At 40.0% G+C, this 60,948-nt stretch overlaps 1 protein-coding gene across 1 annotated transcript; it reads right to left on the bottom strand.

Moving 5' to 3' along the window:
* Window positions 1-985: 985 nt before the first annotated feature.
* LRRC72 (leucine rich repeat containing 72) lies at window positions 986-39,858 on the bottom strand. The gene is made up of 10 exons (XM_037056247.1): window positions 39,766-39,858; window positions 38,979-39,029; window positions 34,574-34,647; window positions 30,836-30,905; window positions 17,260-17,341; window positions 15,420-15,530; window positions 6,236-6,325; window positions 5,181-5,333; window positions 2,180-2,207; window positions 986-1,276 (listed from the first exon to the last, which is right to left on the bottom strand). The coding sequence occupies exons 1-10, from the start codon at window positions 39,856-39,858 to the stop codon at window positions 1,111-1,113; spliced, it is 918 nt and encodes a 305-aa protein (XP_036912142.1). The 3' UTR covers window positions 986-1,110.
* Window positions 39,859-60,948: the final 21,090 nt, after the last annotated feature.

Here is a 60,948-nt window from a genome sequence, read left to right as displayed (position 1 = left end):
AGGAAGAAACGAGAATTCAAAAAAAATGAGAGGCTTAGGAACCTCTAGGACATCTTTAAACGTTCCAACATCCGAATTATAGGGGTACCAGAAAGGGAAGAGGAACAGCCACAGGTGGAAAACTTATTTGAACTAATAATAAAGGAGAACTTCCCCAGTCTGGCAAAGGAAATAGACTTCCAGGAAATCCAGGAAGCTCAGAGTCCCAAAGAAGTCTGATCCAAGAAGGAACACACCAAGGCACATCATAATTATATTAGCCAAGATTCAAATGAAGGAGAGAATTCTAGAAGCAGCAAGAGATAAGGGGACAGTCACATACAAAGGAGTTCCCATCAGACTGTCAGCGGATTTCTCAAAAGAGACCTTACGGGCAAGAAGGGGCTGGAAAGAGTATTCCAAGTCATGAAATCCAAAGACCTACATCCAAGATTGCTCTATCCAGCAAAGCTTTCATTTAGAATGGAAGGGCAGATAAAGTGCTTCTCAGATAAGGTCAAATTCAAGGAGTTCATCATCACCAAGCCCTTATTATATGAAATGTTAAAGGGACTTATCTAAGAAAAATAAGATAAAAAATATAAACAGTGAAAGGACAGCAAACTCACAGTTATTAACAACCACACCTAAAACAAAAGCAAACTAAGAGGACAGATTGGGAGTGGAAACATAGAAATGGAGATCACATGGAGGGTTAGCAATAGGGGAGTGGGAGGAGGAGAAGTGGGGAGAAGGTACAGAGAATAAGTAGCATAGACAGTAGGTAGAAAATAGACAGGGGGGAAGGCAGGAATGCTATGGGAAATACAGAATCTAAAGAACTTGTGACACATGGCCATGAACAAAGGGGGGAATGGTGGGGGAGGGGTGTGCAGGGTGGAGGGGAGTGAAGGGGGGAATGGGACAACTGTAATGGCATAATCAATAAAATATATTTTTAAAAATGTCCTCAGATGAAGTTTAAAAAAGTAGAAATTATTTTTCATTATTGATATTTCTGTTTATATTGAAATGTTTCAAATAATATCATAACAAATAAACAACTTGCTAAACCACAGGGAAGTTTAATATACAACTGAAAACCACTAAGATTCCTAGAACTACCAGGGGTTATCTCAGTGTAATCGTGAGCATTTGAGCCGGTTCTGTGCCTTTCTCTTCAAGGTATCTTTCCTCTCGTGTTGGAACTGTGTCCCAGTTCAGAGAGGTAAAAGCCATCACTGATCTCTTCATGGACCTGACAAATACAGCATCTTCTGGGTTGTCAAACACAGTTCTGCAAAAAGGGCAATTGTGTCAGAAAAAATAAATTAGACCAAAATTAATTTTTAATTTAGATGTAGCAATGCCACATTTTTCTATGAGATTGATAGTAGAGTACCACTCACAAATTTTGGACTCTACTGACAAATGACTTTCAGGAGAAGTAATTCTATTTTCATCATCTAGAGTGTTTTCTTAATGATAGAGTTTTTGACTAAATTTGGGGTCAGCTATTACAGTCTAGGTCTCACATATTTATACCTTCATGTATTAAAACCGGTGTTAAATGAAATGATTAAAATATTTCTAGATCTCATATTCGCATTAGGATCTTACATACACTCATCGTGGAGTTATTTTCTACATTATGTCATGATCTCAAGGCTCATGCTCATATTTTCTGTAAATGTGCTTGGGGATGACATTTTTCAACACTGGCTCTAAAAACCATTCCTAAATTCAAAATTAAAAGAGAGTAATGGTTTTTCAATTCATCCATATTCATGAACTTGAAATGTTTTTCATAGTTTAATGAAGTATTTGCTTTTGAAAATGTAAATTCCAGTGCATCTAAAATGATAAAAATCGCTCTCACTGGGCGTATTTACAGGAACAGCAAACAAGCAAGATGAAGACCCTCATTTGTGGTAGCTAATAACTCTTAATTTTTTAATGCATCAAGTCACACTTTTACTTTTTTAGGTTATAATAATATTAAAATTTAAATGTGTCAAAAATGAATAAGTAACTTGAACTCATTTATCACAAAAAGACATAGCAATTTTTTTCTCTCTATTGAAGAGTTACTCATTTTTATAAGTCATTACAGCCTACTTTGGGAAATGAAAATAATTTAGGGGCTCAGTGCAATTATGAAATAATTTGATAATAAGTGTAAAGTTAAAAAATCACTTACTTGTCTACATTATTCGCAAATGCAAAATCTAAAAAAAATACATTTTTAAATTAGTATCTTTCAAATGTTGATGTAGCATTTTAAAACGATGAGACAAGCTGTGAAGGAACAGTCTAGAGCAAAGCTTTCTGGGTTTTGAGCATGTGTTTAGATGAATCGTTCGATCCATGAAAAAAGTCTTGATACCAAACCCCAAACTGAAATTTTCTCTTAGATATAGTACCTTAGGTTTGTTTTAGATTTTGAGGCAGATCTTCAAATACAATACACATATGAAAATGCTCAGAACAGAATGCTTAATCAATTTGATTACCGATGAAATCCACATTGGAATTTTTATAGTTGAGATACTGAGTCTCGTTCAGAAACTGACTTTTTTTTTAAAAGGCAGGCACATGTAGCTATAAATGGAATAATAGACCAAATGAGGAGAAATACAAGAAGTAGTTTAAACCATTTGGATTCTTGGCATAAGCTTCAAAGCACTGGAATAAACAAATCCTAGATCACAAGAATCTACATCTTCCCTAGCTTTGGAGCTCAAAGGCTAGTCCTCCAAGCTTGGATTTCTTAAGATATCTCGCAGAGACCATCATTGCCGTGTTTATTCCTCTTCAGGAGGCCTGGTGCCAGACTGGAGGAGGAATGCAGAAGCACCTGTTGGGCCACCAAAGCCCTGAGTGTGAGCTCTTGCTAATCCGTAAGCAGCAGGGAGCACTCAGCCTTGGCCTTAAGAGAGAGGAGCTGATGGCATCCTTCCCTTCACAAGTGGCCGACTCAAGTCTCCCACAGATTGGAGAGTTGAAGCAAATTAATGTCCAAAATAAAACTTTTACTTACTAACAGAGATGGTGTTCAAACCCAGAGGAATCTGATCTCAAAGCTTGTGCTCTTGCCTCTACACTAGTGGTTTTCTGGTTCAAATATGCAAAGATCACGTGAAAGTCTTGCTAAAACACAACTTTCTGGGTCTGGCCCTCAAGTGTCTAATTTAGTATATCTCCTTTGGGGCGAGAACTTGTATTTGTGACAAATATATATGAGTGCTGCTGCTGGTTTGGGGGTCACCCTCTGAGGACCACTGCTCTTCACTGGGCTCTTCTGCACCCAGAACAAGCCCTCCAGGCATTGCTTCTATTCCATGGGACATCCCAGAATAAGGAACATGTTATATGACACTGTCTAAGACAATCATACAAATTCCACATTATTATACCTGGCCTGGGCTCTTCAGAAAGTCATGGGAATAGTTTGAGAATCTATTCTAAACTAAAAGAGATTAAAGAACTGTAACAGCCAAATGAAATTACGAATCTTGACTGGGTTCTGGTTTGAAAAAGTAGCTATGGAAGCCATCTTGGAGTAACTGGGAAAATTTGAGCATGAATTACATATTCAATAATATAAATGTTATTTTTCTTGGGTGTGATAATGGCACTGTGGCTTTATAGGAGAATGTCATTTTTAAATTTACAGGCCAAATTATTTAGGAGGGAAGTTTCATGATGTCTGCTACCGAAAAATTAAATGGTTCAGCAATACTTTCATGTTTTCCAGTTTAAATAAGGCAACATCTCAGTGAAGGGTGGTGAATATGGCAGAACATTATTATCAAATATACACGGGCATATAGAGGTGTTTATTATTCTTTCAACTTCTTCTGTGTCAGAAAAATTTTACAATGAAAAGTTAAGAAAAAGTCCTGATTTTGCTGTAATTTTTTTCTCTTGCTCTGTCTTGAATAATAGTTTAGCTGGTTGTAAAATTCTTGGCTGACTTTTCCTTTTCCTTAGCATTTTAAAGATATTAGACCACCGTTTTCTGACTTCCATAACTGCAGTTGGGAAGTTTGTTGTGAATCTATAAATTATTCTTTTGCAGGTAAATTTATATTTCCTAACTACTTTAAAACCATTTTGCCTTTGGTGTGGATTTTTGTTGTTATCAGTCTTTTATGTCTTTGGATTGATTTTGTCTGGTGAATCTAAGGATTTATAGCATTTACCAAATTTTGAAAATTCCCAGCTGTTACTACTTCAAACATCATCTGCTGCCCAATTTCTCTATTTTTTTCCCTTCCGGATTACTAAACCTGCACTGAACCTTATCGCTCTAATATCTCCTTATGGCAATAGCTAATTCATATTTTCCGTATCTTGCTTTCCCTATTTTGCATTCTGGGTAATTTCTTTAAAAGTATTTTTCAATTTAATATTTTTCCTTTCATTTCCAGAAAATCTGTTCTAGGATGTATTTTTATTTTCAACTGTATGTTTGCACAGTGTCACAAGGAAAAGGCTTTTGTATCTTTTTAAATCCCTCTTTGTGACGCCTGATGGTGCAGCTACCACCTTATAGCCACAAAACACACTAAGAACAGTGGAACAAAAGAGATGTGTAGTCTTCAACAGTAATGACGTCAACGAACTTTACACTAACCCTGGAACCCTACCTTTGTACTTCTTTACTATGTGAGAAACATAAACCTCTATTTTTAAGCCACTGAGGCTGGATTTCTATGGCATAAAAGAAAATAATTTCAAAATAATTTCAATTAATGAGACATGTGAATATGTTTAACTTATAGTTGCATATAATGACCAAAATATTCACAGTGCTTATTTCTGGGTGGAGAAATTGTAGATGATCTTTATTTCTTCTGAATATGTTTTCCATATTATCAAGAACTTAGAGTCTTAATTGGTGAAACTGTCCAGTGATGTTGGTATGATAACAACTGTAGCTTATTTACTGATCCCTTTACACTATACTAAATACCAGGGTAGACTTCAATGTAATATCTCACTATTATCACATTACCTCATTTAATTTAATATATATAAATGGAGATGAGAATTGCATATTACTTTAATTTGACTAATAAAATTAGAGGATATTTATTTCACTGTATAGGTACTTAGCTTATTACAAATTGCAGTTATTATTAAATTACTCAGAAGTTTGAGAAACTATAATTTCATTTTTTCTTTTTCCAAAATACCTGAAGGGACTCTCTGGGATGGTTTTTGCTTAAATGGTGATTTAGGATCCCATGAGGCATCTATTTTTCCTCTGAATGCTATTGATTGAACAATATGAGCCTTTTTATGGTTAAAAATCGTAATCATTGATCTTCTTTCTTTTTCTGTAACTTCTGATAAATGCAAAAAGTAATGTTATTACATAGCACTATAAATAGATAGGCAGAGTAATTCAAAAGAGAATTGAACATCTTAAAAAATATACTTATCTGATTCGTGGTATATGTGAACACCCTGTCCAGACTAATTTGTGAAGCGCTATCACAGTTATTCCCATAACCTTACAAGTGCCCAATATATGCCCCTCAGGTCACAGGCATGGGACATCCTAATGTCTCCCAGGCTCTTTCTAACACATTACCATGGGTGACTGAAATCACAACTAATGCCCTCAAGGCTGTGAGGAAGAGGTGGCATAAACATAAGATTTTGATATATCCTCATTAAGAAGGCACTCAATAATTAAGAATGTTCAAACTTAGATATCGAAAGGTAAGTAGATAGATGGATAATAAAACAGACCTCAAAAATATAAAATATAATGCACTGTTTTTGTAGCTTACATGAATCTGACATACTAGTTTATCTACAATGTCTAAAGATATATATTTGTAAAGAAGTTATCATTGACTCTACATTTTTAATACGTATTTACATAATTTCAAAGACTATGCTTTTTGGAACTGAAATCAACCTTAAGAGATTTAGTCCAATTCTCACATTTGTGAAGTAAGAAACCAAGGCACCAGGGGGTAAATGATTTTGGCATTCAGCACATTAGTGTCTAAATCAGAATGTGGAGACTGTCTCCCACTCAATTAGATGACCTTTCAAGACAGTGGTCAAGAGGCATACATTCCTAAAGCAGGGCAAATTTCAGACAGCAAACATTTCAATAACAAGTTTAAAACTTTCATTTACACAAACATTATTTTCAAAGATGTTCAACCTTTTTAAACCACTGAATTATAAGACTGCCTCTCAAATATTTCTCTGCAAGAAAAAGTGTCCTTACGGTTTCGGTCAAGCAACTCCACTCCCGGAAGATGGTAGATGATATACAAACGATAGAGGTTATATTGGCAAAAGGGGTTTTGGTAGAGACCTGCAAAGAAAGAATCCAAACTAAGAGGTCAGGCTTCAAAATCAGTTTCATTGATCACTTGACACAATATGGAAAACTGCAGGATCCATGGGAAACGTAAGGACAGGGAAAGCTCTGCTCCACAGACCAAGCCAACAGCCTCAGCAAACCTCTACTCATTCAGAGCAGCGCTCACTCTCCTTGCCTGTCAAGTGCATTCGTTCAACAAATATTTTAAGTGCTCAGAGTCTCCTAAGAACTGTGCTACATGCTAGCGACATATCATTGACCAAAATCTGCCACAAATGAGGAAAACTTAACATGTCCGCAAGTTAATTAGCAAAACTAGGTATCAGCTCTCTGGGGGTCTTGCTGCAGTTGTTTATCAAACTGTGTGTTCATTTGGTTCTCTTCTCCCGATCTCAAAGGTCACACGATATCCATGTAGAGATGGGCAGAGAGGCAATGCACTGTCCCAGTACAGATTCCTTTCTCCATTTTATACCACTGCACCTAGTTCAGAATGCGTAAATGGCAACAGCACCTTCAGAACTCAGCGGAAGCCGAACTTGAGCAGGAACAGATGTGGCACCTTGCCTACCTGTGGCCAGGTGCATGAGGCTCAGATTTTCTGTGCACAGGTGCTGGGATGCCTAAGGCACCACGCTGGCTAACACGGTGGCTGGAGGTGAGGGGCATGTGGGTGTAGAAGAGGTCCTGACACTTTTGGCGTCCCATCCCTTAGGCATCAGCATGTGAGACATTTTTTAGTCTTCAACTAGAAGTTGTGAGGGTTTTATTTTCATGGAAAAGGTAAAGTATTTTCTCTAGTATTCTTTAGGTAATATTAAACAGGGTTTTGTTTTTCAATACAATATGAAATAAAACCTTTATGATTTCCAGTTGGATATCTTTAGCTATTGGACTTGGCCTACATGCAATTTCTTGAAAATACTTCTGGAAAATATATCTAGTGAGGACCACTAGATGGCAGTAGCAGAAAGAGCTCCAGCTATTATACAACTGCGTTACTCTTGCAGCAATGAGGCTCTTTCAATGCACATGTCAAATTTAACAGTACTGCTGTAGCATTTGGCAATTTATAAAATACAAATAGGCTTGATAAAATCATGAAAGTATTAAGAATTAGAAGCTGCCCCCCAAAAAAACTGATTAACATTTATAAAAAACAGTTGGCAACCTAGGGGTAGAGAATATGCTTAAACAACAACAAAATATTTAGATAAAAACTGAAAAAGTTAATCATCTAGTTGTTTCCTCTGTAGGTAATAAAATGTTCTAATATTTCTTGTATAAACACAAACTTTTCTGAATAAAATCATTATATGTAGCTATTCTTTGTGGAAAACATGAGTTTTACAGGGACTTAAAGAAGGCAATGAAGATGTCTGGTGCATCCCAAACACAAGTTTTGACTGAGGAAAGAGATAAAAGAAAATGTAGAGCCAGGAGCAACAACAAAAAAAAGCTAACAGAAAGAAAATGTGTATGCATTTGGGGTTAATGAGAGGAAAAATGAAATGCATAGTTTTCAAGATGTCTTAAGTGAGGGCAAAGCTGGTTTGAATTTTAATTTTAAAAGAGGAGGCATCTGAAATGGTAAATAAGTGTGACTACAGGACAGGGAATAAAAGGATGTATATTAAGCCAGTAGTGAGGACAGATTTAAAAAGATCCAGAAGGATCACGCATTGTAGTTTGAGCCAGGGAGAGAAGAGTAAAGGACAACCTTCAAGGATATAAAAGAAAAACACAACTGTTTTTCAGGAGAGTTTGGGAGGGAGAAAAAGTCACATATTCTTTTGTGCCAAAGTCTGCTCTGGTTCCTGTCTTGGAGAGTCACAGCTGAAACCTCACAACCCTATCATTCATTACAGCAGGTGAGACCAGAGTCTGCCTCCACATGCAATGTTAACGGAAAACGTGCCAACAGCTTTCAGTGACGCTTCTTGGCATGCCCTTGATAGTCTCTTTTCCCTCTCAGAACATCACTATATAATTTCTTTTCTTGGCTTTTTCTTCTAGTGTTTAATAATGTCTTTATGTGAGTAAAAAATAAAGTCTAGCTCCAGATTTGGGTTGACTGCTATTACATTAGTTATGAAGAATATGTTTCAATCCTAAAAAGCCATTGTGCTTATTATAGTTCAACATTCATCTCGTTGTAAAGTAAAATCTAAGTGACAGCAAGTCTGAAAACTGTGCTCACCACTTGCCTAAATTAACTTAAAAATAAACAAAATTAAATAATTTGAAAGGCATTTAATCTTTATCATTATTCACTTTTTCCTTAGCTCTTAAATTTTAGAAGGAACCAGCCCAGGCAAGATAGAAGCATAGGCAGATATACTTTGTCTCTTTGCACAACCAAAAGAAATACAACCACACACTTAAAAAAGAAAAAAACAACCAGAACTGCCATAAAATCAAACTGTATGGAAGTCCAACCACCAAGGAGTTAAAGAAGAAACATTCATCCAGACCAGTAGAAGGGGCGAAGATGGGCAGCTGGGGTGAGGAGGACTCAAAGCAAGGTGGCACCTGGGGGACTGGATGAGCAAGGCAGCTGCTGGGGGAGCCATACTTGCATGTGGATAAACCAGGAGGAAAAACTGGGGAGTAAGACAGACCATGCAATCCAGGGTTCCAGTGTGGGACATAAGGCCTCAAAACCTCTGGCTATAAAAATCCGTGGGGGTTGTGGCAGCAGGAGAAACTCCCAGTCTCATAGGAGAGTTTGTTGGAGAGACCCATGGGGTACTAGAGTATACACATCCACCCCCCTCCCTGGATCAGCATCAGAAGGGCCAAATTTGTTTATGGGCAGTGGGGGAAGTGACTGAAAGTGGCAGAGAGCCAAGGGAGTGGCATTGTTCCCCCTCTGGCCACTCCTGCACATACAGTGCCACAATGCAGCCATGTGGGTTGCCCCACCCTGGAGAATACCTAAGGCTCTGCCCCTTACTATGTAACAGGTGCATGGACACACACAAAAATATGGCCTCAAAATAGATCAAAAATAGATCAAATATATCAAAACTCCAAAAGTAGAACTAAGCAATGAAGAAATAGCCAACCTATCAGATGCAGAGTTCAAAATATTGGTAATCAGGATGTTCACAGAATTCATTGAGTATGGTTGCAAAGTAGAGGAAGAAGTGAAGCCTATGCAAAGTGAAATAAAGAGAAATGTACAGGGAACCATCAGTGATGAGAAGGAAATAGGGACTCATATCAATTATTTGGACTAGTAGGAAGAAATAAACATTCAATCAGAACAGAATGAAGAAACAAGAATTCAAAATGATGAGAGGCTTGGGAAACTCTGGGACATCTTTACAATGTTCCAACATCTGACTCAGATGGGTGCCAGAAGGAGAAGAGGAAGAGCAAGAAATTGAAAACTTAGTTGAAAAAATAATGAAGGAGAACTTCCCTAACCTGGCAAAGGAAATAGACTTTCAGGAAGTCTAGGAAGCTCAGAGACTCCCAAAGAAGTTGGACCTAAAGAGGAACACACCAAAGCATATCCTAATTATATTACCCAAGATTAAAGATAAGGAGAGAATCTTAGAAGCGGCAAGAGAAAAGGAGATGGTTACTTACAACGGAGTTCCCATAAGATTATCAGCTGAATTCTCAAAAGAAACCTTACAGGCAAGAAGGGGCTGGAAAGAAGTATTCAAAGTCATGAAAGGCAAGGACCTCCATCCAACATTACTCTATCCAGCAAAGCTTTCATTTAGAATGAATGGAAGGGCAGACAAAGTGCTTCTCAGATAAGACAAAGTGTAAGGAGTTCATCATCACCAAGCCCTTATTATATGAAATGTTAAAGTGACTTATCTAAGAAAAAGATAAAAATATGAACAGTAAAATGACTCACAACTATCAAAAACTGAACCTAAAAAAAAAGCAAAAACAAACTAAAATCTTGGTCTAACAGGAACAGAATCACAGGAATGAAGATCACATGGAGGGTTATCAGTGGGGAGGGGGAGAGGGGAGAATGGGGGAGAAGGTACAGGGAATAAGGAGCATAAATGGTAGGTACGAAATAGACAGGGGGACGTTAAGAATAGTACAGAATATGTAGAAGCCAATGAACTTAAATTTAGACCCATGGACATGAACTAAGGTGGGGAATGCTAGTGAAAGGGAGGGTGCAGCACAGAGGGGGGTAAAGGGGAGGGAAAAATGGGACAACTGTAATAGCATAGCCAATAAAATATACTTAAAAATAATTTAGAAGGAAGCAATCTTATTTTTAACTCTTTTTTTCTCCTATACTATTAAGCATTTTACATTTGAGATTTATGAGTTTTGGATTGATGCTACTAAAATTACCATAAATTAAGTCTTTAAGATATGAAACCGGTTTCCTGTGTCTGAAAGTTCTGAAAGCCTTCCAATGATGTATGGGGTACATTCCTTTAGAAACTATGAAGCACAATTGCTTACACTTTCACTTTTAATAGGTTAATACTATTTAATCCACCTTCCCTCTAGGCTACTTACAGAGTACACCTCAGTGGCGCCAGCACTGTCTTGCTTATCTTAATTTGGGATTCTGAGTCTGAGCAATTTACATTCACCAAAAAATATATCAAAATGTCTCTACTACCATACTACACACACTTGACTTACATGAGTCACACGTGTGAATCTACTTAGTATTGAAACAGAAGAAAAAAAATAGTCATCTAAATTGGCTTCAGTTAATTTATTTAAACTTTTAAAGCAATATTTAAAGTCATAATTTAAATGAACCTGAATGTTTTTACGACCACCATTGAAGAAAGTTGATGTAATTAATAATGTGCCAATATATCCATTCTGATACATGGGAAAATTATATAGAGAAGCTACAGTTAGTTATATTGTGTGCCCATTTATACAGAACAGACTGTGGAAGGAAGTGCAGACATGAATGATCAGACATTAAGGTTCTGGTTCAAGGTTACTTAGTAAGGTCAGCACCTCCTGAAATCTCAGTATCTTATTTTAACAAAATTTGTGGGCCACTGCATACCGCTAAACCAGGGCATGAACAGAGAAGAGTGGTCAGAATTGTTGGAAACCGCTCTGACTGGTTTCAGGAGTTGTAACTGTCCCCTATGGCTAAGGCTGAGTGACCTCTGGAATTAGAGCCACTAAGGAGACAAAGCTTGTCTCTGCTTTACCCTCTGCCCCTGATGCTTGGTCTGTTAGTCAGAGATGGATACGGGGCAACCGAAACCAGACATGATCACTTGGGAGGCCATCATGGAAGGACTTGGGGGGGCTGCAACAAAGAGGGAGTGATGGACCCTCACCCCCTGGCTATTCTGACATAGCCTGAGTCCTCATTTCTGTCTGGGAGAAGCACTTCCTGGCTCTAATCCACTTAACCCTAAAACCTATGATGAGGGAGGTGGTGCAGCCCCTTGACAGCTAGAGTGGGATCTGGGGTAATAGGGCCTAAGAAAGAGTTCCTAAAAGTCCTGTGAAGCCTGCTTTGCTAAAAGTGCTTTCATTTATATGATAAGGGTCCGAGCAGGAAATGAGTATGGCTCCCAAAATTTCTGCAACCCCCTTTCCTGATAGACACTGACTCAGACTAAGCCCTCAGATTTCTTTGAAATGTTATCTACCATTTGATCCTTACCACCTGTATTCCTGTGTATTACAACCCAATAAAAGCTGTTGAGGAAGGGGCTCTAGGCCTTTCTCCTCTGAGAGATTGGCCACCTCTCCTCCCCAAGCAGATCATGTGTTGGTAGTTTCACTTTCATCCGTGGCACATGGGGGAACTTGCTGGCAAAGTTGCTTCCACAGAGAATATTCTCTTCTTCAGAACAAACAGCAGTGAAAGACCCAGCTGGCTCTTTTGATTAGGGGATTGTTCTATTTTATGGTCCCACCTTGAAAGACATTTCAGGTAAAGAAGCCCAAATGAAGAGACCACTGAGATCATGGTCCCGCCCTGGCCTCTCAGCTTCCCCCTCCACTCCCTGGCTGTTTGCCTTCAGCAATGGACTATGGCCCAATGAGAACTGGTAGAAATGCTTAAGAGCATTTATTTATTTTCTGTAGAAAATAAAGACCCTCTATTGAAATGGGCACCCGCCATATCCAATGGTAATCCTTACAGCTCTGCTAAGAAGTCTTAAAAATTATGGAATGTAGGAGTCTAAGTATACTTTCCAATAGTAAAGCTAATGAAACAGAAAATTTGAAATGTGGAGACCAGAAGTTTAGAAGCAGGAAAGTGTCAAGTATTTTGGTGGTGGTGGTGGTGTTTTTCCCCCTGTGTGCTGGGAAAAAAGGCAGGGGGCAGAAGGTTAGTGAATGCCATCAGCCAGGAAGGATGTGTTTGACAAGTGTAGATCCTGGCAGAGAAAGAGTTTGGAGATGTGAAGGCTAGAGGAAAATGGAGCTGGAGAAAGGGGGAGTGGAGAGGTAGGCCGCCTGGAGAGAAGAGAGGGGGCCCTCCTGACTTAGCCTGGGAGTCAGGAATTCCAGTTTCCAGAACCTCACACTCTGCGGCTGGTGTTAGGCCTCCCTGAAGCTCCCAGGCGTGTCTCCGGGGCAGTGTCTTGGCAACTCTCCTCACACATGCCGCGCCAGTGGAGAGTGCCTGCTGAAGTGGGTTAGAGGTTTACCTCCAGGCAACTTTCTCACTCTCTGAAGAACTTGCAATTGAAGTGGAATAATAATAACACTTGAGCACTGCATATGGTTTTACAGCTTGAACAGACAAACACTTTACCATTTTAAAATACATGAATTTCTCATTCTAGTTAATGAGCAGAATCTAATGTGTGATTGCAAATGAGGCTCAGAGAAACCCATTTGTATTTGCTATACTGCACAAATGCCATTAGTAGTTTAGTAAATGCAAACGTTTTCCCATAATATTTATTTATTTATATTGTTCAATAGTTGTCCCAATTTTCCCCTGTTGCTCTCCTCTGCCCCGCCCACCCTCCCTCCCATTTCTCCCCCCTCAGTCCGTCCCCACCGTGTTGCCCATTACCATGGGTCCTTTATGCATGCTCCTCGACTAGGCCCTTCTCCTCCTTTCCCGCTTTCCCGCTTTCCCTCTTCCACCTCCCCTCTAGTCACTGTCAGTTGTTCCTTCACACTGATGAGAAGGGTCATCATTAACAAATCAACAAACAACAAGTGCTGGCAAGGTTGTGGGGAAAAGGGAACCCTAGTGCATTGTTGGTGGGATGCAGACAGGTGCAGCCACTGTGGAAACAGTATGGAATGTCCTCAGAAAGTGAAAAATGGAATTGATTTTTGATCCAATGATCCCACTGCTGGGATTATACCCTAAGAATCCTGAAACACCAATTCAAAAGAACTATGTACCCCAATGTTCATAGCAGCACAATTTACAATAGACAAGTGTGGGAAGCAACCCAAGTGCCCATCAGTAAATGAATGGATCAAAAAACTACAGTACATTTATACAATGAAATTCTATGCAGCAAAGAGAAAGAAGCTCCTACCCTTTGCAACAACATGGATAGGACTGGAGAGCATTATCCTGAGTGAAATAAGCCAGGGGGTGAGGGACAAATACTATATGATCTCACCTTTAACTGGAACATAATCAACAAAAGAAAAAAGCAAACAAAATATAACCAGAGACACTGAAATTAAGAACAATCAAACAATAGCCAGAGGGGAGCAGGGAGGGGACAGTGGGGAGAAGGGTTTTCAGGAACTACTATAAAGGACACATGGCAAAAACCAAGGGGGGGTGGTGGAAGCAAGGGAGGGAGGTGGGATTGGCTGGGGTGGTGGGGAGCAGTGGGGAGTAATGCAGACAACTGTAATTGAACAACAATAAAGTAATTTAAAAAATTCAGTAGATATGACAGATTAACATTGAAAATATATGAAAACTGTAATCACTATCAATGTATTGACCTGATGAGAACCTCCAGCATCAATACCAGTTTACCCATATAAAAATACTGTCTCAGGCAATTCTGAGAAATGAATACAAAATGGATAGGAAAAAATCCACTTCATGACATTGTATAAAGAAGTTTCCAAACTCTACTGATAACCCGCTCTTTGACCTAAGTATCTTTTTCCTTAGCACACCTAGAGCCATTTGTCTGGCACTGAGACTGTGTACGTGTACGGGTTTATCCACCCTTTAATCCTATAATGAGAGTTAGGAACCATGCATTATTTATTTTTCTAATCTATCTCATACTTTCTTCCAAAACTGAGGCCAGTTCTTTGTTGGGTGTGGTTCACTATTCATGAATAAAGTTTATAGTTTATCCAATTAAAAACATAAATAAGCCCTGGCTGGTGTAGCTCAGTGGATTGAGTGCAGGCCTGCGAACCAAACAACTGCATTTCGATTCCCAGTCAGGGCACATGCCTGGGTTGCAGGCCAGTTCCCAGCAGGGGACACACGAGATGCAACTATACATTGATATTTCTCTCCTTCTCTCCTTTCCTTCCCTTCTAAAGATAAATAAAATCTTTAAAAAAGAAAAAAAACATAAATAAAATTTACTTTTTTTGGTGTCAGCTTCATTATTATAATTCACATACCACACGATTCATCCACTTCAAGTGTACAATTCATGGTTTTTAGTATACTCACAGAGTTGGACAACCATCACTGCAGTCAACTTTATAGTACTTTCATCACCCCGAGAAGAAACCCTTGTTCGTCAGCTGTACTCCCCAGTCCCTTGACCCCTAGCCCTGGGGTAAGACGGATCTACTTAACGTAGTTACCTCTCAGTATTGCTCTCTTGATACATGTGCCTGTTCTGGGTGTGTCATATAAATGGAATCATATCATAGTTGCTGAAACTTACTTCTGAGCTTAAACTAAAACCACAGATTTAAACATAAATCAATCATCGTCATCACTTTTGTCATTTTCATTCGGCATGTTATATCATCCCACAAAATTCTTTCTACCTATTGTTCTTTTCAAAAGGAATCGATCTAGTCTTGTTTTCAGAAATATCGAAGTATTTTAGTTATTGATCCAATTTAAATGAAAAAAAAATAAAGCCCTGTGCTTTACTACTTTAACCCATGGCCGTGTAAAAGTGCAAATGAGTACTCAGGGTCTTCAGATTCAGCATCCCCTTTAACTCCTTCACGGTTGCATCGATGTTCGTTAACTCATTGTGGTGCAGCAGCAGGATATGCAACGAAGGCAAGAAACGCAGGCCTAAAAGAAGTTTTCACAGGATTTTAAACTTTTTTTTAATGCTGACTAAACATGCTAACTAAACAAAAGCAAAGAATACACTACAGTTGGTGAAATGAAGAATTACCAATAATATTGTGAATGATCATTAAGAATAGAAGAAAGCATAAGAATTCAATTAATGGAGCATAATGTGGGACTATAGAGTCCATTTCTTTTCAGTGTTATTGTTTCACGGAGTTTTTCCTGTAGCAATGATTTTTTGTTTGATTTTAGAAGGGTTACTTTATTCATTCTTTTTTGCTTTGTTCTGTTTTGCCAATGTTACTTAAACTTACAATGCCAACTAACGGGAACAATTACTCACTGAATTCAATACCTCTCCTCAAATTGCTCAACTAATTTTCTTTACACCATACAAAGCCAAATATTAATATCATTTTTGTTGACTCTACATTGAAAGTATTCCCACATTTTTAACATAAGTGAAAGTGGGTTGCGCCTTTGTAATACCCACATTGCAGTTTAACTGGCAAAAATTTCTTTCTTCATGGTACATGAAATTATGGTAGATCTTAAAATTATGACACTTTGATCCTATGATACATAATATTAAAAAATGTTTTGTTTTATATCTCTTTATATTTCATGATCATAGTGTACTTTTATACACAGTTTGAAATTGTCAGTTTAGAGATTTTTACATATGTAAAATTAATTCAGAGTGAAAGAACTTGACTGGTAAATATTATAGCCAGGCCCTGGCTGGTGTAGCTCAGTGTATTGAACATGGGCCTGTGAAGCAAAGAGTCACCAGTTCGATTCCTAGTCAGGGCACATGCCTGGGTTGCAGGCCAGGTCCCCAATAGGGGGCACATGACAGGCAAGCACACAATGATGTTTCTCTCCTATTCTTTCTCTTTCCCTTCCCCTCTCTCTAAAACTAAATAAATATTTAAAAAAATTATAGCCGGTAAAAACATTAAGACTACTTATAAAGTTGTTACATTTATGAATGTCCCCCAATACTGTTAAATTTGTGTCCACAGTATCTAGTTTATATGCAACTATGCAGTAGAATAGCAAAATTGCTACTAAAAGAAGAGTCACTTTTTATTTCTCCCTTTTATTCCCCTCTGCCCTGTACCACCCCCCTGCCAGCATCCTGAGCACTGCCCCCACCTTTAGTTCATGTCCATAGGTGGTACATATAAGTTCTTTGGCTCCTCCATTTTTTATACCATTCTTAACCTCCCCCTGTCTATTTACGTTCTTATCTCCTGTACCTTTCCCCCATTCTCCCTCCTCCTCCTCCTCCCTACTGATAACCCTCCATGTGATCTCCATTTCTGTGATTCTGTTCCTGTTCTAGTTGTCTGCTTAGTTTGTTTTTGTTTTAGGTTCAGTTGTTGATAGTTGTGAGTTTGCTGTCATTTCAGTGTTCGTATTTTTGATCGTCTTCTTTCTCTTAGATAAGTCACTTTAACATTTCATATAATAAGGGCTCGGTGATTATGGGCTCCTTTGATTCATTTATTTTTTAATATCATGACACAAGATGAGATTGCATTAAAACTGTATCAAAAGCACATTTCTTAAAATGAAATATACATAAGAACATTCAAAAACAATAGATTCCATCACATATTTTCAACAGAGATGTTAAAACAGATTTTTGTATGTCATTATTAATTACCTAGTTAACTGTTATTAATTGAAAACGCAATCAACAGGAAAAATGTAGACATACCTTCTATTTCAATTATTGCATTATTGTTTAGATACAGTTCTGTCAGACAGTAGTTTCTAGTCAGAAATGTTATTCCATGTAGCTGAAAGTGAGAGTGGGAGAATAATTCGCTTTCTACAATAATTACATACATATACCTATAAAAATTATAATAAGACCAGAAGAGTTTGATGTTTGCTTTTACTTTTCATTATGTGTAACCTTTTGGGGTGGGCTATGAATTTACATCTGGATTGTCTTGGAGGACAGTGTGGTAAAAAGGATGTTTCCTGCTAACTTAATATAAACCCATCTCACCACACGGTGACCAAACCCCCTTGCATGGTTTACCAAGAGTCTGTAATAGGGGAAAAGGGTAAAACAGGGGAAAAGGGTAAACATAGGGTAAACATAGGGGAAAAGGGCAAAAGGGCCTTCACCTTTTGCTCCACCATTTCACACAAATCTTCTCCTTATGGGCTCATTAGGTCTGACTTCCACACATCAACTCATTCACCACCACATATTATGAATCAACCACTTAGCACTCTCTCTGTAGAAATATATCCACAAGATTATAAATTAATGTTGTATGTATTAAAGCTTATCATGGGAACTGTTATTAACAGTTAACTGGAACTCTTTCGGCCTTCGTGGGACTGATCCAGATAGAAAGGCACCAACTTAACCGATTTAGTGAGGATTTATTGGCATTTTACTATGTCCTCTCATATCTCAAAAAGACTTCTGGGGGGGAAACTTTTAAAAATGACTTTTCTTTACTTTTTAAGTGTTTACATCATTTACAAATTTTGAATCTATAAAAGGCATGTGTGCTATTCATTTCATCACGTTACAAATTCACCTGCCTCAAACTGCGTCAGCACCCATGCAGGAGGAATAGCAATAACGTCCTCACAACTCGGTGAAGTTGTGAGAGGAGCCATGCTCCCCCCGCCAGGAGAACCCACTCAGGGCCAGGAGGAGCGGTTCCCAGTTGACTTCCTAATCCTTTCTATTTTTCCTACCAGCCTCCCGACAGCCCTCACTACCTTCCGTCCTCCTTACTGCTCTCTGATCTAAGTGCAGCTGTACCCAGAGATACGAAATGGCAGAGGAGTCAGTGGAAGCTGCACAAACCTCCTCCCAGGACCAAACTGGAATTATAACTAAATGGCAGAGAAACCATCCTGAACAACCAACTGCACATTGCTGGAGAGAAGCCTTATAACCAAGGGCAGACAGAAGAAACCACTGCATCACAACATGACTGGTAGGGAGTGCAAAGGAGGCACAAGAGGGCTGGCTGGGCTCCCATAGGAAGCAGCTGAAGTTCCAGAGGGACAGTTCGGCAGCTGGGGATTGCCCTTGAGAAGTGTGGGGTCTAAACCCCAAGCTGGGCTCCCCAGTCTGCAGCACCAGAGCTGGGAAAGGAACCCAGATAACAACACCCAGCTGTGAAAAGCAGCAGGGGACAGCTGGGGATGCAGAAAATGCCATTTGCAGTCACTTATCCTGGGCTCCAGCAGAGGGAGGGCAGAGTGGACTAGAGCTGTGTGAGCAGAGTCTGGGGCTGGCGGCCCTGGGGAGAGAACTGAAGGAACAGCTGCCAGGATTCCTGTGCTCAGTCATTCCTCATACTGCAGAGTCTGTCTTTCTCAGGCAGAGCACTCCCCTCCAAGTGGCATCAGCCTGAGGGGAAGCAATAGCCCTGCCCACAGGAATCACTCTGCCCCACACTGTAGAGCTTAAGCCAGGCTGCTGAGGGCCACTTGAGGCTATATCAGTGATCAAGTTTACTAAGGCACACCTCTGGGAGCTCTGACACTCCCCTGGGCCAGTGCTGGTAAAAGCTGTCTTTGGTGCACAGCCTGGTCCTTTCTGCAAACCAACAGGGCCAGAAGAGGGAGCAACAAGCTATGGATCACTGATAGCTCCAAACAGGGTGCCCAGGGCCAGTCATAGGCAGTGTCTCACATAGGCTTGCACCAGAGTCTTTGCAGATCTACCTAATACATAGAAACAAACACAGAGGCAGCCAAAATGAGAAGTCAAAGAACAGGCTCCAAATGAAAGAACAAGAGAATCCTGCAGAAGAACTAAATAGGAGGCAAGCAATTTTTCAGATAGAGAGTTTAGAGCAATGATTATAAGGATATTCAATAGTATGAAAAAAGAAATAGAAACCATAAAAAACCAGTCAGAAATAAAGAATGTAATATTGGAAATAAATAATACAATGGAAAGAATGAACAGTAGCTTAGATGAAGCAGAATATTGAATAAACAATTGGGAGACAAGATAGAAAAAAAACCACCCAAGTGGAAGCATATACTGTGTTCATGGGTAGGAAGAATTAACATCATTAAAATGTTCATACTACCCAAAGCAATCTATAAATTCAACACAATTCCTATCAAAATTCCAATGTCATATTTCACAGAACTAGAACAAATATTTCAAGAATTTATACAGAACCATAAAAGGCCTTATATAGCAACAGCAATCCTGAGAAAAAAGAACAAAGTTGGAGGAATCATGCTACCTGATATCAAACAATACTATAAACGCATAGTAATCAAAACAGCATAGTACTGGCATTAAAACAGATATGTAGGTCAATGGAACAGAATAGAAACCCCAGAAATAAACTCATAACTTAATGGCCAATTAATATTCAACATAGGAAGCAAGCACATGCAATGGACTATAGATAGTTTATTCAATAAATGGTATTGGGAAAATTGGACAGATACATGCAGAAAAATGAAACTAGACTGCCTTATTTTACCCCATACAAGAATAAGTTCAAAATGAATTAAAGACTTCAATATTAGATCCAAAACCATAAAAATCCTATGTGGGGGCAACTCTGCCCACAAAGTCCCCCTGTCTGCCACGGATGAAAGTGAAACTACCAAGACATGATCTGCTTGGGGAGGAGAGATGGCCAATCTCTCAGGGGAGAAAGGCCTAGAGCCCCTTCCTCAATGGCTTTTATTGGGTTGTAATACAAAGGAATATAGGCAGCAAGGATCAGACAGTAGATAACATTTCAAAGAAATCTGAGGGCTTAGTCTGAGTCAGTGTCTGTCAGGTAAGGGGGTTGCAGAAATTTTGGGAGACATACTCATTTCCTGCTCGGACCTTTATCATATTTATGAAAGCACTCTTAGCAAAGTGGGCTTCACAGGACTTTTAGGAACTCTTTCTTAGGCCCTATTTCCCTGGATCCTGCTCTAGCTGTCAAGGGGCTGCACCACCTCCCTCATCACAGGTTTTAGGCTTAAGTGGATTAGAGCCAGGAAGTGCTTCTCCCAGAGGACACTGGGACTCAGGCTCTGTTAGAATAGCCAGGGGGTGAGGGTCCATCACTCCCTCTTTGTTGCAGCCCCCCAAGTCCTTGCATGATGGCCTCCCAAGTGATTGTGTCTGGCTTAGGTTGCCCCCACTCTGAGAGACCTTACCCATCTCTGACTAACAGACCAAGCATTGGGGGCTGGGGATGAAGCAGAGACAAGCTTTGTCTCCTTAGTGGCTCACATTCCAGAGGTCACTCACTCAGCCTTAGCCATAGGGGGCGGTTACAACTCCTGAAACCAGGCAGAGCAGTTCCAAACAATCCTAGAAGAAGCCATAGGCAGTAAAATCTCAGACAGTGCTCATAGCAATATTTTATCTGATATATCCCCCCAGGCAAGAGAAACAAAAGAAAAAAATAAACAGATGGGGCTACAAACTAAAAAATTTTCACATAAGAAAACATTAACAAAATAATAAACAGACAACCCTCAGAATGTGAGAACATATTCACCAATACATCTGATAAGGGGTTAATAACCAAAATTTATAAAGAAATTATAAAATTTGAGACCAAAAACCACCAATCTAATTAAATAATGGGCAAAGGACCTGAACAGACAGTTCTCCAAAGAGGACTTACAGATGATCAATAGACATATGAAAAGATGCTCAACATCACTAATCATCAGAGAAATGCAAAGTAAAACCACAACGAGATATCACCTCACAGCTATCAGAATGGCCATCATTAACAAGCCAACAAACAAGAGCTGTCAAGGATGTGGAGAAAATGGGACCCTTTTGTGCTATTGGTAAAAATGCAGACTGATTCAGTCACTGTGGAAAGCAATGTGGAGACATCTCAAAAACTTAAAAGTGGATCTCTGCCTTTTGACCCAGTGATCCCACTTCTGTGAATATAACTGAAGAAACCTGAAACCCTAACTTTAAAAAATGTAAGCACCCTCTGTTCATTGCAGTGCTATTTACAATCACCAAGATATGGAAGCAGCCCAGTGTCCATTGGCAGATGAGCAGATAAAACAACTATGGGACATTTATACAATGGAATACTACTCAGCTGTGAAAAAGAAAATTTTACTCTGCAACTGCATGGATCAACCTGGAGAACATTATGCTAAGTGAAATAAGCCAATCAGAGAAAGACAAATACCATATGATTTCACTTATATGTGGAGGCTAACGAACAAACTGAACTAACAAGCAACATAGAGACAGACTCAGAGGAGAAAAGATGACAATTAGTGAGTAGGGGGAGAATGGAAGTGGAGGGACTAAGCAAAAAGAAGAAAAAGATTCATGGACAACAGTATGGTGATTGTAGAGGGATGAGGGATATAAGGGGGTTAAATTGTAATGGAAAAAAATACAATAAAAAATTAAAAAATATAGCCACATCTGACATCACCATAGAAAAAGGATATCAATGGAAACCATGATTTTTTTTCCCTCTCCTTCTCCAGTTGCCTACCTGAACCTACATTTACAGAACATTACTAACTAGTTGAGGGTTTAATTTCTCTTGCATTCCTCATTAACTTAAGAAGAATACTAACGAAGGCAAGAGTTTCATCTTAATTAAAGAATCACAGTTTTCCCAAGAACATTAACATCCTTGGACCACAGTTACTGGTACTTTAATGCCACGCTGTTTGCTGCAGTGGAGGGGTGGAGGGGGTGAGGTGGAAAGAAAGCAAGCCAGGTCATAAGGATCTTGGGGTGCCATTAAAATTTGGGGGGCAAAAGAGTGTTATTACCTAATTTTGTTTCAGAAAAGAAAATGGCAGGGAAGAACACAGTTGAGAAGGGATAGTCAGTTTAATGGCAGGGGACAAATAGGAAGGGTGTTAAATGCTGATTCCGAAGAATATATGCTGGCCCAGAGTAGAGCAACGGCAGTGGGGGAAAGTGAGACAGTTCCAAGGCAAAATTTACAGGGCATAACAGACATTTCAATTTAGCTAGAATCCACACAAAACCTCTATGATGCTATTAACTAATGTCACCACAATAAAGTTAATTAAAAAAAAGATCTAGGAATAGGACTTGGAGGACATGCTGATTGTCCTGATACTCCAGCCATGGTTAAAATAAGATGTTATTATAATTATTCCTTAAAATAATCTGCACTGTAGATTCTAAGGCTTGCCATAGGATTTATATTTAATGTGACATTTTACAAATCTATCTTTGTAGTTCAAGGCTTGGCACATGGAAGTGATTCTGCTGTTGCCTGGCAAGTCAACAGTGTGGAAACCAGTTCTGGACTGGTTGTGGCCATGGCCCACTCTGACCTGGAGAGTATTTTTACACCTAATTCTTAAGCTACCTAAGATCTACCCAGTGTTTTTTCCATGTATTATTTTTCTGCATAACTCAGCCAAAGCATGCTTCTGTTAAGTGAACTTCCATTACCTTAGTACCACATATGCAAAGAAAAGTTCAACTTGGCTCCAAATATTAGCATTTTTATTTACTCATTTTTCCATTAAAATATTTGTTGAACTGCTACTATGTGGCAGACACTATGCTAAGTTCTGAGGGGGTACCTGTGAATGAAATAGATAAAAATCCCTACCTTTTTTTTTTTCTAGCAGGGAAAGAGACAATAAATAAATTACATACTATGGCAGCAGTTGAGAAGTGATATGGGGAAGGGAGCATGGATATTGGAGTGCCAGTAGGGAGACACTGTTATATTTTAAGTGGATTGGTCAAAGTAGACCTCACAGAGGTGGTTAACTGAACAAACTGTTGATGAAGGGGTGGGCGTGGGTCACTGGGATATGTAGGAGGAGCACTTGAGGACTCATCAGTGCACAGGACAGGGACACTACAGTGTCTGGTGAGGCTGGATCACAGTGAGCCAGGGAGTGAAGGTGGGGAATGAGGTTAGAAAGGTCATCAGGGGCCTGCTGTGCAAAGCCTGGTGGGGTTGGAGTAAGAAGCTGGCTGAGATAACAGTAAACTGTTGAAGGTTTTGAGCAAAGGAATGCCATGCTTTGACTTAGGTTTCTTTAGGTCATTATGGCTATGGAATTGAGTGATTCTCAATGGGGGGCAATTTTCCCCCAGAAGGCATTTGACAATGTCTAGAAATATTTTAAATTGTCACTTCTGAGAGGTAATTTTCTGGTATGTAGTAGGTAGAGGCCAGGGATGCTACTAAATATACAAAAATGCACAGAACAGCCCTCACAACCAAGAATCATCCATTTCCAAGTCAGTAGTACCAAGGTTAAAAACCTAGGGGCAAAGACCTATAGATAAATGATTAAACAACATGATGAAATTCTGGAAAATTCTATAATTATGTGTTATATAAAAGGGTATATTACCCAGAGAACATATATACATAACCCATAGACAGACAACAGTGTGGGGAGAGCCAGAGAGAGGGGGGCGGGGGTTTGGTGGGGGTGGGGAATGGGGTCATTTGCAATGTGTCAACAATAAAAATAAAGTTAAAAATTTTCACAAAAAAGGGCATATTATATGTTTGGATATTGAAATCATTTTTCCTAAATTTACAGAAAACTAAGTATTAGTTGGGGAAAATTTTAATAATATACACTGAATTATATAGGAGAAAAAATAAAAATTGCAATATACTTCCAAGATTCCCAAATTTATTTTTATGGGGTACCTATCCAATAAATAAAAATGCATTCTTGTGTAGCTTAGTTTAAGATATGTACAGTACTTAAATATAATCTATACTTTAAAAATACAAAAAATACTATTTTAGCTAGTATAAACAGACTTTTATTCTCATGTTTTCCTCTCTTTATTCCATGCTACTAAATGTTTTGCATATGCTCTTTTCCAAAAATAGGTTCCATTTCTGGGATAAGTCATTTTAAAAGCATAACCAAATATATAGCATACCTATGAATTTCACAACCATGCACTGATGTCTTATTTAGGTTATTTATGTTGACTTACCATTTTGAGGTTTTAAATATTTGACGAAATATGGTTCTTTCAACAAAGTTGACACGAGGGATATAATTAATGTGGCCCCGAGGTAACGGGAACACGCAAGAGCCCAAATTGTATGGAATGCATGCTACTTTGTTTTATTCTGTAACAGCCTTTACACTCTATTACAAGGCTTGTGCTGCTCTAAATTATTCTTTTGGAACAAGGTCGAATATGTACAAATAAATAAATAAAATTTACTCAACCCATACCTGATGGAAGGGACCAACTGAAAGTCCATGACACAAAGCTTGTGAAACTACTGAAAACATGTACTGCCAATCAAGGAATTCTTTACAAATATTTGAAACAGCGTGTTACATATAAGTATTTCCATCTTCAAATGGTGGTTTGCTAATCTTGTACACCAATAGTCCTTTCTCCATCATAAAATGTCTGCTATTTATCAGATTTTCAGTATGTGCTAAAAGAAACGACGCCGCAGAGAAGACTGAGCTCAGGACCTTCTTAAAACAATTCTGTGTGTTTTAATCTAACCCTCCTCTAGACGGCTTGTGCGAAATGTTCTGATAAATAAGTATTTCAACTGTTTAGATGATGAAGTTTATAAACTTTGCCAAAAGAGGTATTTTTATTTAAATTTAGTTTGTAAAAGTGGTAAAATTTTGCTACATGGAAGAAACTCAGATTCCATTTTGGACAGGTGCTTGTTTTTGTTTTTGTTTTTTTTAATCAAATGCTTATTCTAATCTGAGACAAATTAAACTACCAAAGCACTGCTAGTTCCTCCAGCAATAAAAGAATACTAGCATTGGGGTACCAATATTACAGGCTTATTATTAAATATCTGTAAAATATGTTTTGAGGTAACCAGCCAACGCACAAATTAATTGTAGCTTAAAAGACAAATCACGTATATCACTTGTCTAAGCAGACTCAGTTCCTCCTGAAACACTGAAAGAGATAAACTGTGAACTGCAGATTCTCTCGCTCAGGCTTGCTAGAAGATGAGAAGTGGAAGTCCTTAGAAGGCCTCAGTTAATATGTGCCTAAATGCAGCTGCCTCCAGCTAATTGTATCAGGTGGGGTTAGAACAAAGGTGATCTGTAAAGGGAGGAGAAGCAGGACTAGTGAGTATCTGCGCAGCATAAAGAGAAAACCAGCCCTCAGAGAGCATAATGAAGGAACCAGAGTCACTTGAATAAACCTAGGAAAGCTGGGGCATTGAAGGCCCTTAGAAACAACCTGTACCTATTTTGTTTGCTATTCCAGGGTCCAGACTGGAAGGTTTAGTGTTATCATCCATTAGGTAACAAAAGGGAGAAGTCCTCGCCCTTCTAGTATGCAGGGCTCCAAACACACCAGGCTACATCATTGCCCCCCAAGATGACTGCTTTCTCTCATTCCATTCCAGGCAGTTTGCAAATGCAGTGTCCTCGCCAGGAGCACACCCACTCCCTCTGCACTTCCTATTTTTATCACTAGAGGAGGCACCATCATATTTATTGTTATATTCTATCATTAGCCTAAATGCAAGTACAGGATAAGCCATATCAGATAGGGTGCTCCTGGCTCCCAGTAACTTCTAAGCTCAACTCAAACTGGTACACACATTAGAGCATTTATTATGTCACACATCAAGGAGTCCCAAGAGTGTGAGAGCCTCGGTTTTGGTGCCTGGAGGATTCTCTGGGTTCTGCTTTTCTCTAAATGCTGGACTCATTCTCAAGTTGGTAGGATGATTCTTGGCTTCATATCAAAGCAAGAAAATATTCAGGAAACAAGGGACCTCTGAGGAAGTACTACCATGGCTAACATGCCCATTAGTTTTAGATCTTGAACCAGAATTTAAATGTTTCATGGAGTTTGACTAGTGAGGTAACTTAGCCACCAGTCAATTACTGATCAATAGGAAAACTCACAACAGTGTATTCACTTAGGTCACAGCCACTTAAAACTTACTTTGGGTATGCTATCCTTCCAGTGTCATGTGGACTAAATAAGTTTTTTTTTTAAGAACAAAGTTAAGTGATGGTGATTTTGGAGATAATAATAGTTCATCAAACACAAAGAGCCAAGTACAAGAAGTGAATCCTGCCTGTTGCATCCTTTCCCCACCAACCCCTCTTCTAAACTGATTATCTGTCAGTCACCAATGACTGGTTGGAGGCGGGACAGTGTTCACTACCAGAATGCAAAAAAAGCTCCCACCCCCCACCCCCCACAACCAAATCCCTAATTATACCTCTTCCTTTAGACCTACCACCAACATTTGTACATGTTCTTTCCTTCAAAACTGACCACTGAACACTACACCGAGCGCACGTGAACAACAAAGATTAGTCACTTTTGCCATGCCTTCTGATTCCCATCTTTTTCTCATCAGAGGTTGCACACTGTGACCCAGGATAATTTTTGGCAGAGTGTTTAAGAGTTTCCAATTTGCATGCCCTTAAGTGATGCATGTACTTTCCATTCCAGTCGTTAGCTGGCTGGGTCTCACAGATATTTGTGTTTGTTCTCCCAGAAATTATTTCAAGCTTATGAATGTATGCAAACCCTTAATACTAGCAGCATTTTTGTTTTCAATTGAGTTGGTTAAAGAGAGACTGAAATGCAATATGATATTGAAATTCTTTCATAAACATGGCTGCTTAAAAATTCAATGCTGTCAATCTGGACTACTGCTTGATAAGCACCCTACTGCTGAAAACTCAAAAAATAAATTTTTTACTCAGCTGGTGTTTAGACGTCTAAATTTGAAATGTTAAGCCTGGATTTATAGCGTGCAAAATGAAAGTTGTTGAAAAGGCGAATTTTGAAAGTTGAGAATAAGTTCCTGACTTGCTACCTGTGATGGTGACTGACTGGGCTTGTACTTAGTTCAGTCCTGCTCTTTGGCTTGGAGAGAGAGTGGCGCCACACTCAGGCTCCCACTGTGGGGGCGGCAGTGGCCTCCTACACACTAGCCTCTAAGAGAAACTTCAAGGGCCACACTCAGTGACTCTGAAGGGTGTCCCCTGCAGGTGGTGACATGATGGTTTAGTGCCCGGTCCTTCCCGAGGAGGCTAGATGAGCTTGGGCAGCAACTGGAAGGGAACCAACCCCTTCTACCTCTGACAGCAGGACAAAGGCGTATGGGTCGTGGGAACTGCCCAGTGGGAGTGTTGATCTGGGGCGGTTCACAAGGGATCCTACCCCCAGAGCGTATTTTGCCAAGGCCAGGAGATCCTCAGGTGTAAGTACTAATGGGATAAAAGGTGAGGGGTGGTCAGAAGTAGCTGGCAAAGAGGAATTAACAGTTGAAGTAACCTAGTAGGGGAGACTCCAAACAACCCAGTAAGAGAAAAAAAATCAATTTTGAACATTTATTAGCACCAGAGGGTACAAATGAAATGACTGTTTCTCCCTTGCCTTTCCTCTACCTCCACATCTCCCCATTCCGTAGCAATCATGGAGAAGATTGGGGTGAAGGCGAGAAGCAAGGAAAACTCACCACTCCTCCCTAGTAATAAAGAAGACAGCCAGCCACCTGCCATCAGGCCTAGCTGGATAGGGGAGGAAAGGTAGGGGATCTTGTTTATAAATGAAAATTGAAAGCTGATTAATATATTTCTTTAGAAAGTGTCATTTCTGAACTATGACTATAACTCCAATGAATTGTAAGAGTTTGATTGGCATAGGGGAAATGAGAACAATTCTGGGACTCTCCAGGTTTTCTCCCAGGAGGCTGGGAAAGAGTAACCTCATCTGAGGAGCTTTGACAGGACATGGGAGACAAAAGCAATTGCAGTATAATGCATCTCACCAATTGTTTTATTTAATATATATATATACATATATATATGTATGAATATATATGTATATATACATATATATATATGAACTTTCTTACTGAAGTTTAAATTAAATATATAAAATACTTGTAAAGATTAGCTCTGTTGAGGCTTCCGGTCAAGATGGCAATGTAGGCAGACATGGCTCACCTCTTCCACACAACTACATCAAAATTACAACTAAAATATAGAACAATCATCACTCAGGAAGGTCAGAAATTGAGTTGAATGGAAGTCTGACCTACAGAATTGAAGAAACCACATTCATCCAAACTGGTAGGAGGGGTGTGGACATGGAACAGGTTGACCCCACACCCAGATAGATAAAAATTTGGGAGGGATATCTCAAGAGTGAGGAAACCTAGACACACACCAGGCCCCCTAGTCCAGGGTTCCAGTGCCAGGGAGATAAGTCCCCAAAACTTCTGGTTGTGAAAATCAGCAGGGGTTGAGTCAAGGAGGAGGCTGCTGGAGCCCTAAGCAGTTGATCTTGGGGAACCCAAACATGGACTCACCTACTCAGACTCACTCCCTCTGAGCTCTAGCACTGGGGTAGCAGCTTGAAGGGCACCAGTAGTATCAGGGAGAGAATGGCATCCAGACAAGCAGAGGCCGTTGTTCCTTTGCTGGGCCCTCCCTACACAGAGCCCGTAGGTGGGTGCCACATCTGAAACTCCATCAACCCAGCTAACACTGTTTGACCCCTCTGAGAGATCCCCAGAGGCTTTAACTCACCCAATTTATGGGCCCGCCCAAGCTGCTTTTCCATAAGAATGGCTGGTCTTGGCTCCCAAATCTTATTAAACAAGCAACAGCTGGCTTCAGTGAGCCCTAGCAGGAGCCAGATTAGTCACAGCCTGACTTCACCTGGGAATCTCCAAGTCTCACTAAGTGGCAGCCATTTCAGATTGCTTTACAGCTCAGTCGGGGTAGCCCCAGGCAAAACACAGATGGACGCTGACCTTTGCCTCCACCACTTGAAAACCCCAGGGGACAGCTACAGACCATTTCTGAGCACCACCTCCCTGCCTGTGCATAGCTGATCCTCCGAGGAGGGCGGAGGTTGGTGGTCAGTGGTCATAGCCAGTTCTTGCAGCTGATTGGCCTCGGTAAATACCTCTCATTGATCTGCCAACAGCAACCATGGCTCAACTATAAGAGGAGGGGGTATGCAGCCCATACAAAGGGTGCACCTTGAGTACCCTGCTTGGGTGATAGGGGAGGCTATGCCACCAGACCCTACAGGACACCTACTACATCAGGCCACACTACCTAGTCACAGAGTCAAAGCAGGTTTACCTATTACAAAGAGGCTGCCAAAATGAGGGACAAAGAAACATGGCCCAAATGAAAGAACAGATCAAAACTCCAGAAAAAGAGCTAAGCAAAATGAAGATAAGTGATCTATCAGATGCATAGTTCAAATCACTGGTTATAAGGATGCTCAAGGAACTTAGTGAGGACCTCAGCAACACAAAAAACATACAGTCAGAAATGAAGGATTCACTAATTGAAGTAAAGAACAATTCTCAGGGGAACAACAGTAGAGTGGATGAAGCTGAGACTCAAATCAATGATTTGGAATATAAGGAAGCATAGCCCTGGCTGGTGTAGCTCAGTGCATTGAATGCGGGCCCTCGAACCACACAGTTGCGGTTTGATTCCCAGTCAGGGCACATGACTGGGTTGCAGGCCAGTTCCCAGCAGGGGACTCATGAGAGGCAACCATACCTTGATATTTCTCTCCTTCTCTCCTTCCCTTTCCCTCTAAAGATAAATAAATAAAATCTTTAAAAAAAAGAATATAAGGAAGCATAAAACAACTAATCAGAATAAGAAGAAGAGAAAAGAATCCAAAAAATGAGGATAGTATAAGCAGCCTGTGGGACAACTTTAAGAGGTCCAACATTCACCTCATAGGGTTGCCAGAAGGGAAAGAGAAAGAGCAAGAAGCTGGAAATCTGTCTGAAAAAATAGTGAAAGAAAAACTTTCCTAATTAATTTGGTGAAGGAAATAGACATGCAATCCAGGAAGAGCAGAGTCCAAATTATGCTGGATGCAAAGGGGCCCACTCCAAGACACTTAATGATTAAAAGGCCAAAGGTTAAAGATAAAGAGAGACTCTTAAACGCAAGAAAAAACTTAGTTATTGAAAGGTTGCCAGATGGGAGAGGGAAGGCGGAGAATGGATGAAGAGGTGAGGGTGATTAAGAAGTACAAATAGGTAGTTACAGAATAGCCATGGGGATGTAAAGTACAGTATAGGAAATGGAGTAGCCAAAGCATTAATACGCATGACCCATGGACATGACCAATGTGGGGGCACTGCCTGAGAGAGTAGGCAGTGCTGGGTGGAGAGGGTTAAAGAGGGAAAAATCAGACAACTGTAATAGCATAATCAATATGATATAATTTTAAAAGATTAGCTCTATTAAAAACATATTAAGATAGTAATTTAATTATAGAGCCATTTAAAAATTAAATGTAATTTTACCTTGTTATGATGTAGCCATAAGTATTTTAAATTTTTAAACCTAGAAAGATCAATGACATCTGTCAGTTCCCTGAAAAATAAAAAGAAAGTAAACATTTGCGGTGATTAGTTCACTTAGGTGTTAGACAGGATATATAGCATGACTTTGGAGCAACTGAAAAACCTTTCTTTTTGTTCTTTCAAAATTGCTGGCACATTTACATGCTTATTTATGAAATTCTGTCCTTAAAATTTCATTCATTTGAATTAAGATTTTGTTAGCCAGTTAAAACAAACAGTTAAGGGGAATACTTTATCACACTAGTGGAAATTTATACCTCATTATGACTGAATTTATTGGGATCACATAAAAAGGGATTTCACTGAGGCTAGAGGAAAAAAAGAGAGGGAAAAAATTAGTGCAAAAGATACTGTACTACTCACAAGTAAGTGTGGGAAATACTATTAGCTCCTGCTTCAGCAGTGTCTGCAGGCTTCTTATTCTGGGGTTGTCCAGATAGATCTTGGCCAGACTGGGTTTAAGACATGAAGATTGCAGTGCATCAAGAGATAGAGACTAAATAACGTGTTTTATTCTCCCTTGGCTGTTTATTAAATAAAGGGTTAAAATATTGCCCATCCTTCTTATTTTTAAAGATTTTATTTATTTATTTTTAGACAGAGTGGGAGGGAGAGAGAAAGAGAAGGAAGAGAAAAATCAATGTGTGGTTTCCTCTTGCACGCCCTCTACTGGGGACCTGGCCCGAAACCCAGGCATGAGCCCTGACTGAGAATCGAACTGGCAACCCTTTGGCTCACAGGCAGCACTCAGTCCACTGAGCCACATCAGCCAGGGCTGCCCAACCTTCTTTCAGTGTGCAGGACTCTAGCTGTCTAAGTGGTCCTGGGCCTTGCACTGGTGCAGCTCATTCAACAGAGGGACAGACGGGTGGGGAAGGGGAGCTGCCAACAAAGAGGGCAAACCCTCTGAGTCACTACTGTGGGCTGGAGTATTCAAATGTCATTTGTGTCTCAGGGCAGATCTCGCGGGCCCAGGCTGAGTATGCATCCATACATGTCTCTGTTTATCAAACACAGGGCACATCCTGCGTGCTAGTGTTTTCTAGGCAATTTAAAAATATTAATGTTAATTAATATTACCTATATTAACACATTTGTGGCAACATCTTTTCATATTTATATTTATTTAACCTGAGCCACTAAGGGGCTAATTATTTTCTCACGTTTTTTAAACAAATATATTTTTTAAAATCATGCAAACATTTCTAAAGAAAAGAAACCTCTGTCACCAAATTTTTATATTGAAAAAATTTAAATCTAAGAAAAGTTGAAGAATAGTACAATGAATGCTTGTATAGCACTTATAATTTTTAATGTTTTGCCACACTCACACTCACTCTCTTTTACCTATATAATATACCTGTTTATTGGCTGTTAATTTCCTGGGGAAATCACTTGAAAATAAGTTGCAAACTTATTATTGCTGTATTCTCTCTCCTAAATACTTCCTGCACATCCCTTACATGACATTCTCCTGCATAACCATGATACTACTATCACATCTAAGAAAATTAAATTGAATTAATATTATCTGATATATTATTCATATTCAAAATGTACCTGTTGCCCTTATACTTCAGTTTGTTTAAACCCATAATTCCATCAATATTCATTCCTTGCTTCTTCAGCTGGCAGAATCCCTTAGTGTTAAATTTAGAACAGTCACTGTCTCTCCTTTTTTCCACTTAACATTGACTTTTTGAAGAGTCCAGGACAGTTGTATGATAGAATGTCTCACATTATTGATTTGTCTGATTGCTTTCTCATGATTAAATTCAAGGTAGATCATTTTTTCAGTTACACGGGTGGTAATTACTGCATCACATCAGGAGACAAATCATGCTATTCTGTCCCACTCTTGGTGAAGCCAAGTTTAGTTACAGAGTTACAGCTGTATCTGCCGTGTCTTTCTATTATAAAGAGTACAAATGAGATATAATATGTGGGGCAAAACTGACAGACTCCGTGTATGTCTCATTCCCTAGTAACTATATAGTCAGTCACTGTAGCGCCTGTGGATGACCTTTACCTGAATCAGTAGATTTACTTTCATAAATAGCCACTTCTAATGCGTTCTGTTTTACACTGATGACCTGGTAGTATTCTTTCCAGAACATCTGTCACAGCACATGTTCTCAGGGACTATTCAAGAAGTCATTGGTAAGATGCTGTTCATTTCCTCAGGGCAACAGAGACAGGCAAAGACCCCAGTTTACTGGGGTCCCAATTGTGAAATATTCTTTTTTGGATGCAGATGGATTAAATGATGACTTATTATTCTTGAGGTATAAAATGCATTGTCCTTTAGTTGAGAAGACACTCATTACCCATTGTTAGAAGATCAGTATTTCTAATTTTTTTCTAGTATTTTAAATCTTTTTGTAATCTACTTACCCTTGAGGTCAAATCATGAAAGGCCGAGGTACAATCTTTTGACCACACAAAATATCTGTTAGTATAAAACTAAGTGATTTGTAGAAAGATTCAAAGCATGATGTCAGAATTATATACCACCTGTTCCACTGTAAAATGTATGGTTTTAAAAATATTAAATTGGCCAGGTATTTATTCCCTTGCTCCCAAGACATTCTGGGCCACTACAAAGATAAACATTTTTCTCTTCAGTAATAAACTAAGAAATATTTATAGAAAACAAAAGACACGTGTTTATTAATACAGGATTTCCTCCAATTATCAGAGGTAAAGTTATTAATTTCATTGATAAAGTAGAACATGTCCTTTAAAGAATAACTGAGTTCTACAGATTAAAGATGCGTAGGAAGGTAAAAGTGTATTTAAATACATAGAATTCATGGAGACAAACAACATGAAGGGAGGAAAAGAAGAGCAGGAACAGAATCATTGTTATTAAAATGCCAACTGTGACTGCACAGGTGTCACTTGTTGGCTAGTAAATGCGGTCAGTCCAATCCCACCCGTCACTTCCTGCTCCTCTTTCGCTCGAGTTCCTGTGAGCAGGGTGGCTGCTCTGTATAGCACGGTGGCTTTACTGTGCCACCTGGGGAGTCGGACTAGAATCAAAGGAAGTTGTTACGAAAAGGAGAGTATTTTCCTCCTTACCAGTAAAATTAGTATAGGGGTTATCAGCTAGGGGTTATTTTTATAGTATGGAAGTATAATGAGTCATTATTCTCTAATAGAAGTAATAACATTAACTGTTCCAATGTTCACTGGGTGCTTACTGTGTACTGATCCCTCACCTACCTTCTACTAACTCATCGAATCCTCACCACAACACCACGACCTTGTGAAGTAGGTGGTATTGTTATACATAAGCAGGCAACAGGGTTTCCAGGTAAAATACAGGAGGCCCAGTATGTGAATTCCAGAGAGACAACACATGCAGTGTGGGACATACTTATACTAAATTATATATTCGTTTCTCTGAAAGTCTCATGTAACTGGACATTCCATATTTTCATTTGCTACACCTGACAAAGACCATCCAGCTAGAAGAGACAAAGCTGGGATTCAAACTTAGCACCTTCATTTGAATACGTTGACAGAGACTGTGAGTCCAATGAGTAGTAACGTCATTCGAGTGTGGTACACACCCATTCAGTCCTTGCAGGGAGGGGGACTGGACAAGAACACTTGAATCTGTGAAACATTCTGATCGACACTCTTTTATTTCTGACATAAAGAGAATACACTTACTGTTGGGAAAGGAACAGCTCAGAGACATCTGCATCCCTCTCGTGGCCACATATCCTTAGTTGATCTTCAACTGCCTGATAACATGTAATTAATCTGTCAAGGCGCATTCCACTGAGCAAAAATACTGAGACATTTGCAGTCCATAACAATAATGTCTACAGAAGATCAAAGGAAAGGTGAAAATGGAGGCAACCACTCTAAACCGATAAATTCTAATACTACAATTATATATTATTTAATCATTTTGCGGTTGAATTTCCCTATCCTTAATCCTGGGAACAGATGTGTAAATAAATTTTAATCAAAGAGAATAAATGCGTGTTTGTACATATACTCAAAAAACAAGTGTTTGATTCTCTACAAGGTAATTTAGTATTTAAATATTCTTAAATGCCCCTTCAAACACAAAGAATTTGTATTTGATAGGTTTTCCGTATTTACAGAGGATTCTCAGTATCAACGTTGGAGGTGAAGGAAGTAGAATATAATGTACATTATCATATGGGCACTTGGCATCCTGTAATTCTCAATAAATGTCAGACAAATGAATAAATGAGTGAATAAACATCATTTTCCTTTCTTTGCAAAGGAATCATGTCTTCAATTTTCATGAATTACTAACACGCTTGAACCGTGGGAATTTTTTGGTGAAGAAGCAGCAATTTTTCCTCCCATAGGTTTTGTTTTGGAAATGTAAATCATAATTTTCCATGAGGGACTAAACCTCCCAAGACACAACAAAAAAGTGAATAGTATAATCGTTGTACTTCTGGAATCTGACAAACATTGTAATTATCAGAGTCAAAACAATCAAAAAATTTCAGCTGGGATTTGTTGTGGGTGGTGAGGTTGTAATGCCAGTAAGTGGTTTATGAAACTTTGACAATGGTTTTGTTATTTAGTGGAGGACTTTCAGATGGGTTAGATTTAATGAGATGAGCAAATATCTAAAGTGACGAAAGTAGATATCCTGGGGATGGGGAGCAGCTGCTAATTGATATTCCTAAAAACTTTCCTTGTTACCCTGTTATACAAGCTGAATCTTGAGGCTTGGAGAACTCATTGGCTCAGGTATAGGCATTTCCATCAAGGTATTTTGTTACCCTGACAAGCAAGCTGGATCTGGGGCTTGGAAAACCCAATACATCAGGCTTACACATCTTCATCTGGGTATTTTAACGGAAACATCTCAACTTCTATGGTATCGTAGAAACACATGGTCAATCGCAACTGTGCCAAAGTACTGAGATGTTAAAGTCCAGCCATCTATTAAAATGCAGCTATCTATTAGAATCATAAATGTGCATTTAAATTGATATGCCATTCCACATCTAGCACTCAGAAAAACAGTGGTGCATACACACAAAACAAAATATGAATATTATTGCTCACTTCAGCATATAGTATCAGAGTTGTCTAATATGCCCCATTAATTGGTATATGGGTTAAATTAAAATATAGCTTCATAACAGAATACTGTGTAGTAGCTTAAAACTATAACGAGATGGATATCTAGACATATACTGATATTAGAAATCTATTTTTAAGTAAAAATGTCGGCAATATATGTGTTTCAGTAACAATATTTTTGTTATCAATGACATTTATATGTACATGAAACACACACATTCCAAATTGTTAACAACAGTTATCATTGGGGGACTTTCACCTTATAAAAATAAAGTTTTTAATAATGTTTGAATATTTCACAATAAGCACATATTAAGTAATCAGAAATGAATACACAATTTGAGCATTTTAGCCATGGAATGACTATTTAAAGATTTAAATCAAATTTTGAAAATTAAGAGATGAAAAGGGAAATTGAAACTCCCAGCATAATTTGTAAACCATGGGTGCAATCAATTGTTTGTTGATACAGATTTTTATCACAGTATGTTTCTTTCCAACCTAAAAGTTCAACTAAATCTGGTAGCAGAGTGCCAAAGCGCCAAAGAACACAAAGGCTCGCCAAGGAGTTTCAGGTTTCAGAGAATCGCAGGTGGAGCAGTTCCAGTTTCCAGTCAACACACAGCCTCACTAGCAGAGTAGTCCTTTCATCTTAAGAAGCACAACGAGCATTCCTTCCCTGAAGTATTTTTGTTTAATTGTGGTAAAATGTATATAAAATAGAATTTATTACTCTAACTGGACAGTTCTGTGGCAGTAAGCATATTTACATTGGTGCACAGCCATTGCCACCATTCATTTCCTGAAGTTTTTCATCGACCTCAAATGAAACTCTGCACCCATTAAGCACTAATTCCCCATGTCCCCCTGGCCCTCGTCCCCTGGACATTAATTCCCCATCCCCCCTGGCCCTTACCACCCTTCTATACTCCATCTCTATGAATTTGACTACTCTGGGTACCTCCTATAAGTGGCATAAGTTTTTGTATTTTTGTGATTGGCTTATTTCACTTAGCATAATGTCTTCAAGAATCATCTGTGTTTTAGTGTGTTTCAGAACTTCCTTCCCTTTTAAAGGCTGCATAATATTCCACTGTATGTATATACCACACCTTGTTTGTCCACTTATCCATCAATGGACACTTGGGCTGCTTTCACCTTTCATGAACAATGCTGCTATGAACACGGCTGTATGAACATCTGTTTGAGTCCCTGTTCTTGCTTTGTTCGCTGGATACATACTCAGAAGTGAAATTGCTGGATCATATGGTAGGTAGTTCTATGTTTAATTTATTCAGGAGTTGCCATGTCATTTTCCATAGCAGCTGCACATAATAGCATTTTTTTCAGATGAACATTTTGAAAATAGCATATCCTAACAGATATTGAATGATAGACTATTGAGTTCTTAGCTTAGTTCAGGCTGTGATTAGCCTGTGAGTAGCCTGTGACTAGCTGGTAAATGGCAATGAACTAGGTAAGGTGACTGCTCTTCAGGAGCAGACCTCTTAGTAGAAGAGGTAAGGGGCAAAGAATTCTGTAAAAGAAGGCTGTTAAGGGCTATGACAAAAAGAAAATATGGTGAGTTCAGAGGAAGAAGAAATGACAGCCAGCCCGGGAGCTCTGAGATTTCGGGGTGGGACTGACAATGGGGTGGACTTGAAAGGTGAGGAGAAATTGGACATAGAATGCGTGGGTGGGTGTTTTAGTCAGAGGGGAGTAAATACAGACAAGAGAAGACGCGGGAGGAAAATTCGAGGAGTGCAGGGCAGTGCAGCCTTTGGCTCCAGTGGAAGGCGCATGGAAGACAATTGTGAGAAATAAATTAAGAAAGGTGGTTTGGGGTCAGACTGTTTGTTCTAACTTTGGAATTTCGGATCAAAGAATATGCTCAGTACATAAACAAAACATTTATAGGCCTAAGAACTGTAGCTTAAAATCACATAGTTTATGTAACTTATAATTTAAAATTAATTTAGTTTTATAATATATAAGACATATGCACATGTATATGAAATATATGTACTAACTGCATAGCAAACTCATTAAGTCCAACAAATTTCTGATTTTCCCATGACAACTACATCATGCTTTTAAATCATATCCACTATCAAATTATTTTAAAATCAGAATTTAGTCCTTTGTTGGACTAAATTCTGGGACAACAGGGAAGTAGGACAGCATTTTTAAACTGGAGAAAAGATGAGGAAAAAAATGCTAGGCTTCAGGAAGGTGACTTGCAGAGACATGTCTGAGGGCCTGGGGTGCAGAAAGAATGCAGACAGGAAGCCAAGCTGCCTCTGGAAAATCAAAGCAAGAGCCAATGAACCTGCCCTGGGAAAGCGGCAAGTGGGACTGAGCAGTGAGCAGATATGTCATGGGGCGTACAGGGAGAACTGACGGGAACTGGCAAGTTACTGGAGGCAGAGCATAAGGGCAAGGGGAGTCACAGGTGATGAAGATAACATGAATGACATGATGACGAGAAAGTGACTGTTAGGATGAATTCAGCCTAGAAATGCTGACCTCGAGGTGCTGGTAGAATGAAGAGGTCAGGGTGTCCGGCAGAAAGCTGCAAACGGACGAGGGGCCCTCCTCAGAGATGTCAGGGCGGGTACGCACAGCCTTGCAAGTCAGGCCAGCCCAGAGGAGAGAGTGCGTCAGAGGTAAGATTACTGCCTCTAAAGAGGTAAAATACTCCCTTTAGAAAGAGGAGGAGGGAAGCAGGCTCAGAAAGGGGACAGAAGAGGGGCGGCTGTAAAGATAGCACGAGAAGGAAAAAGACGACAGGAAGGGAGAGGGTGAATTTCAAGAAGGTAGAATTTGAATCTGTAGTTGCATAGAGTGGGAGAGGATAGATACCATTGCCCAGAAAGGTATTGCATCTGGGGAGGAATTTCAGTAAGCTGATGAGGAGGGAAAGTCATTATTTCAAATGCAGTGGTTAATAAACCAGGAAAAAAAATCCAACACAGAAACGGGGTGTGGACAGTACTGGAGCAGGGAGGACAGCAGCAGCGTCCTCCACTGCCAGACGAATTCGGATCTAGAGAAAGCAGAAAACAAAGTTTGAAAATTGTGGGCTCGTTAAATCCAAGGAGAAGGATGCCTGTAACCAACTCCCTGGAAGAAAATATCCTCTCTGACCAGTTATGTTCTGTAATAACAGATGCATTCCTATACTTTCATGCAACACACATGCACCACAGGTTATTCATGTCAGAAATCTCAGCTTTGATTAATCATGGTAGTCCCAAGGTTCCCCAGACAAGTCCCAGAACCCTAGGACACTTTGCTAGCTCCTAAATTGCATATTTTTGACATGTTTTCCACTCAAGTATTCCTTAAGCCATTACTTAACTGCCTTCAGTTGTTTGCATTATCCATCAAAAATATTATTCAATTTGTACTTTAAGGGAACAACATTTCAGGGGTTTAATATATATATGTATCTTTATGTAGATAAATATATATTTATTATTTATATATAATGTTGGAGAGTCAAGGCCCAAATTTGTGGCTTTGTTATCTAATCCCTAAACTGCCATACACAGCAGATGGTAAGTACAGGGTAGGAAAAGGTCCTAACTCTATTAGTGTGGACCAGGGGCAGCCTCAAAACCCTACTGAAGAGATTACAGACCTCTAGCTCCAGTGGAAGTCTGGGGTCCCCGCTGCTCCCCACCCTCTCTGCCACGGGCCCCAGGGGCAGCCTTAGGCCAGCTGGGGCTTTCGGGCAGGGACCCGAGGGGCCGTGAGTCCGGAGAACCAGGTGCCCTTACCCTGCGGCTGACCTCCAGGGCAGACCCTGGAGGCCTTGATAGGCTCATTCGGCGTCGGAAGGCGCGGGACAGATGGTTCAGGTCCTGGGTCATCAGGACACCAGGGAGGCCAGAGGCACCTATGATTGACCCAGCTTGGCCCCACGGTTCAGTGTTCTTACTGTTACCGACAGTTACCGCAATCTCGCCAACTAAAAGCCAATCCAAACCAGGGAAGATTTGAAGCCAAATCCTGACTTCTATGACGTTTGCGCTTGGGGTCCTCGCAGCATCCACCACGTGGTACCTCGGACACACTAGTGTTCGCCTGCGCGCGGTGCTTTTTTGAACTTGGTGAAGTGGGTGATCTATCACCTATTCCAGAGTGGGTCAGAGGACCCCAACGGTAGTCACCCAGTAATAATCATTTTATTGATTTGAGATCAGATATCAGAAAATTTAGGTTTCTTAAAATTAGACGTGGCTGAGGGCCACTGGCCATGTGTGGAAGATCGCGGTGAAGCAGTGCCCTGTGGAATCGTAGTAGAGCCCGGGACAAAAAGAAAAAAATCAGTTCTGTTTATTCAACATTTTAACGTTTTGTTCATCGTGGATGAATTACACAAACATTCCATTTAGCTTTATTTTGCTGAGGTTTTGGTGCCACCTCACATTTCTGCACCAAGGCCAGTGCCTCCCTTGCCCCACCTCAGACCCACCCTGGAATGCAGGTAAGGTGGCAGTACGGAAGCGCCCTAGGATCCAGGGGCACAGAAAAAAGGAACACTCTGCTGACTTTATTGGCCAAGAGTAAGTGGATATTGGCTCAGCAGCTTGAAGTCCTTCCTCTGGCAGAAAATGGGTAAGATAAGCCATTATTTGGCTAGGACTTGATGTCTCCCCGAGTTCTGTTGGTGCCTCTGCCAAAACCATCTCATGTTCTCACATACTTCCATGAATTTGGTTCCCCTCTAGCTTTCGAAACTTCGGAGGCAGGATTCTGTCTGTGCATCATTAACCTTCTGTCAGGGACTAACACACTGCATTTGATAAATGTTGATTTAATAGAATAAGTTGGTTTCTTGGCTCCGAATTTGAACTTGACATCTAAGAATTAAATACAGTTTTTTTGAAATGGGTCTGGTTATTTGAAAAAATTCCAGTGCTGGAATAGAGCATTAAAAATATGTCACTGGAGAAATCAAACATACTATTTTAGTATTTTCTTAAAAAGTATTTGGGCCTGGGTGGAGAGAGTAATCATCTGATAACTATTATTTAAATGGTTTTTATCTCATAAATGAAATCAGGTGAGAGGAATGGTCCACTTAGAAAATGTACAAAGTAATTTACGAGACCTCTTGTCTTCCACTTTTTCTGTTAATACATGTTCTCCCATTTTAGACCTCATTCATAAATATGCTATGTAAAAACATATAAATGCATAGTACTGGGTCAATTTTGTACATTACCCTAATGTGAGTTTTAGAATCATAAGCAAAATGCATTCAGAGAGCATTTTAGAGAAGTAAACTACCAACCAGCTAATTTCTACTAAAAACATGTTAAATTTTTATCCTTGACTTTTTATTTAAATCTTTAAACTTACACTAATTGAGAAGAGAAAAAATAAAAAAAATAAACATCCGGCTCTGTTCCTAGGAAAAGAACTCATTTACCATAAGGTCTTACTGTGTTCCTTCTTCAAGAAAAAAACTTCAGTTTAACTGATCATGAGGACTAAAATAATGAAAATTATGGGATGTAAAAGGTGGAGGTTAATAAAGACATTTCTTGGATGGAAGGTCCTTCCTAGAAATCCTCACACAGATGGTACAAAATTTTTACAAAAGAGGCATCCTTAGCAGAGGGGGCAGAAAATTTTCTCCCCCTGCGGAATTTTCCCACCTTGCGGTGGGACCATGGCCTGAGGAATCCTGCCTGAAATTTAAAAAATGTATGTAAAATGTACATTCTCCTTTACAGTCAATCTTGTTTTAATATAAAAATAAAGTGGTCCCCCTTAACTCCCCTCAAATCTTTGAGTGGTATTTACACTGAAGCAAGACACCCTGTGTTTATCCCGTGGCTTTGCCTCTCTGGCGTCCTGCCATTGCCTGCAGCAGTGTGCATACCCCAGTTTGAAAGCTCTATCACATCATGTATGTGGATTCGGATGAGAAGAAAGAGACTGTGCTCCAAGTCAGGGCATGTGAGGTTTAGCCTCAGCTATGACATTAACTAGTTGTTGGCCACCTTTGAGTCACTTAGTGTCTCTGGTCCTCAGATTCTTCAACAGGAAAATGAAGGAGTTGGATGTTTAGCTAAAAAAATCTATTATTTAGTTATCATGTCTTAGAATGGTAGTATGTATTGTTCACAGAGTAAAAGATTCTTTTTTTAAAAATATATTTTATTGATTATACCATTACAGTTGTTCTATTCCCCCCCTTCATTCCCCTCCCCCCGCACACTCCCTCCCCCACCATTCTCCCCCCTTAGTTTATAACCACGTGTCTCAAGTTCTTTAGATTCCATATTTCCCCCACTATTCTCGCCCTCCCCCCTATTTTCTACCTTCTGTCTATGCTATTTTCTGTACCTTCTCCCCCCTTCTCCTCCTTCCACTCCCCTGTTGCTAACCCTCCATGTGTTCTTCATTTCTATGGTTCCACCCCTGATCTAGCTGTCCTCTTGGTTTGCTTTTGTTTTAGGTGTGGTTAATAACNATGATGTGCCTTGGTGTGTTCCTTCTTGGGTCCAACTTCTTTGGGACTCTCTGAGATTCCTGGATTTCCTGGAAGTCTATTTCCTTTGCCAGACTGGGGAAGTTCTCCTTTATTATTTGTTCAAATAAGTTTTCCACTCATGGCTGTTTCTTTCCCCCTTCTGGTACCCCTATAATTCGGATGTTGGAATGTTTAAAGATGTCTTGGAGGTTCCTAAGCCTCTCCTTATTTTTTTGAATTCTTATTTCTTCATTCCTTTCTGGTTGGATGTTTCGTTCTTCCTTCTGGTCCATTCCATTGATTTGAGTCCCGGTTTCCTTTCCATCACTATTGGATTCCTGTGCATCTCCCTTCATTTCAGTTAGTTTAGCCTTCATATGTTCCTCTAATTTGTGACTATGTTCCTCTAATTTGTGACTATAATCAACCAGGTCTGTGAGCATCCTGATAAACAGTGTCTTGAATTGTGCTTCTGAGAGGCTGGCAATTTCTCGGTCGCTTAGAGTTATTGGCTCTGGGGCTTTGAGTTCTTCTTGCGCCATCTTTCGGGCTGTTTGTGCCTGTTCCGTAGCAGGATCGGAGCCCTAAGGTGTTCACTAGAGCAGGGCAACTAAGTCTCTGGGTTGTGACGCTGTATGTGGGGGCGGGGTCAAAGAGGGACTATGGCGTCCAGTCTGCCGCCTGCCGCCATGGCCCTCACCTGCTGCCGTCACTGGGCCCACGCGTTTCGTCCCACTGCACTCGAGTGTGCCACCGCCGTCAGCCCTCGCCCCCTCGGGCCTGCGTGGTCCGTCTCACTGTGCGCGAATGCGACTGCAGTCACTCTGCCCTGCACCCCAACTGGTTCTGGGCTGCCTGCGCGCCTGGGTCGGGGACCTGTCCTGCCCGACCCTGCTCCACTGCTGGCTCCACCCCTCTTACCATCCCCGTTGAATGGTTAGATGTAGTCGGACTTCCGTATAATTCAATTTTCTGTCCTTTGGTTGTGTCTTTGTTTCTCCAAACCTTTGTTGTATTCAAACTTGGTTGTGGGAGAAGGCACAGTGTTTCCACCTATGCCTCCATCTTGGCGGAAGTCCAAAGATTCTTGTTAAGGTGTTGACATATAATTGTTTTGAAGAATAGTTTCCCAGTGAAAAGTATGTGAGGGAAAATAATTATGCTTAAATGATGTGTTTATTGTGAAAGCTGTATAATTCTAAAAATTCTCTTCCTAATTCTGTCAACAATTCCAGTGATCAGTCTGGAATTTTTCTAAGTGAGTAAGAAATATTTATTAGATAAAATTATCATTATCAGTTGTTTTCTACCATGTAGAATGAGCACAGAATGAGCAATATATCAGCCACAATAAAATCTTCTGATAAGCATAAAAAGTATATCTTTGTATGATTTGATGACCAGAGCATCAACATTTTCACTGCTGTAAGTTTAAATAAAATAAGACTTTAATTGACATCTATTGTTTTTTGTCTGTTTACACAAAAGGAAAATAATGATAGAATGTTGGGGATTCAAGGACTTCCCCAGGAGCCTTCCATGTAACTGCACAGTTTATGAGAAGAGGCCCTGACGGCCTTTTTCAGGACTATATATTAGGGTATCAGTGTAGTGACCGAGCTTGGAAGGCAGAGACAGTGTCAACCTCCAGAGCAAAGGGCAGTCTTTTTTTGTGTTTTGTTTTTTATTGTGCAGCATAATGAAGATAATGTAGATAAGATCAGGTAGGCTTACTGTTCAATATAAAATATTAGGGTTCCCTAAGCTCAGGGTTTCTGTCCTATACAAAACTCACTGTATGTGGTCCCATCACCTGGACTTCTTTGCATTTCCCTCTGGGAACTGTGGCTAAGGGAACTGGTGTAAATACTGATACTCTGGTTATGGTGTTACTGTAAAACGATCTTTAGTTTCTGACCCAGAATTCTCATATCTCCAGGCAGCATCTATGAAACAGTGACTGACTAACTTTTGTTTCTGCTTGTGTACGCCTTTTTTAACAGAATGCATCCATATAATTTGTCCTTCAGCTTTCATGTCTTCTTGCCATCTCATAAACCTCCATCTTATAAATCCAGCTATGAAGCTGAATTGTTGCATCATGTTCCATTGTAATGTATCTTATGGTTTATTTACTCATTACTCTATTGATGCACACTTATGTGGTCCAGTTTTTTGATATGATAAACAATGCTATAATAAATGTCTTTGTACTTTTGTGCTCCTGAAATTTCTTGATAATATTAAAAAGTCATAGATGTGTCCCTTTGTCTATAGGATGATATCAATCTTGTTGAATTTTGCCAGTCTAACTGGAGAAAATAATGTTTTTTTAAATTTATTTTTCAATTATAGTTGACATTCAGTATTATTTTGTATTAGTTTCAGATACAATACAAAATGGCATAGCATAGTAATTAGACAACTAAATAATATACAAAGCAATCCCCTCAATGATTCTTGCACTCATCTGATATCATATATAGTTATTATAAATTATTGACTATATTCTCTATGTTGTACTTTACATTTCCATGGCTATTTTATAACTGCCAATTTGTACTTATTTACTCCCTTCACCAATTCACTCATCCCCCTAATACCCCTCCCATCTGGCAACACTTAGTTAATTTTCTGTATCTAGTCTATTTCTGTTTTGTGTGTTCATTTATTTTGTTTTTTAGATTCCACATATAAGTGAAATCATATGGTATTTGTCTTTCTCTCTTTGACTTATTTCACTGAGCATAATACCCTCTAGGTCCATCCATATGGCAAGATTTCACAAAATGGCAAGATTTCATTTTTTATGGTGAATAATATAATACTCCATTGCATATATTTCAATATGCACCACATCTTCTTTATTCAATTGTCTATTGATGGGTCCTGGGGTGCTTCCACACCTCAGCGGTTGCAAATAATGCAGCAGTGAAAATGGGGGTGCATTTATCTTTTCAGATTAGTATTTTGGATTTCTTCAGATATATACCCAGAAGTGGAATTGCTGGGTCATAAGGCAGTTCTATGCTTAATTTTTTGAGGAACCTCTATACTGTTTTCCATGGTGGCTGCACCAATTTGCAATCCCACCAACAGTGCACAAGCATACTCTTTTCTCTACATTCTCGCCAACATTTGTTGTTTGTTGATTTATTGATGATAGATAGCAATTCTGACAGGTGTGAAGTGATATCTCATGTGGTTTTAATTTGCATTTTTTGATGATTAGAGACATTGAGCATCTTTTCATACGTCTATTGGCCATCTATATATCCTCTTTGAGGAAGTGTCTGTTCAGGTCCTCTGCCTTTATTTTAATTGGATTGCTTATTGTTTTGGTGTTAAGTTGTGTGAGTTCTTTAAAAATTTCAGATATTAACTTCTTATCAGAGGTATCATTGGGGAATATCTTGGAGAAATATCTTTATCTTAATATTTTTGTCATACTTATTTAATGAAGTTGAGTATCTTTTCAGACGCTTATTGGTTGTTTGTATTTTTTCTGTGAATTATTGCTTTATAAAAGTTGCTCAAGTTTCTTTCCCCAGTCAGGGCACATGCCTGGCTTGCAGGCCAGTTCCCAGCAGGAGACGCACGAGAGGCAACCATACATTGGTATTTCTCTTCCTCTCTCCTTCCCTTCCCCTCTAAAGATAAATAAATAAACAATCTTTAAAATTTTTTTTAAAAACCGCTTAAGTTTTAATATGCAAATGCCTATAACTGAAGCCCTATAAGCTAGATCAGTAAAGAGCTTCCCAGAAATTTTTTTTAGGTTACAGATGGGCGGTCTCAAGTAGTCTTGTAGAATCTTGCAAAGCCCTCTTCCTTTGCTCTCTTCTCCCTGGCTCATGCCTATTGCCCTTCAGATTTAAAATAAACTTCATTTCTCTATCTCCACAGTACCCTTCCATAGTCTCTCGGGTCCGTGCCCAGGATGCCATCACCCGATGCTCTAAGTCTTGCCATTTTTTTGAGTTGCTGAGTGGTGGCATGTTCTGAGGTAACAGGTGAAGCATCAGTCTCTCCCCGGCCCCATGGCACGTGTTGTTATCAGGATTCGGAAGGAACGTTGCCCACAAGAAGCATCAAATTCTCTCATGAAAGCAGGCATTTCCACTTCTTGTTTACCTTGTTTTCTCTAAAAAAATCATGCACAATCCCTCAAACAACTACCTGTATAAGTAAAGGAAGTGGTTCAGGTTTGGAAACATTGCTATACTGTCTGGCATAGGTAGGAAACACTAGGCAGAACCCCAGCTTAACCAAATAATATAATTCTCAATTCCAAACCCGTGTTTCCTTTACTATGATTTTACATTTTCTCCTGAGAGTAATGGGCCCCCAGGTCTAAGCTCTGTCCGCCATTCCAAATAGCCATTCTTTGACTATCCCTTGGACCATCAGAATCCTAGGTACAGAGTGTAAAAAAGATGAGGGGGCAAGAACGCCAGGTGGTTCCATCCACTTGTCCCATGGGATGAGTGGTAGTGGTGGAGGGACGAGTCCAGAGAAAGGCCTCAACAGGGACCTCTGAATCCTGGAGCCTAGGAGAGAAGACCCATTACCTGAAATTAGAGATGGTACTGGGTGGAAAAGTCATATAAGTTTAAAAAATCAATTTTAATTATACAATTTCACTGCATAATGTCATTGAAATTATTAACCCTTCCCTCACTTTGCTCAGTTTAGGCTTGATGACTTGATAAAGAGAAGTTTATCCTAAGCTGGCAGAGAAGTCTGATTATGCTACAGGAATGCTTCATTTTGTCACACATATGATATAACAATCAGGCGCTTGAAGCACAAATTCTTTCTCTCAATAAATGTGTGGGTACATATATGTGGGCATGTGTGTATATATGTGCACATGTACACACATAAATAAATGTGTGTGCATGCATATGTGCACACATTCACATACATGTATGCCCATGTGCACACACAGTAGGCAAACTACAATGGCCCCAGGGATCCCAACCCCCTGATTTTCACATAATTGTGTAATCAATCTTCTCCCCTTGCATGTGGGCTGGACCTATGAACTCACTTCCAATGAACAGAATATGGCAGAAGGGTGCGATGTCACTTGAGAGTAGGTTACAACATCACTGTGGTTTCTGTCCTGGGCACCTTCTCTCTTGTTCTCTGGTCCACTCTGAGCTCAACCGGTTACTGTGCTGTGAGCTGACCTATAGGAGGTCCATATGGCAAGGCGTTGATGTCTCTGGCAAACAGCCAGAGAGGACCTGAAGCCAGCCAATAGCCATGTGAGTCAGTGCATTTAAATGGAAAAATAAGTTTGACTCTTTTATCATAATACACAAGAATTTAGTTGGAGAATAACTTTAAAAAAGATTTTTACTAAACTACTACTTAATCTGAGTGTTGATTTAAAAAATAATTTGTCAGAAGAATACTATTATCAAGTCAATATATATTTTTCTCATCTTCTTTGGAAAACTTTTTCAACTGTGCTATATATTAAAAAAACAATATAAAACAAAACAATAAAGCATTATTATTTTGTCAAATTTGAGCTGTCTCAGGGCTCTCTCTTTGACCTCTGAGACTCTTTCTAACCCAAGCACCTGCAACTGCTGAGAATTTCTTATTCATGCTGCTCATAAATTTTTAGGTAGGTAAATTTTAGAATGAAGACTAAGCCTTGAGGTTTTTTTTGCAGTCACTGTTAGAGGTGGCATCCAGGATTCTTGGGGGCAGATTCCCTGTTGCTCTTATCTGTGTGGTTTAGTGGTGGGGAGGGAGAGACTCCCAAACAAGCTCCAGGAAGCCTGTGTTTCCATGTGTGGCCGTTTTGAGCCATCAGGCCCTTTAAAGTGCTCTCTGCTCAATGCACGAGGGAGCTATTTTGGATGACTTGACAGCCTTCACTTATTTATTCACTCATGCTGTCAGGCACTGAAATTCACAGGGTTCCTACCACAAACCACACATTGCCAGGGACTGGGGCGTATGAACAAGACACTCCTCAAGGAATGAGAGTTAGAAAGCAAATAGTATGGGTTCTCATTGCTTTAGCATAATTTAATTGTATTTGGTTTTACTTGATATTGGCTGTCATTCAAATGGCACATTAAGGATGTTACTTTTAATTTCTTTTTATTTAATTTGCTTAGAGCTTGAAGTGTTTCAATTACCTTCACACATAATTCTAAACCATCTTATTGACCACATTAACTGTTCTCTTTACAGCCTTTATTCAGCTAGGAGGCCTTTATTAATGATGTTTTCAATACAACTTTTTCACACAAAGCAAATAGGAGAGAAAGATTCAATAATCATTTTAATTAGAGGTGCTATATGTCAAAAAGTAGTTCAGAAGAAATCATTTTCAGAAAAAGTACAAAGGCATGGAGAGGTTTTTGCATTGCAAGTTTAATGCTTCTAGAGTTTTAAAACATTTTGTTCCATACATCTATTTTAGATTATAACAAAGAAAAAAAATTTGTTTGCTTAATTAGAGTACACTTTCTAAGCTTAGAAATTTTCCATAAATTTGGGTAGAAAAGATAGCATAACAGCTAATTCAGGCTCTGCCCAATTATTTACCCTTTACCTAATGTTATGGATAATGCAGTTAAGAAGCAGAAATAAAGCTGAAGGCCACCAAATTCCTACCACTTGAGTAGGTGATGGCTGGGGGTGGCTTTTGAAAGCAGGAACTATTTAAAAACAGGGAGAGTGAGAGAGAATAGAACAAAAGTAGGAGGAGAAAGAGGAAAGGGGAAGAAAAAAGAAGCAGAGTAGAAAGAAGAAGAGACGAGACAGAGGGTGAAGAAAAGAGTGAAGTGAAAAAAACCTGAGAAACAGGTGAGAGAGAAGGAAAGAGAAGCAAAGAGAAGGGACACATTGTGATTAGGGACTATGTGGCCTTTTGAAAACAGATGTGGTCCTTTGGGGGCACTGCTTTATTCCTGACCCTGTGGCTTAGTGAGGCTGATAATCACTGATAATTACTTTCTAGACTTCTGGCATTAAGGGTGGGCATTAAGATCCATGCCAGAGTTAAGTGGAATAATTTCTCCTAGATGTTTCAAATTTGAACTAAGAGGCGAGGAGGGGTCTGTTCCTTGTGGTGAAGCAGTGCGGTGTAAGGCCTAAAATTCTTGCTATGTGCTGCCTTAATATCTACTGGGAGGGCCTCAAATGACCTGACTGCAAAGTCCCCTCCCCACTCTGCTCCCACAGACAGGGTCCTCTAGACAAGCACTCCTCCCTACCCAACAGACTAAATACAATTGATGCTCATCCCTGAGTAGTAGGTTTAAAGTTCCCTGCCAGCCCACAGAATTATCCAAGCAATCCAATCACATCCCCATGTGGGAACCAAGGCACCCCACCCTCTTATGACTACAAAGCCTGCCTCCCACAGCTGCTGGCTATTCCCTCCAAAAGCCTCTGATTGTTCGCTTTGTTCCAGAGTGCAGCTCCTGTGTGGTCCTGCCTGGTACGCAGTGTCCTCCTTGGCGGGGTTGTGAGTACTGGTGACTGATAAACTGCTGCCAATATCTCATCTCCCCAGTGACAGGCCTCATGCATTTGCTCATCCCCATAAGCCTATGGTGGGAATTCCTCCCTTACCAAGAAGGAAAGAGGAGATGATTAAAAAAAAACACAACCCTAGGATTTAAAATGAGAGCTACCAGGCATGCTTCCAGCCTTGCAAAGGAGCTGGGCAGAGAGTACAAAGCCAGCACACAGTCACAGAATGAGGAGACACAGAGAGGGAGACCTTAGGACTTCGCTCCTGGCTCTAGCCACCACTGAGGTTCTGCCTGTCCCATAGATTTTGCTCACATCCTGCCCTTATACTTACTAGTTTGAGTAGAGTCTCTTTCCACCACTAACAGTCACCTCAGTGTTGCTCAGTGAAACCAATCATATTTCGTGGTCTTTATTTGAATTGAAACGAATAGCCTTTTTATTTACTAAGTCTATAATTATGTGACTTACACATTCCATTTAGGATGAGAGAGTGTAGAACAGGTATTGAAGGCCAGTGGTAGTCCAGCATCTCGAACAAGGAAAAAACATTTCGAGGCTCTCTTTTTCGGGAGCTTGCCTGCGCCTTTCCCTGTCTCCTCTTCTTTCCCCTCAAGCAAGTTACCTTTGCCTTTCTCCCTCCTCAGCTTCAAGTGCCCTTTTTTTACTTCTCAAACTTGTTTCCTGAGACTACACAGCCCTGCTGGCTCACTTCTGCTATCTCTGTGACTTTCTAAATAAACTTTCTCTTGTAATTTGAAAAAGAATTTTCAAGATACAAAAGGTATATTCTGTGGTGGAGTAAGAAGACATTACCTTCCTAAATATCTTCCCTGTTAAGAAAATCAAGTATTAAGAATAAATTCAGACTTCCCGCCAAGATGGAGGTATAGATAAACACACTGTGCCTCCTCGAACAACCAAAATAAGAACAGCAACAATTCAGAAACAAAGTAACAGGCAAAACTGGAAGAAAATTGAACTGTATGGAAGTCCGACAACCAAGGAGTTAAAATAGACACATTCATCCAGACTGGTAGGCAGGGTGGTTTCAGGCAGCTGAGCAGAGAGGAGTTGCGGCCTAGGAAGTGGTGACAACGGGTGTGCAAGGCAGCACTGGGCAGACCCTGGGCACTCAGGCAGCGGCTGGCAGACCCCAGGCGTGGGGTGGCAACGGGCAGACCCAGTGAGATGGTGATTGAGAAGCGGGGCATTGTGCACAAGGTGGCTGGCTGACTATGCAGCGGTCCCACATTTGTGCACAGATAACTCGGGATCGAGACAGATTGCGCAACCCAGGGTCCCAGTGCCAGGAAGAAAAGCCTCAAAACACTGATTGAAAACACTTGTGGGGCCCTGGCTGGTGTAGCTCAGTGGACTGAGTGTGGGCCTGTGAAGCAGATGATTGTGGTTCGATTCCCAGTCAGGGCACATGCCTGGGTTGCGGGCCAGTTCCCAGCAGGGGACACACCAGAGGCAACCATACATCAATATTTCTCTCCCTCTCTCCTTCCCTTCCTCTCTAAAGATAAATAAATAAAATCTTTAAAAAAAAAGAACAAGAAAACACTTGTGGCGGTTGAGGCGCAGGGAGAGACTCCAATCCTCACAGGAAAGTTTGTTGGAAAGACCTACAGGTTCCTAGAATGCACACAAGCCCACCCACGTGGGAATCAGCACCAGAAAGGCCCAGTTCACTTGGGGAAAGCAGCGGAAGGGACTGAGGTGCAACAGAGAGCAGAACAAAGTGCCATTTTTTCCCCTCTCTGACCCCGCCCCCACATACAGCATCACAACCCAGAGACTTGGGCTGGCCCGCACTGGCGAACACCTAAGGCTCTGCCTCTTGCTATGTAACAAGCACAACCAGAACGCCCCCCCCCCCATGGCTCAAACGGAAGAACAGATCAAAGCCCCAGAGCCAATACTTCTAAGCAACCAAGAGAGAGCCAACTTATCAGATGCACCGTTCAAAATACTGGTGATCAGGATGCTCACAGAACTGGTTGATTTTAGTCATAAATTAGAGGAACAAATGAAGGTTTTACTAAGTGAAATGAAGCAAAATGCACAGGGAAACAATAGTGATGGAAGGAAACTGGGACTCAAATCAAGGGAGTGGACCAGAAGGAAGAAAAAAATGACCAAACAGAAAACAGTGAAGAAACAAGAATTCAAAAAAATGAGGAGAGGCTTGGGAACTTCAAGGACATCATTAAACGTTACAACATCTGAATTATAGGGGTAGCAGAAGGGGAAGAGGAAGAGCAACAAGTGGAAAACTTATTTGAACAAATAATAAAGGAGAACTTCCCCAATCTGGCAAAGGAAATAGACTTCCAGGAAGTCCAGGAAGCTCAGAGAGTCCCAAAGAAGTTGGACCCAAGGAGGAACATGCCAAGGCACATCATAATTACATTAGCCAAGATTAAAATGAAGGAGAGAATCCTAGAAGCAGCAAGAGATAAGGGGACAGTCACCTACAAACGAGTTCCCATCAGACTGTCAGCGGATTTCTCAAAAGAGACCTTATAGGCAAGAAGGGGCTGGAAAGAAGTATTCCAAGTCATGAAGGACAAGGACCTACATCCAAGATTGCTCTATCCAGCAAAGCTTTCATTTAGAATGGAAGGGCAGATAAAGTGCTTCTCAGATAAGGTCAAATTCAAGGAGTTCATCATCACCAAGCCCTTATTTTATGAAATGTTAAAGGGACTTAACTAAGAAAAAGAAGATAAAAAACACATATACTAAAATAACAGCAAACTCACAATTACTAATGACCACACCTAAAGTAAAAACAAACTAAGGAAACAAGTAGAACAGGAAGAGAACCACAGAAATGGTGTTCACATGCAGGGTTAGCAACAGGGGAGTCGGGGGTGGGAAGGTACAGAGAATAAGTAGCATAGATGGCAGGCAGAAAATAGACGGGGAGGGCAAGAATAGTATGGGAAATGTAAAAGCTAAATAATTTAAGACACATGGACATGAACTAAAGGGGGGAATGTGGGAGGGAGAGGGTGTGCACGGTGGAGGGGAATGAAGGGGGGAAACAAGACAACTGTAATAACATAATTGACAAAATATATTAAAAAAAAGAAAGAAATTCAATATTACCTATCAAGTAGTATTTATATTTAAAAGCACTAAAATTCTTCTTGAAGACATACAGTTATTCTGTTTAGAAAATGAGAAGGTTTTAAAGTTTATGTGCTGGTGATCTTTAAAATGGTTTTTATTGAGGATAAATTTGCATGACATGGAAATGAACCATTTAAAATTGTACAATTGTACAATTCAGTGGCATTTAGTACATTAACAATGTTGTGCAACCAGTACCTCTATCTAGTTCCAAAGCACTTTTATCACCCCAAAGAAGACCCTTTACCTGTTAAGAGATTGTTCTCCATTCCTCCCTTCTCCCAACCCTGGCAATTACTAATCTGCTGTGTCTATGGATTTACCTGTTTTTTTACTTAGAATGTTTTCAAGGTTCTGATATGTTTTAGCATGAATCAGTAATTTGTTCCTTTTTAGAGCTGAATAATATTCCATTACATGGACAGACCACATTTTATTTACCCATTCACCCATTGATGAACACTTAGGCTGTTTCTACCTTTTGGCTATTGAGAATAGTGCTGCTACATGCATTAATTTACAACTCTTTTTTTGAAACTTGTTTTTAATACTTTTAGGTATACAACTAAGAGTTGAACTAGTGGGTCATATGGTAATTTCATGTGTAAGTTTTGAGGGAGCCCCCAAACTCTTTTCTACAGTGGCCATGCCATTTTACTTCTACCACCAATGTGTGAGGGTTTGAATTTATCTACTCCTTGCCAACAACCCATTATGATTTTAATTGCATTTACTTAGTGACCAATGGTTGAGAGTCTTTTCATGTGCTTGTTAACTACTGAGTATCTTTTTTGGAGAAATGCTTGTTTAAGACTGTTGCTCATTTTAAAATGATTTTGTTTGTTCTTTGGTTGTTGAGTTGTAAGAGTTCTTTATATATCCTGAATGCCAGATGGTTGTCAGATATGTGAATTGCAAGTATTCTCTCCCATTCTATAGGTTGTCTTTATCACCTGATGATTTTTCACAGGTTGTTTTTACCCCTTTTCCAGTTAATGCTAATTAGAATTTATCCTACAAGAATTATTATTTGAGTAGTATTTTTTTCTACCTTAACCATATAATGAGAGTGTTGGTTCAAGAGCCAGTGAATTAGAACAGGGTCTGCATGAACCACCTTCCTGGTGACCGTTTTTGGTCTAAAGATAGGTGTCTAAACTTAAGTGCACCTCACAGCCCTAGCCACAACTGTTGGTCCACTACATAAGCCAGGCCAATCAGCCTCCTTCCCTAGAACCTTTCCAGTATCTTATCACTAAGCTGTTAGTGTATGAGCCTAGAAGTTGCCACCAGCCACATTTAAATATACACATCATTGCTTGGGTCTACATCCTGCCCACACTAACCCTGATTTTTGCTGTAGCACTTACCTAGAGCTATGTCTACTGACCTCCCTGCCTGACCCCCACCCCCAACTCCCAAACTAAGAACTAATAGGAAATTTTGAAATTATTTCTGGTAGAATTGTTTTCTATGTAAAAATTTACATTAAAACTATTGGAGAGCTGCCAAGAGCTTGAGGTACAGCTGCATTTTGTGAATTAATTTAATCATCATAACCCTGTTTGCATTTTCTGTTACTGGAATGAGTATTACAAAAAGAACATTACCGAAAGGAATGTGTTGTGTAATTTAGTGTATGATGAATGTAGGTGGTCTAAAACTATTTTCACTGCATTCCCACTTCTGCTCATAAACTTTTAAAATACTGTCACTAAAGTGTGAGTATCACTTGACAAAAGAAAGTCAACTAAGCCTTTTATATGACATTACTTTAAATAATCTTTTCTCTATTTTCTAAGTCAGTTTGTATAGTGGTCCAATAGTTAATCCATCTACCTATTGTAATACTAGGTGGTGAAAAATGTCATGCATCCTGTCTTTGGAGTAATTACATACATTCCTTTTCCATTTTCTTTTGTTGACTTTTGATCTATTTTGTATCATAGCTTTAGTAACTAGGATGTCTTTTGGGTGAAGAAAATCCCTTATTTCCGATCTTTGCCGTTTACAAATTAGTGACTCAAAGTACTACATGTGCACTCCCATAAGTGTTTATCTTGGTGTGGCCCAGGCTGAAAATGATTTCTACTATCAAAGCTATTCTATTCTTTGACATGATCTCTTGGTTTGTTTTTTTTTTTGGTTCCATTTCTCTAAAAATTCAGGAATTGCCTGTCGGAAGTCCCTTGACAAGAAAATTTACCAAAAACATTATTGGATCGGCAAACTTGACATTTCCTTGCAAAGAAATTATAGCTTCCCTAGATTATCTTCTTCCCCTACAGCGATTTTTTTCATGTACTATTTCTATTTGAATAAACTATTTTTATTAACTTCATTTTGTTACTTAGATATGGATCACACCTAAACTGTATAGCTATGGTAACATAACAAGTTCATACTTTTATAGAGAACTTTTAAGAAACTTCATTTAACCGGTGGAATGGCCCTGCGGCTCTTGACTGGAGTTCTGCAGAAGAGACACCCGTTGGGAAATCATAAAGTCTGTTTTTTCCCAGGGCAGCTTCTGAGCCCTGGATCATACATTATTTATCTATAAATGATACTGCTTGTTGCTTCCAATAACCCAGAGTGTAGGTCCCTCTGAGTCATTGTGCACAGAATCACTAGCAGACTCATTGGCAATGATAGGTGCTAACTTTGGAGTAAAAGTATTGTTATCAGGATACTAAGCTCTACTGGCTTAAACAGTAAAGAAATGTCTTGCCTCCATTAATAAATCCAAAGGGAAAGCAGTTCTAGTCTCCACACAGTCAGTGCCAGAGCTTAGATCTCTGTTAGTTTTGAATCTTGTGCTCCCCTAAGTTGGCTTTCTTTCCAGGTTACCTTTCCCCATCATCACAGGCCAGTAGTAGCAGTTCCAGGTTTCACATCTGACACAACACTATTGAGAGGAAGACGGGCCTACTTTCCATTGTCACCTTCCTACCCTAGGGGAAACCTTCCCTGAGGCCTCTCCTGGAAAGCTTCCCTTCATGTATCCTTGGCCTGAATGCAGTCACATGCCCACCTGTAACCAATCACTGGCAAGGGAGAGGTACTACTATGATTTGTAGACAATCCAGATCTACTCACGTGTGCTATATCAGGTTGTCCTGCTGCCTCACTCTCTCAGCTAGGATGCTGAGAGTCCACATGTGTCTGCCTGTACCCCATCATGGTCCCTTGGCTAAAGCTCCTACACCACCCACCAGGCTGCTCCTTCCACTAGGACAGACTTATCACCTCACTTAAAATCTGGTACTGCACCCAGTTGTCCTCCCACCCACAATGAGCCTTGGGATGCTCTGGAAATGTGCTGGAGACCCCGAAGCCCCAGTGTGGGCCCCCTCCATGCATGAACATCGTCTCTACCCACTTGGGCTTGGACGCTCATGCCTTCCTTCACACCACTGAGACTGACTGCTTACCCAACAACAGTCTGTTCTGTCAAGAGTTAAAAATTTGCTCAGATTTTTGTAGCAGTCTATTTAAAGGAGAAAGTTGATATGCATATAACTATGTACAAACTTTTTTTTTAAGCCATAAAATTTTTTTCCCTATTGACAGAGAAGGAGTTGTCTGAATAGAAAGCTATGACAGTGCATGTGCATTGTTGCTACAGGGCATACAGCTAGTAGGTGTGGCCTCATATATTTAAAAAGATCTATAACTATTCCCCCACCCCATCAAGAGTATGTCAAGTTACAGACACAGAAAATAGCAAGTTTATATGACATTTTAGTTTTTAAAACTGAAAAATTGAAAACCTAAAAATAAGAATCTGGCTCTGTTTAGTCAGAAATCAATTTAAACTAGAATAGTTGCTTTTTAAGGGTTAATGTCATGGTACTTTTGACCAGTTCTTACCACGGTGGCATCATTCTTGCCACTACTTAGAGGCAACTTAGAGTGGCATAAACCTTCTCTGTGGCTGTATTAGCTACAGGATTTGCAGCTCATTTGCAGCTCATTTTACAGATTTCTCGACTGAGGCACAAAGAGTTAAGTAACTGGTCAGTTAGTAAGAGGGACAGGCAGGACCCACCCCTACACCTTTATACCCCCTAGTATGTACTAATCTAGGGGAAATAAATGCATGATGGCAGCATTGGAGGAGAATACTAGGAAGTAAACATAAAGGAGAATGGATTTATGAATCATCTGTCCTGTAGAAATTAAACCGTTGTTAAAGAATGATGCAACTGAGTAACATTTACTGATGGGGAAAGTTTAATTTATCACACAATGTTTGCTGTAAGAACTGAGTCGGGACCACAGAGAAGTTATACAGACAATGTTGGTACAAAGCTATAAATGCCCAAAGCAGGAGTGGAAAGATTCTAGGCAAATTGACCACAGTGTTAGTTTGGTGAGGAAAGCAGAATTTGGTATTTGAGAAGAAGGACATCAAGGAATGGAGGGACAGCAGGGAAAGTCAACACAGACGAGAAAGGGAAAAAGGTCAGATAGGACAGGTGAGTGGGAGCAAAGCCCAGGAAGTCTATGATGCCCAGAGGATAGGTGGATCTCGAAGACCAGAGGCTAGGGGCTCTCTTGTCTCAGCTCTATGCAGGAGTCAGCTGCCCAGTATGATGCCCAGCTCCGGGTTGATGTCAGGCATACTCGGGCCAAGTAGGTTTACTTGGGTCCCTGATCTTTTCAGGTTTAGCAGCCACCCTCTGCTGATCACTTCACACAAGGTACATGCTAGACAGAAATCGGGTACGTGGAGGGTCCTTTACTAGGTGAAAAATCTCGAGGGTGTCCGAGAGATCCAGAGGTCCCTTTTGGAGCTTCTGTTGGGCATTGTTCATCCCCCAGTCATGAATGGCCTCTCAGAACACCCTGACCTAGTTTCTGTTTAACTGCCTTCAGAAGAAGCTCAGAAATCTCCATCACATTCTAGGAGGGTAGCTGATGCTGGGGTTGCGCACAGGAATGAGACTCAGTCCTTGGGCTGGGGAGGGAAGTGGCCGGGGTTAATCTGCTAGTCCAGTGATGTTCAGCTGGAGTGACACAAGAATTTTAAAACATGTAATACCTGACTGTTTAGTCAGGGACACTGACCTCTTTTCCCTTCAATTGTCAAGTAAAAACATGGCAATAGCCAATCCAACAATAGCCACCCAGTGAGAATGAATCAAAATTATACCTATCTTTTGGCAGACTGGAGAAAAACATAATGTGTAATTTTGGTGTGTGCCACACAATTTTAGTAATTAGTTTATGTGTGCCGTGAGATGAAAAAGGTGAAAATGGCTGGGCTGGTCTGCTGTCTGTGAACCTTGCATCACTCTACTTGAGAGGCCGTCTTTTCCCTCTGCCCATGAGTGAGGACCGACATCCAGAATGCAGAGCTCACTGGGTAAGGCTAGGCGCCTGGAACCCCTTCTGTCAGAATGGCTTCCTCTGTTTTCATACTGGTCACCACATGACGTTACTTGCTATCCTACAGTATCACTGGTCTCCCTGCTAGACTTGAACTGCAAAATGGCCACACCTGACCCCAAGCAGCTCAGACCCTGAGCCCAGGGTCAGAAGGAAGATTCGGCTTGGCCCTCAGCGGTAGTTCTCTCTAACTGGTCACAACGTCCAGAGGGTAGTTGAGAGTGCCCTTGGGCTTGAGCAGAGGTGGAGGTCCCCATGCTTGGAGTCTCTATAGCTAACCTCTGAGGGTGGTTCCAGTCTGGGAGAGGACAGGGCCCTAGGTCTTCTCCCAAAATGTCATGGTGGTTATGCTCACATGGTTTTATTTCTTAGCAAATTTGCCACTGGGTTTCAGTGATTTTGAGCATTTTCCTAAACTAATGTGGTTATTAAGCAAATACCAAAGACCTTTTGGGTAAAATTTGGAGACTTATGGAAGTTAGGGACTTAATACAATTAAAATGGAAATGATTTTATGGAGAAGAAAATCAACTGGAATTTTGATTGGGGTCACATTAAGTTTATAGATTAATTTAGGGAATATTCAGATCAATATAAATGATTAAGTCTTCCCATCCAGGTGTAGCAACAGGAAATGTTAGTCTTTTTATCAATATCAATATCTCAGAGGCAAGTCCATTTTCTTTGCCCCCCTCTTTTAAAAAATTAGGGCTGACTTGGATATTAATGATTAAATATGTAATATTGGGTATAGTCTGTGGCTGGATTTGTACTTGATTTGAATTAGGGTAAGGTTTCTGGAGCAATTTGAGGAAGTGTTGGCACATCATTCCAATATAGTTGGTGAATCCTTTAACTATGGATGATTTTTTACTCGGTGATTAAAAACAAACTCCTAGCAAACTTGTTTTTTATATTTATTCTTCTTGAACAATAGATGATGGCTCCATTAAAATCTCTTTAGGCAAAGAATATTGCTCATTTATGAGGAAAAAATCCAGGTAGTTCAATATCTCATAAAAATGGCACATCTTAGGGATAAGGTAACCTGAGTTCATCATGTTATTGTACCTCAATATTATTCTTCCAGATGTGTTAGGTGTAAATGTGTTATACATGAAAGTTGTGTAAAGGTAGCTCTGACCAGTGTGGCTGGGTTGGTTGGGTGTCATCCTGCAAAGCAGAAGGTCATCAATTTGATTCCTGGTTAGGGCACATGCCTGTGTTGCCAGTTTGGTATTCTTTCCCTTTCGCCCTCCTTTCCTCTCTCTCTAAAATTAAATAAATAAAACCTTCGAAAGAAATGTACCAAGGTACTCTGCAGGCTGGGTCAGCATGCACTTCTACGCTTTCTTTCTTTTCCTTTCTTTCCTAACTTTATCCCCATATTCTCTCATTCTCTCTCTCTCTCTATCTCTTTATCTCTCTCGCTTTCATTTTCTCCCTTCTTTTCTGCAGATCCCCTGCCTGCCATGGTCACTTCCACCACCAGATCAGCAGGGGGCAGTCCCCTAGCCCCTGTGCATTTACTCCATTTCATCAACACCACTCTTTCTTGCCACTTGTGCCTGTCCTCTAATCTAGAATCCTTGCCTCTATCAGGAGGAGGCTTCTCCTAAATTGCGTGACCTCATTTCTCTGCTGCCTCCACAAGACCCCCTTCGAAGCCAGCAGCTCCTGCCAAATCTCTCCAGGACTCCTCTCAGTGACTTAGCCAGTGAGGCTTTGTTTAGGGTTCCCAAGAAATGAGTCACTTGAACTCTCTCTGTTTAGGGAAAGCTCCTGCTCTGAATTGAAGCCTGCAAACCCCAACTGAGACTTTCATTGTTTCCTCTCCTTGATCCTTTGGCTTTGGATCCAATAGACCATCTCCTTGTTCTATCTGTTCCAGCTGAAGGCAGAGTCTGCCAGAAATCTGTCTGGGCACGATTCCCTTGATGCTGTGTTGCTATATCTTGCAGGGGAAAAATGGCAAGGTTTTGAGTAGTGGAGGCTGGTGGTGGCTCACACATTTATTCTGTTTCTCACCCTTTGATGTCCTGGGATCTCTTGCTTCTCCGCCCCCTGTCTGCTATTTTCCCTTCCCCCAAACCCCCATTAAACACAGACTCTTGGTCTTATGCTGGGGGATGATGTAAGGGGAGTACAGAATATCTCAGAGTCTCTGAAGGTGGGAAAGAATTTAAAGACATATTATGACGATTATAAAATAATTGTATATTTTAAGAAAAGCAATGAAAGATTTTGCTCTTTTTAAGAGGTATGCTCAAGTGACTTCATATTGTTTTATTGATTAACTGCACAATTATTTAAAGATAACTTTTTTCTCAAAACAAGGCTAATTATGCTTCCGTCAAGTATAAACGTCTTAACTGGGTTTACATCTTTTGCAAAATAGATGATTAAATCCTTAATGTGATGATAAAAG

Source organism: Sturnira hondurensis, unplaced genomic scaffold, assembly GCF_014824575.4.
Source record: "Sturnira hondurensis isolate 20B ecotype Veracruz unplaced genomic scaffold, ASM1482457v3 Scaffold0008897, whole genome shotgun sequence".
Classification (NCBI taxonomy): Eukaryota; Metazoa; Chordata; class Mammalia; order Chiroptera; family Phyllostomidae; genus Sturnira; species Sturnira hondurensis.
The sequence above is the reverse complement of the archived record's forward strand: the minus strand, read 5'-3'. Positions and strand labels throughout refer to the sequence as shown.

Bases quoted from the DNA above. Each gene is read 5' to 3' on its own strand.
- LRRC72 (XM_037056247.1), bottom strand. From the start codon at position 39,858: ATGACCCAGGACCTGAACCATCTGTCCCGCGCCTTCCGACGCCGAATG. The intron at 34,648-38,978 runs GTACTGTCCACA...ACATGTTATCAG, and splicing joins CTGCTGTCCTCCCTGCTCCA to GCAGTTGAAGATCAACTAAG. The intron at 6,326-15,419 runs GTACTCATTTGC...CTTTCTTTGCAG, and splicing joins GCTGAATCTGAAGACCCTGA to GTCTCTACCAAAACCCCTTT.